This window comes from Arachis hypogaea, chromosome 18, assembly GCF_003086295.3.
Source record: "Arachis hypogaea cultivar Tifrunner chromosome 18, arahy.Tifrunner.gnm2.J5K5, whole genome shotgun sequence".
Lineage (NCBI taxonomy): Eukaryota > Viridiplantae > Streptophyta > Magnoliopsida > Fabales > Fabaceae > Arachis > Arachis hypogaea.
Window position 1 is genome coordinate 118174939 of NC_092053.1, and position 72089 is coordinate 118247027.

At 34.2% G+C, this 72089-nt stretch overlaps 2 long non-coding RNA genes across 2 annotated transcripts; one reads left to right on the top strand and one right to left on the bottom strand.

Annotated features, from left to right (window-relative positions):
* Window positions 1-39039: 39039 nt before the first annotated feature.
* On the bottom strand, window positions 39040-42102 carry LOC112769114 (uncharacterized). The gene is made up of 3 exons (XR_003186371.2): window positions 41659-42102; window positions 41321-41540; window positions 39040-39251 (listed from the first exon to the last, which is right to left on the bottom strand). It is a non-coding gene; the product is annotated as an uncharacterized lncRNA (long non-coding RNA).
* Window positions 42103-43977: 1875 nt separating this feature from the next.
* Window positions 43978-46021, top strand: LOC114925863 (uncharacterized). The gene is made up of 2 exons (XR_011875860.1): window positions 43978-44282; window positions 44711-46021. It is a non-coding gene; the product is annotated as an uncharacterized lncRNA (long non-coding RNA).
* Window positions 46022-72089: the final 26068 nt, after the last annotated feature.

Here is a 72089-nt window from a genome sequence, read left to right on the forward strand (position 1 = left end):
GGAGAGAATCAATTAATATATCTTTTTATGAATCAATTAATAAGGATGAGAAATATCCTTTAAAAACCCAGAAAGAAAGAAAAATGGAACTCAAGAATCTAAGCCATGAAAGAAATTCAATAAGATCAAAGTACCTTGTGAAAATTCACACGACGATGCAAATTGTAAAAAATTGTTAGGATATATTGTGACTGTAATCGTGATTTGAATATGATCATTTTGACCAAGCAGTGATGAAATTTTAGAAGCGAGTTTGGTGGATTTTAAAACTCTTTTAGCACGCTGTTTTGATAATTCAGCGGCGGAAAAACAAAAACAGGGATGTTGACTAAATTAGATTCAATGAAAATTTAAATGGAGTGAATCAATTAATATATATTTTTTATATGAATCAATTAAAAAGATATGAAATATCCTTTCAAAATCTAGAAAGAGAAAAAAAATCGAACTGATCAATCTAAGCCGTGAAAGAAATTCAATAAGATTAAAGTACTTTGTAAAAATTTTCACAATGATGCAAATCGTTAAAAATTACTTAGATATATTTTCATTGCAAAGGGATTTAAGTTTGATTTTTTGATCCAACAGTGATGAAATTTTAGGGGGCAAAAATAGTGGGTTTATAACCCTTTTGGCACACTGTTTTGATAATTTAGCGGCGGAAAAACAAAAACTAAGGATAGAGATTAGGTTAGATTCAATGAAAATTTATATGGAGAGAATCAATTAATATATTTTCTTATGAATCAATTAATAAGGATGAGAAATATCCTTTAAAAACCCAGAAAAAAAGAAAATCGAACTCAAGAATCTAAGCCATGAAAGAAATTCAATAAGATTAAACTACCTTGTGAAAATTCACACGATGATGCAAAGCGTAAGAAATAGTTAGGATATATTTTGACTGTAAACGTGATTTGAGTTTGATTTTTTTGATCCAACAGTGATAAAATTTTAGAAAAAAAAATGGTTGGTTTTAAAACTCTTTTGGCACAATGATTTGATAATTCAGTGACAGAAAAACAAAAACACGGATAGTGGTTAGGTTAGAATCAATGAAAATTTATATGGAGTGAATCGGTTAATATATATTTTTTATATGAATCAATTAAAAAGGATAAAAAATATCTTTTAAAAATCCAAAAAGAAAAAAAAAAAAACACATCTATCTAAGCCATGAAAGAAATTCAATAAAATTAAATTACCTTGTGAAAATTTGCACAATGATACAAATCATAAGAAATGGCTAAGATATATTTTGATTGCAAACAGAATTTAAGTTTGATTTTGACCCAGCAGTGATGAAATTTTAGGGGCAAAAACAATGGGTATTATAACCCTTTTGGCACACAGTTTTGAAAATCCAGCGGCAGAATAACAAAAACAGAGATAATGATTAGGTTAGATTCAATAAAAATTTATATGGAGTGAATCAATTAATATATTTTTTTATATGAATCAATTAATAAGGATAAGAAATATCCTTTAAAAATCCAGAAAAAAAAAATCGAACTCATGAATCAAAGCGATGAAAGAAATTGAATAAGATTAAAGTACTTGTGAAAATTCACACAACGATACAAATCGTAAGAAATGGCTAAGATATATTTTGAATGTAAATGTGATTTGAGTATAATTTTTTTGACCTAGCAGTGTTGAAATTTTTTAGACGAAAATGGTAGGTTTAAAACTCTTTTAGTACGCTGATTTGATAATTTAGCGGTGAAAAAATAAAAATAGGGATATTGATTAGGATAGATTCAATAAAAATTTAAATGGAGTGAATTAATTAATATATTTTTTTAAGAATCAATTAATAAGGATCAGAAATATCCTTTAAAAAACTTGAAAGAAAAAACAAATCAAACTCAAGAATTTAAGTCATGAAAGAAATTTAATAAGATTAAAGTACCTTGTGAAAATTCGCACGATGATACAAATTGTAAGAAATAGCCAGATATATTTTGACTGTAAACCTGATTTGAGTTTGATTCTTTTGACCTAGTGGTGAAGAAATTTTAGAGGCGAAAATGGTAAGTTTTAAAATACTTTTGACACACTGATTTGATAATTCAGTGGTGAAAAACAAAAAAGAGATAGTAGTTAGGCTAGATTCAATAAAAATTTATATGGAGTGAATCAATTAATAAGGATAAGAAATATCTTTTAAAAATCCAAAAAGAAAAAAAAATAGAACTCATGAAACTAAGCCATGAAAGAAATTCAATAAGATTAAAGTACCTTGTAAAAATTCGCACAATAATACAAATCGTAAGAAATGCCTAAAATATATTTTTATTGTAAACGTGATTTGAGTTTGAGTTTTTTTTATCTAACAGTGATGAAATTTTATAGACAAAAACGGTGGATTTTAAAACCCTTTTGGCACACGGATTTCATAATTTAGCGACGAAAAAATAAAAACAGGAATAGCGATTAGGTTAGATTCAATAAAATTTGTATGGAGTGAATCACTTAATATATTGTTTATATGAATCAATTAATAAGGATAAAAAATATGCTATAAGAATCCTGAAAAAAAAAAATCAAACTCATGAATCTACGTCATGAAAGAAATTTAATAAGATTATAATACTTTGTGAAAATTCGCACAATGATGCAAATTGTAAAAAATGGCTAAGGTATATTTTGATTGCAAACATGATTTGAGTTTGATTTTTTTAACCTAGTAATGATAAAATTTTAGGGGTGAAAATGGTGGATTTTATATCTTTTTGGCACACTGTTTTGATAATTCAACGGCAAAAAAACAAAATCAGAAATAATGATTAGTTTAGATTCAATGAAAATTTATATGGAGTGAATAAATTAATATATTTTATTATACGAATATCAAATCTTTTTAAAAAAAATGATCTAGTCAAATCGAAAGAGGTATAATTCAAATTGACCACTTCTTTTTATTTCCTAATACGATTTTATTATGGTTTATAATAAATGGTCCTGAAACATACAAAAAAAATCTTCTCCTATAAATTATATATGAAATAAAAAAATTTTCAGATTCAATAAATCATGCAATCGCAATCGCTATTCCAATTCCGAAGTTAGGGAAGAAAGACATACCAGTGTTTACGGTGCCGATTGAGAGAGAGACAGCAATGACTGAGAGCTTCGAACCCAATGAGGGTTTGCGAGAGAGAGACCGCTGAGGGAGTAGGAGGGCACGTCGATGCGTTGATGGTGCGACAGAGAGAGGGCGAACGATTGAGGGTTCCGAATCCAACTAGGGTTGCGTTGATAGTGCGAGGGTTTGGTTCGAGGGTTGAGAAATAGAGAGAGGGCCGGGTGCGAAGGTTAGATGATGGGTTTTGTGACGGTGATTGAGGGTCGTGCGACGCTCAATGAGGAAGATGAAGATGAAGGCTGTGCGACGGTCATTGAGGGCTTGGTGCGATGAAGATGAACATGATGGCGCGACTTCACTTTTAGGGTTAAAAGTGAATTTGAAAACAAAGTAAATTAAGGTAAGGTGTTAAAACTGAAAACAAAGTAAATTATGCTCTTGTTATCACTTTTAGCGTTAAACCTGAAAACTTTGAAAAAAAAAGAAAGTAGAGTGTGGACACAAATGGGTGGGAAACTAAATTTTGGGCGAGGGAACTTTATCAGCACGCTTTTGTAGGGTACCAAAATAAACACAGGATATAGACACGCTTTAAAAAGGTGACTATTGGAAGACAAACTAGCAATGCTTTTCAAGCGTGCCGGTTTTTCTCCATGGCCACGCTTTTCAAACGTGGCAAAAAAAAAAAAACGTGGCCAAATCGAAAGAGGTATAATTCAAATTGACCACTTCTTTTTATTTCCTAATACGATTTTATTATGGTTTATAATAAATGGTCCTGAAACATACAAAAAAAATCTTCTCCTATAAATTATATATGAAATAAAAAAATTTTCAGATTCAATAAATCATGCAATCGCAATCGCTATTCCAATTCCGAAGTTAGGGAAGAAAGACATACCAGTGTTTACGGTGCCGATTGAGAGAGAGACAGCAATGACTGAGAGCTTCGAACCCAATGAGGGTTTGCGAGAGAGAGACCGCTGAGGGAGTAGGAGGGCACGTCGATGCGTTGATGGTGCGACAGAGAGAGGGCGAACGATTGAGGGTTCCGAATCCAACTAGGGTTGCGTTGATAGTGCGAGGGTTTGGTTCGAGGGTTGAGAAATAGAGAGAGGGCCGGGTGCGAAGGTTAGATGATGGGTTTTGTGACGGTGATTGAGGGTCGTGCGACGCTCAATGAGGAAGATGAAGATGAAGGCTGTGCGACGGTCATTGAGGGCTTGGTGCGATGAAGATGAACATGATGGCGCGACTTCACTTTTAGGGTTAAAAGTGAATTTGAAAACAAAGTAAATTAAGGTAAGGTGTTAAAACTGAAAACAAAGTAAATTATGCTCTTGTTATCACTTTTAGCGTTAAACCTGAAAACTTTGAAAAAAAAAGAAAGTAGAGTGTGGACACAAATGGGTGGGAAACTAAATTTTGGGCGAGGGAACTTTATCAGCACGCTTTTGTAGGGTACCAAAATAAACACAGGATATAGACACGCTTTAAAAAGGTGACTATTGGAAGACAAACTAGCAATGCTTTTCAAGCGTGCCGGTTTTTCTCCATGGCCACGCTTTTCAAACGTGGCAAAAAAAAAAACGTGGCCAAATTTCAAATCAGTGACCACCCTCAAAAAAATAAAAATAGGGATAGTAATTAGATTAGATTCAATAAAAATTTAAATAGAGTGAATCAGTTAATATATATTTTTATGAATCAATTAAAAAGGATCAGAAATATCCTTTAAAAAAGCAGAAAAAAAATCAAAGTCAAGAATCTGAACCAGAAAAAAAATTCAATAAAATTAAAGTACCTTTTGAAAATTCACACGACGTTGCAAATCGTAAGAAATAGCTAGGATATATTTTGATTGTAAACGTAACTTGAGTTTGAATCTTTTGACCGACGAGTGATGAACTTTTAGAGGCGAAAATGGTAAGTTTTATAATCCTTTTGACACACTGATTTGATAATTCACTGGTGAAAAACAAAAAAGAGATATTAGTTAGGCTAGATTCAATAAAAATTTATATGGAGTGAATCAATTAATAAGGATAAGAAATATCTTTTAAAAATCCAGAAAGAAAAAAATCGAACTCATGAAACTAAGCCATAAAAGAAATTCAATAAGATTAAAGTACCTTGTAAAAATTCGCACAATAATACAAATCGTAAGAAATGCCTAAAATATATTTTTACAGTAAACGTGATTTGAGTTTGAGTTTTTTTATCTAACAGTAATGAAATTTTATAGACAAAAACGGTGGATTTTAAAACCCTTTTGGCACACGGATTTCATAATTTAGCGACGAAAAAATAAAAATAGGAATAGTTATTAGGTTAGATTCAATAAAATTTGTATGGAGTGAATCACTTATTATATTGTTTATATGAATGAATTAATAAGGATAAAAAATATGCTATAAAACTCCTGAAAAAAAAAATCAAACTCATGAATCTACGACATGAAAGAAATTTAATAAGATTATAGTACTTTGTGAAAATTCGCACAATAATGCAAATTGTAAAAAATGGCTAAGGTTTATTTTGTTTGCAAACGTGATTTGAGTTTGATTTTTTTAACCCAGTAATGATAAAATTTTAGGGGTGAGAATGGTGGATTTTATATCTTTTTTGGCACACTGTTTTGATAATTCAACGGCAAAAAAACAAAACCAGGAATCATGATTAGGTTAGATTCAATGAAAATTTATATGGAGTGAATAAATTAATATATTTTATTATACGAATATCAAATCTTTTAAAAAAATGATCTAGTCAAATCGAAAGAGGTATAATTCAAATTGACCACTTCTTTTTATTTCCTAATACAATTTTATTATGGTTTATAATAAATGGTCCTGAAACATACAAAAAAAATATTCCCCTATAAATTATATATGAAATAAAAAAATTTTCAGATTCAATAAATCATGCAATCGCAATCGCTATTCCAATTCCGAAGTTAGGGAAGAAAGACATACCAGTGTTTACGGTGCTGATTGAGGGAGAGACAGCAATGACTGAGAGCTCCGAACCCAACGAGGGTTTGCGAGAGAGAGACCGCTGAGGGAGTAGGAGGGCACGTTGATGCGTTGATGGTGCGACAGAGAGAGGGCAAACGATTGAGGGTTCCGAATCCAACTTGGGTTGCGTTGATAGTGCGAGGGTTTGGTCCGAGGGTTGAGAAATAGAGAGAGGGCCGGGTGCGAAGGTTAGATGAGGGGTTGTGTGACGGTGATTGAGGGTCGTGCGACGCTCAATGAGGAATATGACGATGAAGGCTGTGCGACGCTCATTGAGGGCTGGGTGCGATGAAGATGGACATGATGGCGCGGCATCACTTTTAGGGTTAAAAGTGAATTTGAAAACAAAGTAAATTAAGGTAAGGTGTTAAAACTGAAAACAAAGTAAAGTATGCTATTGTTATCACTTTTAGCGTTAAAACTGAAAACTTTGAAAAAAAAATGTAAAGTGTGGACACAAATGGGTGGGAAACTAAATTTTGGGCGAGGGAACTTTATCAGCACGCTTTTGTAGGGTACCAAAATAAACACATGATATAGATACGCTTTAAAAATGTGACTATTGGAAGACAAACTAGCCATGCTTTTCAAGCGTGCCGATTTTTCTCCATGGCCACGCTTTTCAAACGTGGCAAAAAAAACGTGGCCAAATTTCAAATCAGTGACTACCCTCGAAAAAATAAAAACAAGGATAGTAATTAGATTAGATTCAATAAAAATTTAAATGGAGTGAATCAGTTAATATATATTTTTATGAATCAATTAAAAAGGATCAGAAATATCCTTTAAAAAATCAGAAAAAAAAATCAAAGTCAAGAATCTAAACCAGGAAAAAAATTCAATAAAATTAAAGTACCTTTTGAAAATTCACACGACGATGCAAATCGTAAGAAATAGCTAGGATATATTTTGATTGTAAACGTAACTTGAGTTTGAATCTTTTGACCGACTAGTGATGAACTTTTAGAGGCGAAAATGGTAAGTTTTATAATCCTTTTGACACACTGATTTGATAATTCAATGGTGAAAAACAAAAAAGAGATATTGGTTAGGCTAGATTCAATAAAAATTTATATGGAGTGAATCAATTAATAAGGATAAGAAATATCTTTTAAAAATCCAGAAAGAAAAAAAAATCGAACTCATGAAACTAAGCCATGAAAGAAATTCAATAAGATTAAAGTACCTAGTAAAAATTCGCACAACAATACAAATCGTAAGAAATGCCTAAAATATATTTTTACTGTAAACGTGATTTGAGTTTGAGTTTTTTTATCTAACAGTGATGAAATTTTATAGACACAAACGGTGGATTTTAAAACCCTTTTGGCACACGGATTTCATAATTTAGCGACGAAAAAATAAAAACAGGAATAGTGATTAGGTTAGATTCAATAAAATTTGTATGGAGTGAATCACTTAATATATTGTTTATATGAATCAATTAATAAGGATAAAAAATATGCTATAAAACTCCTGAAAAAAAAAAAAATCAAACTCATGAATCTACGTCATGAAAGAAATTTAATAAGATTATAGTACTTTGTGAAAATTCGCACAATGATGCAAATTGTAAAAAATGGCTAAGGTATATTTTGATTGCAAACGTGATTTGAGTTTGATTTTTTTAACCTAGTAATGATAAAATTTTAGGGGTGAAAATGGTGGATTTTATATCTTTTTTGGCACACTGTTTTGATAATTCAACGGCCAAAAAACAAAACCAGGAATAATGATTAGGTTAGATACAATGAAAATTTATATGGAGTGAATAAATTAATATATTTTATTATACGAATATCAAATCTTTTTAAAAAAATGATCTAGTCAAATCGAAAGAGGTATAATTCAAATTGACAACTTCTTTTTATTTCCTAATACGATTTATAATAAATGGTACTGAAACATACAAAAAAAATCTTCTCCTATAAATTATATATGAAATAAAAAAATTTTCAGATTCAATAAATCATGCTATCGCAATCGCTATTCCAATTCCGAAGTTAGGGAAGTAAGACATACCAGTGTTTACGGTGCCGATTGAGAGAGAGACAGCAATGACTGAGAGCTCTGAACCCAACGAGGGTTTGCGAGAGAGAGACCGCTGAGGGAGTAGGAGGGCACGTCGATGCGTTGATGGTGCGACAGAGAGAGGGCGAACGTTTGAGGGTTCCGAATCCAACTAGGGTTGCGTTGATAGTGCGAGGGTTTGGTCCGAGGGTTGAGAAATAGAGTGAGGGCCGGGTGCGAAGGTTAGATGAGGGGTCGTGCGACGGTGATTGAGGGTCGTGCGACGCTCAATGAGGAAGATGACGATGAAGGCTGTGCGACGGTCACTGAGGGCTGGGTGCGATGAAGATGAACATGATGGCGCGACTTCACTTTTAGGGTTAAAAGTGAATTTGAAAACAAAGTAAATTAAGGTAAGGTGTTAAAACTGAAAACAAAGTAAAGTATGCTATTGTTATCACTTTTAGCGTTAAAACTGAAAACTTTGAAAAAAAAAAAGTAAAGTGTGGACACAAATGGGTGGGAAACTAAATTTTGGGCGAGGGAACTTTATCAGCACGCTTTTGTAGGGTACCAAAATAAACACAGGATATAGACACGCTTTAAAAAGGTGACTATTGGAAGACAAACTAGCCATGCTTTTCAAGCGTGCCGGTTTTTCTCCATGGCCACGCTTTTCAAACGTGGCAAAAAAAACGTGGCCAAATTTCAAATAAACGTGGCAAAAAAAACGTGACCAAATTTCAAATCAGTGACCACCCTCGAAAAAATAAAAACAGGGATAGTAATTAGATTAGATTCAATAAAAATTTAAATGGAGTGAATCAGTTAATATATATTTTTACGAATCAATTAAAAAGGATCAGAAATATCGTTTAAAAAATCAGAAAAAAAAAATCAAAGTCAAGAATCTAAACCAGGAAAAAATTCAATAAAATTAAAGTACCTTGTGAAATTCGCACGACGATGCAAATCGTAAGAAATAGCTAGGATATATTTTGATTGTAAACGTAACTTGAGTTTGAATCATTTGACCGACTAGTGATGAACTTTTAGAGGCGAAAATGGTAAGTTTTAAAATCCTTTTGACACACTGATTTGCTAATTTAGTGGTGAAAAACAAAAAAGAGATAGTAGTTAGGCTAGATTCAATAAAAATTTATATGGAGTGAATCAATTAATAAGGATAAGAAATATCTTTTAAAAATTCAGAAAGAAAAAAAATCGAACTCATGAAACTAAGCCATGAAAGAAATTCAATAAGATTAATGTACCTTGTAAAAATTCGCACAATAATACAAATCGTAAGAAATGCCTAAAATATATTTTTACTGTAAACGTGATTTGAGTTTGAGTTTTTTTATCTAACAGTGATGAAATTTTATAGACAAAAACGGTGGATTTTAAAACCCTTTTGGCACACGGATTTCATAATTTAGCGACAAAAAAATAAAAACAGGAATAGTGATTAGGTTAGATTCAATAAAATTTGTATGGAGTGAATCACTTAATATATTGTTTATATGAATCAATTAATAAGGATAAAAAATATGCTATAAAAATCCTGAAAAAAAAATCAAACTCATGAATCTACGTCATGAAAGAAATTTAATAAGATTATAGTACTTTGTGAAAATTCGCACAATGATGCAAATTGTAAAAAATGGCTAAGGTATATTTTGATTGCAAACGTGATTTGAGTTTAATTTTTTTAACCCAGCAATGATAAAATTTTAGGGGTGAAAATGGTGGATTTTATATCTTTTTTTGGCACACTGTTTTGATAATTCAACGGCCAAAAAACAAAACCAGGAATAATGATTAGGTTAGATACAACGAAAATTTATATGGAGTGAATAAATTAATATATTTTATTATACGAATATCAAATCTTTTTTAAAAAAATGATCTAGTCAAATCGAAAGAGGTATAATTCAAATGGACAACTTCTTTTTATTTCCTAATACGATTTGTAATAAATGGTCCTGAAACATACAAAAAAAATCTTCTCCTATAAATTATATATGAAAGAAAAAAATTTTCAGATTCAATAAATCATGCAATCGCAATCGCTATTCCAATTCCGAAGTTAGGGAAGAAAGACATACCAGTGTTTACGGTGCCGATTGAGGGAGAGACAGCAATGATTGAGAGCTCCGAACCCAACGAGGGTTTGCGAAAGAGAGACCGCTGAGGGAGTAGGTGGGCACGTCGATAAGTTGATGGTGCGACAGAGAGAGGGCGAACGATTGAGGGTTCCGAATCCAACTAGGGTTGCGTTGATAGTGCGAGGGTTTGGTCCGAGGGTTGAGAAATAGAGAGAGGGCCGGGTGCGAAGGTTAGATGAGGGGTTGTGCGACGGTGATTGAGGGTCGTGCGACTTTCAATGAGGAAGATGACGATGAAGGCTGTGCGACGGTCATTGAGGGCTGGGTGCGATGAAGATGAACATGATGACGCGGCTTCACTTTTAGGTTAAAAGTGAATTTGAAAACAAAGTAAATTAAGGTAAGGTGTTAAAACTGAAAACAAAGTAAAGTATGCTATTGTTATCACTTTTAGCGTTAAAACTGAAAACTTTGAAAAAAAAAAAGTAAAGTGTGGACACAAATGGGTGGGAAACTAAATTTTGAGGGAGGGAACTTTATCAGCACGCTTTTGTAGGGTACCAAAATAAACACAGGGTATAGACACGCTTTAAAAAGGTGACTATTGGAAGACAAACTAGCCATGCTTTTCAAGTGTGTCGGTTTTTCTCCATGGCCACGCTTTTCAAACGTGGCAAAAAAAAACCTTGGCCAAATTTCAAATCAGTGACCACCCTCGAAAAAGTAAAAACAGGGATAGTAATTAGATTAGATTCAATAAAAATTTAAATGGAGTGAATCAGTTAATATATATTTTTATGAATCAATTAAAAAGGATCAGAAATATCCTTTAAAAAATCAGAAAAAAAATCAAAGTCAAGAATCTAAACCAGAAAAAAAATTCAATAAAATTAAAGTACCTTTTGAAAATTCACACGACGTTGCAAATCGTAAGAAATAGCTAGGATATATTTTGATTGTAAACGTAACTTGAGTTTGAATCTTTTGACCGACTAGTGATGAACTTTTAGAGGCGAAAATGATAAGTTTTATAATCCTTTTTACACACTGATTTGATAATTCAGTGGTGAAAAACAAAAAAGAGATATTACTTAGGCTAGATTCAATAAAAATTTATATGGAGTGAATCAATTAATAAGGATAAGAAATATCTTTTAAAAATCCAGAAAGAAAAAAAAATCGAACTCATGAAACTAAGCCATGAAAGAAATTCAATAAGATTAAAGTACCTTGTAAAAATTCGCACAATAATACAAATCGTAAGAAATGCCTAAAATATATTTTTACTGTAAACGTGATTTGAGTTTGAGTTTTTTTATCTAACAGTGATAAAATTTTATAGACAAAAACGGTAGATTTTAAAACCCTTTTGGCACACGGATTTCATAATTTAGCGACGAAAAAATAAAAACAGGAATAGTGATTAGGTTAGATTCAATAAAATTTGTATGGAGTGAATCACTTATTATATTGTTTATATGAATCAATTAATAAGGATAAAAAATATGCTATAAAACTCCTGAAAAAAAAAAATCAAACTCATGAATCTACGTCATGAAAGAAATTTAATAAGATTATAGTACTTTGTGAAAATTCGCACAATGATGCAAATTGTAAAAAATGGCTAAGGTATATTTTGATTGCAAACATGATTTGAGTTTAATTTTTTTAACCCAGCAATGATAGAATTTTAGGGGTGAAAATGGTGGATTTTATATCTTTTTTGGCACACTGTTTTGATAATTCAACGGCAAAAAAACAAAACCAGGAAGAATGATTAGGTTAGATTCAATGAAAATTTATATGGAGTGAATAAATTAATATATTTTATTATACGAATATCAAATCTTTTTTAAAAAAATGATCTAGTCAAATCGAAATTGGTATAATTCAAATTGACCACTTCTTTTTATTTCCTAATACGATTTTATTATGGTTTATAATAAATGGTCCTGAAACATACATAAAAAATCTTCTTCTATAAATTATATATGAAATAAAAAAATTTTCAGATTCAATAAATCATGCAATCGCAATAGCTATTCCAATTCCGAAGTTAGGGAAGAAAGACATACCAGTGTTTACGGTGCCGATTGAGGGAGAGACAGCAATGATTGAGAGCTTCGAACCCAAAGAGGGTTTGCGAGAGAGAGACCGCTGAGGGAGTAGGAGGGCACATCGATAAGTTGATGGTTCGACAGAGAGAGGGCAAATGATTGAGGGTTCCGAATCCAACTAGGGTTGCGTTGATAGCGCGAGGGTTTGGTCCGAGGGTTGAGAAATAGAGAGAGGGCCGGGTACGAAGGTTAGATGAGGGGTTGTGCGACGGTGATTGAGGGTCGTGCGACGTTCAATGAGGAAGATGACGATGAAGGCTGTGCGACGGTCATTGAGGGCTGGGTGCGATGAAGATGAACATGATGACGCGGCTTCACTTTTAGGGTTAAAATTGAATTTGAAAACAAAGTAAATTAAGGTAAGGTGTTAAAACTGAAAACAAAGTAAAGTATGCTATTGTTATCACTTTTAGCGTTAAAACTGAAAACTTTGAAAAAAAAAAAAAGGTAAAGTGTGGACACAAATGGGTGGGAAACTAAATTTTGAGGGAGGGAACTTTATTAGCACGCTTTTGTAGGGTACCAAAATAAACACAGGGTATAGACACGCTTTAAAAAGGTGACTATTGGAAGACAAACTAGCCATGCTTTTCAAGTGTGCCGGTTTTTCTCCATGGCCACGCTTTTCAAACGTGGCAAAAAAAAACCTTGGCCAAATTTCAAATCAGTGACCTTCCTCGAAAAAATAAAAATAGGGATAGTAATTAGATTAGATTCAATAAAAATTTAAATGGAGTGAATCAGTTAATATATATTTTTATGAATCAATTAAAAAGGATCAGAAATATCCTTTAAAAAATCAGAAACAAAAAATCAAAGTCAAGAATCTAAACCAGAAAAAAAATTCAATAAAATTAAAGTACCTTTTGAAAATTCACACGACGATGCAAATCGTAAGAAATAGCTAGGATATATTTTGATTGTAAACGTAACTTGAGTTTGAATCTTTTGACCGACTAGTGATGAACTTTTAGAGGCGAAAATGGTAAGTTTTATAATCCTTTTTACACACTGATTTGATAATTCAGTGGTGAAAAACAAAAAAGAGATATAACTTAGGCTAGATTCAATAAAAATTTATATGGAGTGAATCAATTATTAAGGATAAGAAATATCTTTTAAAAATCCAGAAAGAAAAAAAAATCGAACTCATGAAACTAAGCCATGAAAGAAATTCAATAAGATTAAAGTACCTTGTAAAAATTCGCACAATAATATAAATCGTAAGAAATGCCTAAAATATATTTTTACTGTAAACGTGATTTGAGTTTGAGTTTTTTTATCTAACAGTGATGAAATTTTATAGACAAAAACGGTAGATTTTAAAACCCTTTTGGCACACGGATTTTATAATTTAGCGACGAAAAAATAAAAACAGGAATAGTTATTAGGTTAGATTCAATAAAATTTGTATGGAGTGAATCACTTATTATATTGTTTATATGAATCAATTAATAAGGATAAAAAATATGCTATAAAACTCCTGAAAAAACAAATCAAAGTCATGAATCTACGTCATGAAAGAAATTTAATAAGATTATAGTACTTTGTGAAAATTCGCACAATGATGCAAATTGTAAAAAATGGCTAAGGTATATTTTGATTGCAAACGTGATTTGAGTTTAATTTTTTTAACCCAGCAATGATAAAATTTTAGGGGTGAAAATGGTGGATTTTATATCTTTTTTGGCACACTGTTTTGATAATTCAACGGCAAAAAAACAAAACCAGAAAGAATGATTAGGTTAGATTCAATGAAAATTTATATGGAGTGAATAAATTAATATATTTTATTATACGAATATCAAATCTTTTTTAAAAAAATGATCTAGTCAAATCGAAAGAGGTATAATTCAAATTGACCACTTCTTTTTATTTCCTAATACAATTTTATTATGGTTTATAATAAATGGTCCTGAAACATACATAAAAAATCTTCTTCTATAAATTATATATGAAATAAAAAAATTTTCAGATTCAATAAATCATGCAATCGCAATAGCTATTCCAATTCCGAAGTTAGGGAAGAAAGACATACCAGTGTTTACGGTGCCGATTGAGGGAGAGACAGCAATGATTGAGAGCTCCGAACCCAACGAGGGTTTGCGAGAGAGAGACCGCTGAGGGAGTAGGAGGGCACGTCGATAAGTTGATGGTGCGACAGAGAGAGGGCGAACGATTGAGGGTTCCGAATCCAACTAGGGTTGCGTTGATAGATCGAGGGTTTGGTCTGAGGGTTGAGAAATAGAGAGAGGGCCGGGTGCGAAGGTTAGATGAGGGGTTGTGCGACGGTGATTGAGGGTCGTGCGACGTTCAATGAGGAAGATGACGATGAAGGCTGTGCGACGGTCATTGAGGGCTGGGTGCGATGAAGATGAACATGATGACACGGCTTCACTTTTAGGGTTAAAAGTGAATTTGAAAACAAAGTAAATTAAGGTAAGGTGTTAAAACTGAAAACAAAGTAAAGTATGCTATTGTTATCACTTTTAGCGTTAAAACTGAAAACCTTGAAAAAAAAAAGTAAAGTGTGGACACAAATGGGTGGGAAACTAAATTTTGAGGGAGAGAACTTTATCAGCACGCTTTTGTAGGGTACAAAAATAAACACAGGGTATAGACACGCTTTAAAAATGTGACTATTGGAAGACAAACTAGCCATGCTTTTCAAGTGTGCCGGTTTTTCTCCATGGCCACACTTTTCAAACGTGGCAAAAAAAAAACCTTGGCCAAATTTCAAATCAGTGACCACCCTCGAAAAAATAAAAACAGGGATAGTAATTAGATTAGATTCAATAAAAATTTAAATGGAGTGAATCAGTTAATATATATTTTTATGAATCAATTAAAAAGGATCAGAAATATCCTTTAAAAAATCAGAAAAAAAAATCAAAGTCAAGAATCTAAACCAGAAAAAAAATTCAATAAAATTAAAGTACCTTTTGAAAATTCACACGACGATGCAAATCGTAAGAAATAGCTAGGATATATTTTGATAGTAAACGTAACTTGAGTTTGAATCTTTTGACCGACTAGTGATGAACTTTTAGAGGCGAAAATGGTAAGTTTTAAAATCCTTTTGACACACTGATTTGATAATTCAGTGGTGAAAAACAAAAAAGAGATATTAGTTAGGCTAGATTCAATAAAAATTTATATGGAGTGAATCAATTAATAAGGATAAGAAATATCTTTTAAAAATTCAGAAAGAAAAAAAAATCGAACTCATGAAACTAAGCCATGAAAGAAATTCAATAAGATTAAAGTACCTTGTAAAAATTCGCACAATAATACAAATCGTAAGAAATGCCTAAAATATATTTTTACTGTAAACGTGATTTGAGTTTGATTTTTTTTATCTAACAGTGATGAAATTTTATAGACAAAAACGGTAGATTTTAAAACCCTTTTGGCACACGGATTTCATAATTTAGCGACGAAAAAATAAAAACAGGAATAGTTATTAAGTTAGATTCAATAAAATTTGTATGGAGTGAATCACTTATTATATTGTTTATATGAATCAATTAATAAGGATAAAAAATATGCTATAAAACTCCTGAAAAAAAAATCAAACTCATGAATCTACGTCATGAAAGAAATTTAATAAGATTATAGTACTTTGTGAAAATTCGCACAATGATGCAAATTGTAAAAAATGGCTAAGGTATATTTTGATTGCAAACGTGATTTGAGTTTGAATTTTTTAACCCAGTAATGATAAAATTTTAGGGGTGAAAATGGTGGATTTTATATCTTTTTTGGCACACTGTTTTGATAATTCAACGGCAAAAAAACAAAACCAGGAATCATGATTAGGTTAGATTCAATGAAAATTTATATGGAGTGAATAAATTAATAAATTTAATTATACGAATATCAAATCTTTTAAAAAAAAATGATCTAGTCAAATCGAAAGAGGTATAGTTCAAATTGACCACTTCTTTTTATTTCCTAATACGATTTTATTGTGGTTTATAATAAATGGTCCTGAAACATACAAAAAAAATCTTCTCCTATAAATTATATATGAAATAAAATAATTTTCAGATTCAATAAATCATGCAATCGCAATCGCTATTCAAATTCCGAAGTTAGGGAAGAAAGACATACCAGTGTTTACGGTGCCGATTGAGGGAGAGACTTCAATGACTGAGAGCTCCGAACCCAACGAGGGTTTGCGAGAGAGAGAGACCGCTGAGGGAGTAGGAGGGCACGTCGATGCGTTGATGGTGCGACAGAGAGAGGGCGAACAATTGAGGGTTCCGAATCCAACTAGGGTTGCGTTGATAGTGCGAGGGTTTGGTCCGAGGGTTGAGAAATAGAGAGAGGGCCGGGTGCGAAGGATAGATGAGGGGTTGTGCGACGGTGATTGAGGGTCGTGCGACGCTCAATGAGGAAGATGACGATGAAGGCTATGCGACGGTCATTGAGGGCTGGGTGCGATGAAGATGAACATGATGGCGCGGCTTCACTTTTAGGGTTAAAAGTGAATTTGAAAACAAAGTAAATTAAGGTAAGGTGTTAAAACTGAAAACAAAGTAAAGTATGCTATTGTTATCACTTTTAGCGTTAAAACTGAAAACTTTGAAAAAAAAAAAAGAGCAAAGTGTGGACACAAATGGGTGGGAAACTAAATTTTGGGCGAGGGAACTTTATCAGCACGCTTTTGTAGGGTACCAAAATAAACACAGGATATAGACACGCTTTAAAAAGGTGACTATTGGAAGACAAACTAAACATGCTTTTCAAGCGTGCCTGTTTTTCTCCTTGGCCACGCTTTTCAAACGTGGCAAAAAAAAACGTGGCCAAATTTCAAATCAGTGACCACCCTCGAAAAAATAAAAACAGGGATAGTAATTAGATTAGATTCAATAAAAATTTAAATGGAGTGAATCAGTTAATATATATTTTTATGAATCAATTAAAAAGGATCAGAAATATCCTTTAAAAAATCAGAAAAAAAAATCAAAATCAAGAATCTAAACCAGGAAAAAAATTCAATAAAATTAAAGTACCTTGTGAAATTCGCACGATGATGCAAATCGTAAGAAATATCTAGGATATATTTTGATTGTAAACGTAACTTGAGTTTGAATCTTTTGACCGACTAGTGATGAAATTTTAGAGGCGAAAATGGTAAGTTTTAAAATTCTTTTGACACACTAATTTGCTAATTCAGTGGTGAAAAACAAAAAAGATATAGTAGTTAGGCTAGATTCAATAAAAATTTATATGGAGTGAATCAATTAATAAGGATAAGAAATATCTTTTAAAAATCCAGAAAGAAAAAAAAATCGAACTCATGAAACTAAGCCATGAAAGAAATTCAATAAGATTAAAGTACCTAGTAAAAATTCGCACAATAATACAAATCGTAAGAAATGCCTAAAATATATTTTTACTGTAAACGTGATTTGAGTTTGAGTTTTTTTTATCTAACAGTGATGAAATTTTATAGACAAAAACGGTGGATTTTAAAACCCTTTTGGCACACGGATTTCATAATTTAGCAACGAAAAAATAAAAACAGGAATAGTGATTAGGTTAGATTCAATGAAATTTGTATGGAGTCAATCACCTAATATATTGTTTATATGAATCAATTAATAAGGATAAAAAATATGCTATAAAACTCCTGAAAAAAAAAAATCAAACTCATGAATCTACGTCATGAAAGAAATTTAATAAGATTATAGTACTTTGTGAAAATTCGCACAATGATGCAAATTGTAAAAAATGGCCAAGGTATATTTTGATTGCAAACGTGATTTGAGTTTGATTTTTTTAACCCAGTAATGATAAAATTTTAGGGGTAAAAATGGTGGATTTTATATCTTTTTTGGCACACTGTTTTGATAATTCAACGGCAAAAAAACACAACCAGGAATAATGATTAGGTTAGATACAATGAAAATTTATATGGAGTGAATAAATTAATATATTTTAATATACGAATATCAAATCTTTTTAAAAAAAATGATCTACTCAAATCGAAAGAGGTATAATTCAAATTGACCACTTCTTTTTATTTCCTAATACGATTTATAATAAATGGTCCTGAAACATACAAAAAAAATCTTCTCCTATAAATTATATATGAAATAAAAAATTTTTCAGATTCAATAAATCATGCAATTGCAATCGCTATTCCAATTCCGAAGTTAGGGAAGAAAGACATACCAGTGTTTGCGGTGCCGATTGAGGGAGAGACAGCAATGACTGAGAGCTCCGAACCCAACGAGGGTTTGCGAGAGAGAGAGACCGCTGAGGGAGTAGGAGGGCACGTCGATGCTTTGATGGTGCGACAAAGAGAGGGCGAACAATTGAGGGTTCCGAATCCAACTAGGGTTGCGGTGATGGTGCGAGGGTTTGGTCCGAGGGTTGAGAAATAGAGAGGGCCGGGTGCGAAGGATAGATGAGGGGTTGTGCGACGGTGATTTTGGGTCGTGCGACGCTCAATGAGGAAGATGACGATGAAGGCTGTGTGACGGTCATCGAGGGCTGGGTGCGATGAAGATGAACATGATGGCGCGGCTTCACTTTTAGGGTTAAAAGTGAATTTGAAAACAAAGTAAATTAAGGTAAGGTGTTAAAACTGAAAACAAAGTAAAGTATGCTATTGTTATCACTTTTAGCGTTAAAACTGAAAACTTTGAAAAAAAAAGTAAAGTGTGGACACAAATGGGTGGGAAACTAAATTTTGGGCGAGGGAACTTTATCAGCACGCTTTTGTAGGGTACCAAAATAAACACAGGATATAGACACGCTTTAAAAAGGTGACTATTGGAAGACAAACTAGCCATGCTTTTCAAGCGTGCCGGTTTTTCTCCATGGCCACGCTTTTCAAACATGGCAAAAAAATGAGGCAAAAAAAACGTGGCCAAATTTCAAATCAGTGACCACCCTCGAAAAAATAAAAACAGGGATAGTAATTAGATTAGATTCAATAAAAATTTAAATGGAGTGAATCAGTTAATATATATTTTTATGAATCAATTAAAAAGGATCAGAAATATCCTTTAAAAAATTAAAAAAAAAAATCAAAGTCAAGAATCTAAACCAGGAAAAAAATTCAATAAAATTAAAGTACCTTGTGAAATTCGCACGACGACGCAAATCTTTAGAAATAGCTAGGATATATTTTGATTGTAAACGTAACTTGAGTTTGAATCTTTTGACCGACTAGTGATGAACTTTTAGAGGGGAAAATGGTAAGATTTAAAATCCTTTTGACACACTGATTTGCTAATTCAGTGGTGAAAAACAAAAAAGAGATAGTGTAACACCCTACCATACAGAGACTTATGCTTAAGTCATAATTCAGAGATGGCAAGGTATTACGACCTCTAAAACAAAAATTTAGTACGTATAGTAGTATGAATGATTGATTATAACTAGAAGCCTTGTAGAAAAAAGGATAAACAAAAACCGCAACTCGAAAGCGCAACACTCCAATCACTAACACAACGAGCAAAGGATAAGCTAACGCAAGATCATATATATAAAGAGTATCAAAAACAGGAATATCAAGACTCAAAATTCGGCTGCGAAGGTAACCGGTTCGAGCATAGCAATATATACATATAATAAAATAAGGAAAACCCCAAGGAAAACCCAAAGGGACATAAATACCGAAAACCTAATCTCCAAAATCCCCTCTAGAAGGAGTCATCACAGTTTGTATTATTTAATGGAGATAAAAGTATCTAAACAAGATATATAAATCAAGATAGAGTCCCGAGAACAAGAATCTTCGCTAATCCAGAAGTCCCCAGCATGCCTCAACGAGAAGCCTCACGTCCTGCATCTGAAAACCACAAAATCCGCATGGGTGAGAACCAGAGGTCCCCAGTACGGTAACAGCTTCCACATATATAATACATAATAATAGAGGAAAGCCGAAGGCAATCCTAGAACTTCCTCCAGAAAATATCAAAGCTTATAAACAAGCTAAACCGTAAGTGGCAACTAACTAGAGATCCTTCAGTCTAACTAATACTTCCCTTTCTACTTCCTTTAGACCTCCCAACAACCAGCAGGAGTATAATATAGCAAACACAGTTATATCAGACAAGAGATTTACAAATAGGAACAAATAAGGCATTTAGGCAATTAGCAAGTAATATGCAGTCAAATAGGCAATCTCAAACAATTCATGTAGTATGCTTATGATGCATGCCTGTCCCTAGTGGCTGATGATATCATCTGTCGGTTATAGAGCCAACCCGACAAGTCCTGGTAGCTAGCCATTGGACTGTCCCTCTGTCGTGCATCCCCAACTCGAGTTATACTCATCATAAACTTGATCATAATCATGATCCATATCCATCACCCTCACTGGTGAATATTTATCCATCACCATCACTGGTGAATATTTATGGGGGCGAGCTCATCCGGGCCTTTCACAGTGCCCGGCCACACTTACGACATAGGGTCAAAAGAGCTTCGAGTCTCAACCTGGAGCACATGGTGGCTAGCCATTGCTACTACCCAGGGAAACCCTCATCTCCAATGGTGGAAGTGCAAACCTTCACAATTCAATCAACATCATATATGCATTTATACTTGGCCATAAACATGGCTCCGCCGTAACACGGCAATAATCTAGCAATCCGGCTCACGGTTAAATCCATAACCAGCCAATTCATTAACAATTACGGCCCTTCGGCCCATGGCACAACAAGCACTTCCACCGCCATTCTCCGCATCTCACATAATCATCTTTGATCCTCAATGATCATTCATTTTTCCCTTGCTTCACTCGCAAGTTACCACATTCACTAGCCCTTTTTCTCATGCTAGGCATATCATAATGATTTAAGACATAAGTGGTGAGATCGGAGGCTTAGAAGTATGAAATTTGGCTTTTAAAACTCAAAAATCAACTTTGGGATGAAAACAGGTCCACGCGTACGCGCACTCCACGCGCACGCGTGGATGGCGCTTTCTCGAAGAACGGCGCGTACGCACCAAGTGCGCCTATGCGCGAGGGGTCATTCTGCTAAAAATTTTCTAAGTTAAAAGCTGCAGAATTTACAGATTCAAACCCCAATCTTCCGACGGACATAACTTCCTCATTTTAAATCGTTTTTCACTCGTTCTTCGAACGGCATGGACATCCCGGATCCAATTTCATTTCTAAACAGATTTGGCACAAATCAGAGATCCGTAGTCCAAGTTATGTCCCGTCAAAGTATGCCCAAAAACCATGTTTTCATACAAAACCACAAGGTGCCATTTTCAAAACAAGCCACTTTCAACTCTTTTCAAAATCAATCAAACATGCCAATTTCAATCCTTCTCTTTGAAATCATTCAAAATGTACCAAAATCAACAACAAGCCATCCTCAACTCACACATTGACACTTTACCAAGGTTTCCAAAACCACATCTAACCATTTTAACACTTCTCAATCAAATGGCTAAAGGACAAACACAATATCATGTCATACATCCTTCCTCATCCCAATTTCCAATAATACCATTTGCAATTAACCATCATTATACATAATCAACATCATACTCACCATCAACATGGTACCACCCATCAATTCAACCTCAATCATCCATCAAGCATATATCACAACATGCATTTCTCATATTTCACACAATCAAGGCATCAATATTCATAATCACATATATGAACACATCATATATTTCAACCATTCAACAACACCAACAATTCAATGCCTATCTTAGGGCCTCTAGCCTAAGTATTTCCTACCACATTACATATTAGATACGGGAAACTAAAACCATACCTTAGCCGATTCCCCAAGCTCAACCGGAGCACTTCCAAACCACTTGTCCACAAGCTCTCAAGGTATCAACACCTCCAAGAACAGATTTTATCACACAAAACCCTCTTCCAAGCTTTCCAAAATCACCAATCAAGCTCCAATATTCACATATACACAACCTAAGCCACAATCATCATACCCATACACAACATCTCAATACCCAAACATCATAGAACAATAAATTATACTAGGGTTGAGAATCTTACCACACCCAAGGTCCAAGGAGACAAGATTAACCTTCTCCTTCAAGAGAGTTGGGTCCTATAACATCAAAGAACCCAAAATCTCAACATTTTTGCTCATGAAACTCGAAATCAAGGGCTGGAATTTCGAACAGTAAAACGTGGCTTACCTCAAGATTGATTGTATGGGTTTTGTAGAGCTCTCCGCGGTGAACGCGTGGCCGCAAACGGAGCGGCAATCGGAGCTCTAGATCAAAAGTTATGGTGGTTTGAAGATCAAGTGAGAGAAGGAAGTTGAGAGAGTGTTCTTCCCCCTTCCATCTCAATTTTCAGCGTGTTTTGGTGTTGTGTGAGGAGAGAGAGTGCTGAAAACTAGGGTTTTGGTTTAGTTATGTTGGGCCAAGGGCCCACTTTGGGTCCGGTTGGTCCGGTTTGGCCCGTTCGGTCCAATCTTGGTCCGATTTCTATAAAATTGGTACCGAAATTCTCGTCTCAATTTCCTCTATCACATTTAGCCATAAAAATAACATTTTTGGCTTTCTAGAATAAATTCTCATTTATGGGTTAATTAGCCATTAATTAACCGGGTCTTACATTCTACCCACCTAATTGGGAATTTTGCCCACAAAATTCAAATTCAATTACCTGAGAATAAGTGCGGATAATCCGTTCGTATCTCCGACTCAAGTTCCCAAGTGTGTTCTTCAACACCGCCTCGACTCCAAGCCACTTTGACTAATAAAACCTCTTTTCCACGCAATCGTTTGATACTAGTATCGTCAATTCTAACTGGAGCCACTGGAAGCGTCAAATCTTCTCTTAACTGAACTGATTCAGTTTCTAACACATGGCTAGCATCAGGAGTGTACTTCTGAAGCTGTGACACGTGAAACACATCGTGCAGGTTCGAAAGATGAGGTGGTAGAGCCACCCGATACGCCACCGGCCCAATCCTCTCCAGGATCTGAAATGGACCAATGTATCGAGGATTCAACTTCTTTGCTTTAATCGCTCTACCTACTCCTGTGGTCGGAGTAACCTTCAGGAAAACATGATCTCCTTCCTCAAATTCCAAGGGCTTCCGCCTCTGATCGGCGTAACTCTTTTGGCGACTTTGCGCCGTAAGCATCCTGTCTCGGATTTTCTTGACTTGTTCAGTGGTTTCAGCTATCATTTCTGGCCCCAACAAGCCTTTCTCTCCAGCTTCATACCAACATAGTGGAGATTGACATTTCCTCCCATACAATGCCTCATACGGAGCCATTCCGATGCTCGCATGGTAACTATTATTGTATGCAAACTCCACTAACGGCATATACCGATCCCAACTCGTCGGTTGGTCCAAAACACAAGCTCTCAACATATCCTCTAGTGTTTGGATCGTCCTCTCAGATTGACCATCTGTTTGAGGATGGTAAGCTGTACTCAAGCTTAATCGGGTTCCAAAAGCTTTCTGAAATGCACCCCAGAACCTCGAAGTGAAACGAGGATCTCTATCAGAGATTATAGTAGCAGGTACACCATGGAGTCTCACAATCTCCTTTATGTATAACCGAGCTAGCTCCTCAAGGGTGTAAGTCATCCGAATGGGCAAAAAGTGAGCTGACTTTGTCAGTCGGTCCACAATCACCCAGATAGCATCAAAACCAGTCCTAGTCCTTGGCAATCCCGACACAAAGTCCATTGCAATACTTTCCCACTTCCATTGCGGAACCTCTAAAGGTTGCAACATCCCGGAAGGTCTTTGATGTTCAATCTTTACCTTTTGACAAGTTAAGCACTTTGAAACATATTCCGCCACATCATTCTTCATACCCGGCCACCAAAACATCACCTTTAAATCATGGTACATCTTAGTACTTCCCGGGTGAATGGAGAATCCACTTTTGTGTGCCTCCCTTAAGATATCTTGTCTCAAAGTACCAACATCCGGCACAATGATCCTACCCTTGAATCTCCATAACCCATCTTTTTCTTCCGACACTCTCCACTGTTTTCCTTGCTCGATAGCCGGTAACACCTTCCATAATGCTTCATCATTTTCATGAGCCTTTAGGAGTTCGGACTTAAAGTCACTTGAGATTTCTAATCGGCTCAAACACAAGTTTCCAGATACTTCTCGAGCACCAATTTTTAGACTCTCGAATCCCTTGAGCAACTTCTCCTCTTGAAGCATCATCCAAGACGCATATAACGACTTCCGACTTAACGCATCCGCCACTATATTCACTTTTCCCGGATGGTAATTCAACTCAAAGTCGTAGTCCTTCAATAATTCCATCCACCTCCTTTGCCTCATATTAAGCTCTTTCTGATCAAAGAGGTATTTCAAACTCTTGTGATCGGAAAAGACTTGGAACTTAACCCCATAGAGATAATGCCTCCACACCTTCAAGGCAAATACGACCGCAGCGAGTTCCAGATCGTGCGTAGGGTAACTAACTTCATGAGGTCTCAACTGTCGTGAGGCATACGCCACCACATTATGATGCTGCATCAGCACGCACCCTAGACCCTTCAACGATGCATCACAGTACACCTCAAAAGACTCGTTCGGCTCAGGTAACACTAACACAGGTGCAGTGGTCAACTTTTTCTTCAATGCCTGAAAGCTCTCCTCGCACTCAGGAGTCCAAACAAACATAGTGTCTTTGCGAGTTAACTTTGTCAACGGCAAAGCTAATTGCGAAAAGCCTTTGATGAACCTTCGGTAATAGCCAGCTAAACCCAGAAAACTCCTTATCTCAGTTACTGTGGTTGGTTGCTTCCATTCCATCACAGCCTCCACCTTAGTTGGATCTACGGCTATTCCCCTCTTACTCACCACGTGACCCAAAAACTTTACCTCATCCTTCCAAAACTCACACTTAGACAATTTCGCATAGAGTTTCTTCTCCTTTAAAATTTGCAACACGGTCCGCAAGTGTTCCGCATGCTCTTCTTCGGTCTTGGAGTAAATTAGTATGTCGTCAATGAAGACAACAACGAATTTATCCAGAAACGGACGGAACACTCTATTCATGTAATCCATAAACACTGTAGGAGCGTTCGTCAACCCAAAAGACATTACAGTATACTCGTAATGACCATAACGAGTCCTGAAAGCAGTCTTAGGGATATCCTCACCCCTCACCCTTATCTGGTGATAACCGGATCGCAAATCGATCTTGGAGAAAACCCCAGCTCCTTGTAATTGATCCATGAGATCATCAATCCTCGGCAATGGGTATTTATTCTTTATGGTGACCTTGTTCAGCTGCCTGTAATCCACACAGAGCCGCATACTTCCATCTTTCTTCTTTACCAGTAATACTGGAGCACCCCACGGGGAAACACTTGGTCGGATAAAGTTCTTACCCAACAATTCCTCTAACTGAGACTTTAGCTCGGCCATCTCTAACGGTGACATCCTATAAGGAGCACTTGAGATTGGTCCCGCCCCAGGCACCAACTCAATAGCAAACTCGACCTCTCGGTTAGGTGGAAATTCCTCAATATCATCGGGAAACACTTCCGGAAACTCACACACTACCGGAATCTGATCCAACTTTTGATCATCACCCGAAACACCAGCGGTTAACAACAGGATACCCTGACATTCGATTCTAGAACAGTTCACCATCATCGAATTCAAGTAATAATTATTCACCACGACCGGCCCTTCTGTATCTTCCGGCATAAAGTACACCGACTTTGTAGAACAATCAAGCAGGACATGGTTCTCAGATAACCAGTCCAATCCCAAGATAAGATCAAGACCGATCATCGGTAAGCAGATTAAATTATGGACAAAATCACGCTGCTTGAACCTGAACGAAACTTTCGGGCATCCTAGCCTAGTTACCATGGCTTCATGGGTAGCATTATGTACCTTTAGGTCATAACCTAAGGTTACGATCTTCAATCCTAACTCATGGGCTTTCTCAAATGCAATAAATGAATGCGATGCTCCCGAATCAAATAAAGCATTTAAAGTTTGACCAGCCATTTCACAGTTACCTCGAATGAGTGTCTCAGATCCTTCTGCACCCACAGCTGAGGTGGTGAACACCCGACCAGTCTGTTGTGCTTTCCCAGCACCTTGCTTTTGCTTCTCTGGACAACTTGCGGCTTTATGCCCCGCCTTTCCACAATTGTAGCACAAACCCCATCCGGCCTTGCATGGTACTCCCGGATGGTGACTCCCACACCTAGTACAAGCTTGATCATTCTGAGGCTGCTTCCCAAACCTTTTCCCTTGGGAGTAGTTGTTGTTGGGCCTCCTAAAAGAACCTCCCCTCTTGAAAGACAGACCTCTAGGTGCAAAGCTCTTCCCTCGGTTCTGTGGAAATGATCCTTTGTGACTTCCTTTCTCAGCGGCTGTCCTCTTCACACACTCTTCAGCAACCCTACACTTGTTCACCAATTCGGAGAAAGTCCTAATCTCCATTGGCCCCACCGAACCGAAAATATCACTCCGGAGTCCTCCCTCGTACTTAACACACTTCCATTCCTCATATTCCACCGGAGTCCCTTGACACATACGAGAGAATCTGAACAGCTCCTCAAACTTGTCAGTATACTCAGATACGGACATAGTACCCTGCTTCAGCTGCAACAATTCAAGCTCCTTGGCCGTCCTAGCAGAAGTCGGAAAGTACTTCTTATAGAACTCCTCTTGGAAGACATCCCAGGTGATATAATCATCACCCTGCTGCAGAAGACGACGGATACCTTGCCACCAATGCGACGCTTCACCTGTGAGCATATAGGTAGCGAACTCGACACGCTGTCCTTCAGGTACCACTTGTGCTTGCAGTGCTCGCTCTATAGCCTGAAACCATGTATCGGCCTTAGTCGGGCTAGTAGTTCCCTTGAACTTAGGTGGATTAACCTTCAAAAAGTTCGCCAGTGTCATCGGGCCCTGAACTCCACCTCTGTCATTACCATGGTTGTTCATCTGTTGACCAAGAGCCTCAGCAGTGGCTTGCATAGCAGCAGCCATATTCTCCAACGCAGTCATAAAGTTCAACGGGTCATTAGGGTTAGTCTCCGGCGCACGAGCATTAGTACGACCTCTCCCACGGCCTCTACCGCATCCACGAGGCGCCATCTGGTTCCTATACACACCAAACAATCGATATTAAGTTGATCAGTCTCAATATCGGAAGTTTAGTACTTTAAAGTCCCAAATGCATGCTCATGAACGTTTATGCCAACTATATCAAGTAGATATACTAACAGCACATAACACACATACAGAGAATGCACAGAAGCATAATCAGTCCATTCCTCAGGCTCTACAGGAACGAACTGCTCTGATACCATAATGTAACACCCTACCATACAGAGACTTATGCTTAAGTCATAATTCAGAGATGGCAAGGTATTACGACCTCTAAAACAAAAATTTAGTACGTATAGTAGTATGAATGATTGATTATAACTAGAAGCCTTGTAGAAAAAAGGATAAACAAAAACCGCAACTCGAAAGCGCAACACTCCAATCACTAACACAACGAGCAAAGGATAAGCTAACGCAAGATCATATATATAAAGAGTATCAAAAACAGGAATATCAAGACTCAAAATTCGGCTGCGAAGGTAACCGGTTCGAGCATAGCAATATATACATATAATAAAATAAGGAAAACCCCAAGGAAAACCCAAAGGGACATAAATACCGAAAACCTAATCTCCAAAATCCCCTCTAGAAGGAGTCATCACAGTTTGTATTATTTAATGGAGATAAAAGTATCTAAACAAGATATATAAATCAAGATAGAGTCCCGAGAACAAGAATCTTCGCTAATCCAGAAGTCCCCAGCATGCCTCAACGAGAAGCCTCACGTCCTGCATCTGAAAACCACAAAATCCGCATGGGTGAGAACCAGAGGTCCCCAGTACGGTAACAGCTTCCACATATATAATACATAATAATAGAGGAAAGCCGAAGGCAATCCTAGAACTTTCTCCAGAAAATATCAAAGCTTATAAACAAGCTAAACCGTAAGTGGCAACTAACTAGAGATCCTTCAGTCTAACTAATACTTCCCTTTCTACTTCCTTTAGACCTCCCAACAACCAGCAGGAGTATAATATAGCAAACACAGTTATATCAGACAAGAGATTTACAAATAGGAACAAATAAGGCATTTAGGCAATTAGCAAGTAATATGCAGTCAAATAGGCAATCTCAAACAATTCATGTAGTATGCTTATGATGCATGCCTGTCCCTAGTGGCTGATGATATCATCTGTCGGTTATAGAGCCAACCCGACAAGTCCTGGTAGCTAGCCATTGGACTGTCCCTCTGTCGTGCATCCCCAACTCGAGTTATACTCATCATAAACTTGATCATAATCATGATCCATATCCATCACCCTCACTGGTGAATATTTATCCATCACCATCACTGGTGAATATTTATGGGGGCGAGCTCATCCGGGCCTTTCACAGTGCCCGGCCACACTTACGACATAGGGTCAAAAGAGCTTCGAGTCTCAACCTGGAGCACATGGTGGCTAGCCATTGCTACTACCCAGGGAAACCCTCATCTCCAATGGTGGAAGTGCAAACCTTCACAATTCAATCAACATCATATATGCATTTATACTTGGCCATAAACATGGCTCCGCCGTAACACGGCAATAATCTAGCAATCCGGCTCACGGTTAAATCCATAACCAGCCAATTCATTAACAATTACGGCCCTTCGGCCCATGGCACAACAAGCACTTCCACCGCCATTCTCCGCATCTCACATAATCATCTTTGATCCTCAATGATCATTCATTTTTCCCTTGCTTCACTCGCAAGTTACCACATTCACTAGCCCTTTTTCTCATGCTAGGCATATCATAATGATTTAAGACATAAGTGGTGAGATCGGAGGCTTAGAAGTATGAAATTTGGCTTTTAAAACTCAAAAATCAACTTTGGGATGAAAACAGGTCCACGCGTACGCGCACTCCACGCGCACGCGTGGATGGCGCTTTCTCGAAGAACGGCGCGTACGCACCAAGTGCGCCTATGCGCGAGGGGTCATTCTGCTAAAAATTTTCTAAGTTAAAAGCTGCAGAATTTACAGATTCAAACCCCAATCTTCCGACGGACATAACTTCCTCATTTTAAATCGTTTTTCACTCGTTCTTCGAACGGCATGGACATCCCGGATCCAATTTCATTTCTAAACAGATTTGGCACAAATCAGAGATCCGTAGTCCAAGTTATGTCCCGTCAAAGTATGCCCAAAAACCATGTTTTCATACAAAACCACAAGGTGCCATTTTCAAAACAAGCCACTTTCAACTCTTTTCAAAATCAATCAAACATGCCAATTTCAATCCTTCTCTTTGAAATCATTCAAAATGTACCAAAATCAACAACAAGCCATCCTCAACTCACACATTGACACTTTACCAAGGTTTCCAAAACCACATCTAACCATTTTAACACTTCTCAATCAAATGGCTAAAGGACAAACACAATATCATGTCATACATCCTTCCTCATCCCAATTTCCAATAATACCATTTGCAATTAACCATCATTATACATAATCAACATCATACTCACCATCAACATGGTACCACCCATCAATTCAACCTCAATCATCCATCAAGCATATATCACAACATGCATTTCTCATATTTCACACAATCAAGGCATCAATATTCATAATCACATATATGAACACATCATATATTTCAACCATTCAACAACACCAACAATTCAATGCCTATCTTAGGGCCTCTAGCCTAAGTATTTCCTACCACATTACATATTAGATACGGGAAACTAAAACCATACCTTAGCCGATTCCCCAAGCTCAACCGGAGCACTTCCAAACCACTTGTCCACAAGCTCTCAAGGTATCAACACCTCCAAGAACAGATTTTATCACACAAAACCCTCTTCCAAGCTTTCCAAAATCACCAATCAAGCTCCAATATTCACATATACACAACCTAAGCCACAATCATCATACCCATACACAACATCTCAATACCCAAACATCATAGAACAATAAATTATACTAGGGTTGAGAATCTTACCACACCCAAGGTCCAAGGAGACAAGATTAACCTTCTCCTTCAAGAGAGTTGGGTCCTATAACATCAAAGAACCCAAAATCTCAACATTTTTGCTCATGAAACTCGAAATCAAGGGCTGGAATTTCGAACAGTAAAACGTGGCTTACCTCAAGATTGATTGTATGGGTTTTGTAGAGCTCTCCGCGGTGAACGCGTGGCCGCAAACGGAGCGGCAATCGGAGCTCTAGATCAAAAGTTATGGTGGTTTGAAGATCAAGTGAGAGAAGGAAGTTGAGAGAGTGTTCTTCCCCCTTCCATCTCAATTTTCAGCGTGTTTTGGTGTTGTGTGAGGAGAGAGAGTGCTGAAAACTAGGGTTTTGGTTTAGTTATGTTGGGCCAAGGGCCCACTTTGGGTCCGGTTGGTCCGGTTTGGCCCGTTCGGTCCAATCTTGGTCCGATTTCTATAAAATTGGTACCGAAATTCTCGTCTCAATTTCCTCTATCACATTTAGCCATAAAAATAACATTTTTGGCTTTCTAGAATAAATTCTCATTTATGGGTTAATTAGCCATTAATTAACCGGGTCTTACAGATAGTAGTTAGGCTAGATTAAAAAAAAATTTATATGGAGTGAATCAATTAATAAGGATAAGAAATATCTTTTAAAAATCCATAAAGAAAAAAAAATCGAACTCATGAAACTAAGCCATGAAAGAAATTCAATAAGATTAATGTACCTTTTAAAAATTCGCACAATAATACAAATCGTAAGAAATGCCTAAAATATATTTTTACTGTAAACGTGATTTGAGTTTGAGTTTTTTTATCTAACAGTGATGAAATTTTATAGACAAAAACGGTGGATTTTAAAACCCTTTTGGCACACGGATTTCATAATTTAGCGACGAAAAAATAAAAACAGGAATAGTGATTAGGTTAGATTCAATAAAATTTGTATGGAGTGAATCACTTAATATATTGTTTATATGAATCAATTAATAAGGATAAAAAATATGCTATAAAAATCCTGAAAAAAAAAATCAAACTCATGAATCTACGTCATGAAAGAAATTTAATAAGATTATAGTACTTTGTGAAAATTCGCACAATGATGCAAATTGTAAAAAATGGCTAAGGTATATTTTGATTGCAAACGTGATTTGAGTTTAATTTTTTTAACCCAGCAATGATAAAATTTTAGGGGTGAAAATGGTGGATTTTATATCTTTTTTGGCACACTGTTTTGATAATTCAACGGCAAAAAAACAAAACCAGGAAGAATGATTAGGTTAGATTCAATGAAAATTTATAGGGAGTGAATAAATTAATATATTTTATTATACGAATATCAAATCTTTTTTAAAAAAAATGATCTAGTCAAATCGAAAGAGGTATAATTCAAATTGACCACTTCTTTTTATTTCCTAATACGATTTTATTATGGTTTATAATAAATTGTCCTGAAACATACATAAAAAATCTTCTTCTATAAATTATATATGAAATAAAAAAATTTTCAGATTCAATAAATCATGCAATCGCAATAGCTATTCCAATTCTGAAGTTAGGGAAGAAAGACATACCAGTGTTTACGGTGCCGATTGAGGGAGAGACAGCAATGATTGAGAGCTCTGAACCCAACGAGGGTTTGCGAGAGAGAGACCGCTGAGGGAGTAGGAGGGCACGTCGATAAGTTGATGGTGCGACAGAGAAAGGGAGAACGATTGAGGGTTCCGAATCCAACTAGGGTTGCGTTGATAGTGCGAGGGTTTGGCCCGAGGGTTTGGCCCGAGGATTGAGAAATAGAGAGAGGGCCGGGTGCGAAGGTTAGATGAGAGGTTGTGCGACGGTGATTGAGGGTCGTGCGACGTTCAATAAGGAAGATGACGATGAAGGCTGTGCGACGGTCATTGAGGGCTGGGTGCGATGAAGATGAACATGATGACGCGGCTTCACTTTTAGGGTTAAAAGTGAATTTGAAAACAAAGTAAATTAAGGTAAGGTGTTAAAACTGAAAACAAAGTAAAGTATGCTATTGTTATCACTTTTAGCGTTAAAACTGAAAACTTTGAAAAAAAAAAAGTAAAGTATGGACACAAATGGGTGGGAAACTAAATTTTGAGGGAGGGAACTTTATCAGCACGCTTTTGTAGGGTACCAAAATAAACATAGGGTATAGACACGCTTTAAAAAGGTGACTATTGGAAGACAAACTAGCCATGCTTTTCAAGTGTGCCGGTTTTTCTCTATGGCCACGCTTTTCAAACGTGGCAAAAAAAAAACCTTGGCCAAATTTCAAATCAGTGACCACCCTCGAAAAAATAAAAACAGGGATAGTAATTAGATTAGATTCAATAAAAATTTAAATGGAGTGAATCAGTTAATATATATTTTTATGAATCAATTAAAAAGGATCAGAAATATCCTTTAAAAAATCAGTAAAAAAAATCAAAATCAAGAATCTAAACCTGGAAAAAAATTCAATAAAATTAAAGTACCTTGTGAAAATTCCCACGACGATACAAATCGTAAGAAATAGCTAGGATATATTTTTATTGTAAACGTAACTTGAGTTTGAATCTTTTGACCGACTAGTGATGAACTTTTAGAGGCGAAAATGGTAAGTTTTAAAATCCTTTTGACACACTGATTTGATAATTCAGTGTTGAAAAACAAAAAAGAGATACTAGTTAGGCTAGATTCAATAAAAATTTATATGGAGTGAATCAATTAATAAGGACAAGAAATATCTTTTAAAAATCCAGAAAGAAAAAAAATCGAACTCATGAAACTAAGCCATGAAAGAAATTCAATAAGATTAAAGTACCTTGTAAAAATTCGCACAATAATACAAATCGTAAGAAATACCTAAAATATATTTTTACTGTAAACGTGATTTGAGTTTGAGTTTTTTTTATCTAACAGTCATGAAATTTTATAGACAAAAACGGTGGATTTTAAAACCCTTTTGGCACACGGATTTCATAATTTAGCAACGAAAAAATAAAAATAGGAATAGTGATTAGGTTAGATTCAATAAAATTTGTATGGAGTGAATCATTTAATATATTGTTTATATGAATCAATTAAGAAGGATAAAAAATATGCTATAAAAATCCTGAAAAAAAAATCAAACTCATGAATCTACGTCATGAAAGAAATTTAATAAGATTATAGTACTTTGTGAAAATTCACACAATGATGCAAATTGTAAAAAATGGCTAAGGTATATTTTGATTGCAAACGTGATTTGAGTTTGATTTTTTTAACCCAGTAATGATAAAATTTTAGGGGTGAAAATGGTGAATTTTATATCTTTTTTGGCACACTGTTTTGATAATTCAACGGCAAAAAAACAAAACCAGGAATAATGATTAGGTTAGATTCAATGAAAATTTATATGGAGTGGATAAATTAATATATTTTATTATACGAATATCAAATCTTTTTTAAAAACAATGATCTAGTCAAATCGAAAGAGGTATAATTCAAATTGACCACTTCTTTTTATTCCGAATACGATTTTATTATGGTTTATAATAAATGATCTTGAAACATACAATACAAAATCTTCTACTATAAATTATATATGAAATAAAAAAATTTTCAGATTCAATAAATCATGCAATCGCAATTGCTATTCCAATTACGAAGTTAGGGAGGAAAGATATACCAGTGTTTACGGTGCCGATTGAGGGAGAGACAGCAATGACTGGGAGCTTCGAACCCAATGAGGGTTTGCGAGAGAGAGACCGCTGAGGGAGTAGGAGGGCACGTCGATGCGTTGATGGTGCGACAGAGAGAGGGCGAACGATTGAGGGTTCCGAATCCAACTAGGGTTGCGTTAATAGTGCGAGGGTTTCGTCCGAGGGTTGAGAAATGGAGAGAGGGCCGGGTGCGAAGGTTAGATGAGGGGTTGTGCGACGGTGATTGAGGGTCGTGTGACGCTCAATGAGGAAGATTACGATGAAGGCTGTGCGACGGTCATTGAGGGCTGGGTGTGATGAAGATGAACATGATGGCGCGGCTTCACTTTTAGGGTGAATTTGAAAACAAAGTAAATTAAGGTAAGGTGTTAAAACTGAAAACAAAGTAAAGTATGCTATTGTTATCACTTTTAGCATTAAAACTGAAAACTTTGAAAAAAAAAAAGTAAAGTGTGGACACAAATGGATGGGACACTAAATTTTGGGGGAGGGAACTTTATCAGCACGCTTTTGTAGGGTACCAAAATAAACACATGATATAGACACGCTTTAAAAAGGTGACTATTGGAAGACAAACTAGCCATGCTTTTCAAGTGTGCCGGTTTTTCTCCATGACCACGCTTTTCAAACGTGGCAAAAAAAAACGTGGCCAAATTTCAAATCAGTGACCACCCTCGAAAAAATAAAAACAGGGATAGTAATTAGATTATATTCAATAAAAATTTAAATGGAGTGAATCAGTTAATTTATATTTTTATGAATCAATTAAAAAGGATCAGAAATATCCTTTAAAAAATCAGAAAAAAAAATCAAAGTCAAGAATCTAAACCAGGAAAAAAAATTCAATAAAATTAAAGTACCTTGTGAAAATTCGCACGACGATGCAATTTGTAAGAAATAGCTAGGATATATTTTGATTGTAAACGTAACTTGAGTTTGAATCTTTTGACCGACTAGTGATGAACTTTTAGAGGCGAAAATGGTAGGTTTTAAAATCTTTTTGGCACACTGATTTGATAATTCAGTGGTAAAAAACAAAAAAGAGTTAGTAGTTAGGCTAGATTCAATGAAAATTTATATGGAATGAATCAATTAATAAGGATAAGAAATATCATTTAAAAAACCAGAAAGAAAAGAAAAATCGAACTCATAAAACTAAGTCACGAAAGAAATTCAATAAGATTAAAGTACCTTATAAAAGTTCGCACAATGATACAAATCGTAAAAAATGCCTAAGATATATTTTGACGATAAACATGATTTGAGTTTGAATTTTTGACCTAACAGTGATGAAATTTTATAGGCGAAAATGGTGGGTTTTAAGATCCTTTTAGCACACTGATTTGATGATTTAGCGACGAAAAAACAAAAACAGGAATAGTGATTAGGTTAGATTCAATAAGAATATATATGGAGTGAATCACTTAATATATTTTTTATGTGAATCAATTAATAAGGATAAAAAATATCCTTTAAAAATTATAAAAAAAAAATAAATTCATGAATCTACACCATGAAAAAAATTCAATAAAATTAAAGTAACTTGTGAAAATTCGCACAATGATGTAAATACTAAAAAATGGCTAAGATATATTTTGATTACAACCATGATTTGAGTCTAATTTTTTGACCCAACAATGATAAAATTTTAGGGGCGAAAATGGTAGATTTTATAACCTTTTTGGCATACTGTTTTGATAATTTAGCGGCGAAAAAACAAAACTAAGAATAATGATTAAGTTAGATTCAGTGAAAATTTATATGGAATGAATCAATTAATATATTTTTTTTATATGAATATCAAATCTATTTAAAAAAATAATCGAATCAAATCAAAAAGGTATAATTTAAATGGACCACTTTTTTTTTTTCCTAATACAATTTTATTATGGTTTATAATAAATGGTCATGAATCATATAAAAAAGAAAAAAATCTTTTTTCATAAGTTATATTTGGATGAAATAAAAAAAATAAATATATATTTTTTGTTACTTAAATCTATAAAAAACTTCATTGAGTTGACATTCAAAATTCGAAGGAATCTAATTTTGTAAAACTCCAATTTAAAGAAAATTAAATAAATAATTAATTAAACATGAGCCGTCGTGGGAAAAAAATTTAGAATCATAATTTGAAAATTTAGATATGATATTATGGTATCAGAGCAGTTCGTCCTCGTGAGCTTGAGGGATGGATTGCTTATGCTTCAATGCATACTTTGAATTGTGTCTGTACTATTTAGAATAGACTAATAGATATGAACATGAAACTTGTACTCACTTAAAATAGACTAATAGATCTTTAAAATCCTATTGAAATCAACTCAAAATTCTGTTTAAATTAAAAGTTATAGCATCTGGAAGTTAGTACTGCAGAACCAGAAAACCAGAAAAATCTGCAGCAACCACTAAACTTCAAAAAATCATATCTTCCAAACCACTTGTCCAAATTCTCTGAAATTTTTATGGAATACTCCAGACACACTAAAGTTTTACAGAAAAATAATTTCATCTAAAAATTAGGTCTGGACTGCTCCCAAAAAGTCATTCATTCTGCTGCCAATTATGCAGATTTCTGCAGAAATTCTGCACAAAGTATTTCCAACAACCTCACATACCAAATCCTATATTCAAGCCTAGGATTCATCTAAAACCACATTTCTAACTTTCTTCTGACTAACCAAAGTTACCCAAAAACTCTTAATTCAATATATCACAATTTCATATCTCAAGTTCTGATTCATCAAATCAATTTCCAGCAGCCATAGCAACATTCCATACACAAAATCAACAACAAGTACTAGCAGCAAGTATAACTTCAAAATACACAACATCGTCAATAATTACTACATTAAATCATTAAACCAATCACCAACTACAACCATGATTCAACTCAATCCCAACAATTATTCACACAAATCAACTATAAACCATTTGCAGTTACTCATTTAATTTTATTGGCATTCATAAGTTAAAACATTTATTTTTCAAAACAAATCCCCTACCTCGATTAGCTGAACCCGCAAGAATTAACCACGTTAAATCCGCTTACTTTAAATTCACAGCACCAGCGGCAAACCGAGATGGTGGTAGTAGCACCAATTCTAATCCCGCTCACAGCAACCATAACTTCGATAGTTCCATCAGAATACAACGATAGGGGAATTCGGTGTCAGAATAAAGAGAAGGACACAACAGCTTGCCTTCTCGAATGACAAGCTTCAGCTGTGACAATTCCAACAAATACAGTGAAGCCCGGAACATCAAAAGCGCACAGAGGGTTGTTATAGAGCAAATAAGGTTCAGAGGTGGTGATTATGGTAGCTAGGCACGATTAACTCACCATGAACGACGGCGGCGCAGCCTCCAGCAGTGGCGACAGAGCGCGCTACAACGGCGGGAATGGTCCCCTCCCTCTCCCATCGCGTTCTGTTTCTTTTCCCTGCGCGAAGCCCACACACCACGATGATGACGGCGACAACAGCCTCGACAGTGGCGGTGGCGTACGATGACTAGGCGTGAGTTGACGGCAGCGGCGGGAGGCAACTCCTCCCTCCGCATCTTCCTCTTGCGGCTCCCTCACTCTCTCGGATCCCTCTATGTATGTGTCTGTGTGCATGCTTGTTTATTGGTTGTGTGTGGTGTGTGGTGTGTGTTGAGTGTTAGAAGGGTAGGGAATAGCGTTGGTGAGAGACGGTGGGAGTGAACGTGGCTCATTTGGGGATGAACGGGTGTGAAGGAGGGTTACGTGTGTGGGGGGGGGTTGGGTAGAAGGGATTAGGGTTAGTGAAATTAGGGTTTGGAATTGGGAATTTAGGGTTTTGTATTTAAAATTGGGAATTTCGGATAATTTAGTAATTTTAATAAAATAAAAGGTAATAGAGTAATAATTTGAAATCAAATTTAATCAAATAATAATATTTATAAAAATACTATTTAATTATCAATTTACAATTTATTTTTCAAATAAAGACTCTAATTCAATAATTAAAGATAATCAAATTAATTTTTTTTATAATTATAAAATAAAGTTCAAAATCTAATCATTCAAATTAGCGCATATAAAATCCTCATTGTTTTTAAATCACTAAAGCTTTAAATCAATAATTAAAAGTACTCAATCAATACAAAATTTTTTGAAAATATGCTTTCGAATAAATAAAATAAATCATAAATAATTTATTATTTAATTTTCAAAATCTGTGGTCTTACATCCTACCCCACTTATAAAAATTTTCGTCTTCGAAAATTGATATAAGATAGAAAAGATTTGCATCAACTTCACTTTCAAAAACATAACAAAATACACCGAAAAGTTTGGCACGTTCAGTTTTGTTCAAATGTGAAAGAAATCATATCTTATGAATGACAAGATATGGTCGGAAGTAATTCAAAGCACTTCTTAAGAGGGAAGTTCGAAACAAAGAATTTCACTGCAAACAATCAAGGAAGAGTTGACATCAAACCACGTTGGCACAAATAAGAATTATATGTTGAAACGAAGTAACCCCTAAAACTTAACTTCTAACGTTTCTAAACCCCGTGATTCGCATAGCCTATTAACTTTATTTCGTCCATGACAACCCATTAGTGTTCCCATATACAGAAATCATTAGTATTAAGTTGGCCAGACCTAATACCATGAGGTATGCAATGGTAGACTAACAGCGTTAATTATCAGACAGTCATGCATATCAAATCTAAATTCTTGTTATCAGAACAAGTCACTGAGCATGATAGACACTCAGAGTATGCAATGAAGCATAGTCAGTCTATTCCCAAGGCTCTAACAGGAACAAATTGCTCTGATACCATAATGTAACACTCTAACTTTTAGCACGTCATGATCGTACCAAAAACAATTAGTTACTGACCTGTTTTCCTTATTTACTATTTAATATTGAGCCTTTAGTTCAATACCGCGTTTCAATTTTATCGGATGCCGGAAAATATTGTTTCAATCAAAATCATTCATAAAAAACAGCACACAGGTAATAATAATCATTTAATTATTAATAATGATAAATATTATACAAAAGAATTCAAAAGAAACTTAGATACAATTCATATCCCTCTGTATAAAATAAAATCTTAAATAACAAAAGCGAGGGAATTCTATGAAAATAACTCAATACATAAACTAGACTTAAATAAAACTCATAATCGCCCGCCGGTTCATACTAAGTTCCCGAACCTGTGTCACTGAAAGGGTGGAAGATTTTGGGGTGAGAACAAAGCCACGCGTTCTCAGTATGGAATGTGAACGCCGCAATAAATAGAGTAAATACAAATAGCTAATTCATATCACAAAAACAATTTCACTTAAAACAGTTCTAAATTCCTTTCTTTAAATCACGTTACCTAAACAAAATCTCATTCACATCAACAATTTCTTATCCATAAACAACATTTCTAACTACATTATTAAGACCACAACTCAAGTAAAATATCCATCAAGCACACAGGAACATCACCAAAACAACAACACAATCACAAATAAACAAAATAAAGCAAACACAATCAAATGTAAATGCGCAAACAAAATGATGCATGCCTGTTCCTAGCGCAGGCCATGAGCTCATGCGTCGGTTGTCTACCCGCAACCCGACGTTACTCGGAGTGAACCCCGAATATGGTTCCTTTACTGTATCAGTTAGGCCTCATCATAATGTGCATCACAGTAAGAAACAGTACTATCAGTTAGGCGAACATTCCCGCATTAGCAACCTTAGGCTATCCGTTAGGCGGACACTTTTGCATTAGCAGTTTGGCATAAAGGCCCATTTAACCATACAATATGCTATCAGTTAGGCGGACATCCCCGCATTAGCAATCTTAGGCTATCAGTTAGGCGGGCACTTCCGCATTAGCACTCGGCACAAAGGCCCATTCGAACATACAATATCAATTACACTTTCTTTCCTAGTTCCTCATTCTTTTTCTTTCCCTTTAAGTATCTTTTCCATCCTTTATTTCTCACTTTCTTTCCTTTCCATTATGCCTCCGCATCGCCTTACAACTAAGCACACCTCCGCATCACCAAGTAACTAAGTGTACCTCCACATCACCATGAAACTAGGCATACCTCCGCATCACCATTTAACTTTAAATGTATCCTAGGGATAACTTACACACCTTTGATTAACTAAGTTCATACATTCTACCAAATTTGGACATATCCTTTGGGTCTAAGCCAAGTTTTACCACGTTTAGATTAGAATTGAATTAGATAGCCAACTTAATAAAATTTGCTGTTGCACTAAAGAGAATTCAGAAAAAATACAGCAAGCAGCCCTAGTTTTGATAAATCTATAATAAATTCAATTCTAATCCATTACTTCTAAATTTTGGTGAGATTACAGTAAACATACCTAAGTTTCAGAATCCACAAGTTTTAGGTTCATATCACTTCATTTGATTAATTAATTATCAATTGGAAGTGGAGCTCTATTTTCATAAACCAGTTCAGAGTTTCCAGCAAACAACCGACCTTCCAAGTGACTTATCTAAGTCTAAAAAATAGATATGAACATGAAACTTGTACTCACTTAAAATAGACTAATAGATCTTTAAAATCCTTTTGAAATCAACTCAAAATTCTGTTTAAATTAAAAGTTATAGCATCTGGAAGTTGGTACTGCAGAACCAGAAAACCAGAAAAATCTGCAGCAACCACTAAACTTCAAAAATCATATCTTCCAAACCACTTGGCCAAATTCCCTGAACTTTTTATGGAATATTCAAGACACACTAAAGTTTTACAGAAAAATAATTTCATGTAAAAATTAGGTCTGGACTGCTCCGAAAAAGTCATTCGTTCTGCTGCCAATTATGCAGATTTCTGCAGAAATTCTGCATAAAGTATTTCCAACAACCTCACATACCAAATCCTATATTCAAGCCTAGGATTCATCTAAAACCACATTTCTAACTTTCTTCTGACTAACCAAAGTTACCCAAAAACTCTTAATTCAATATATCACAATTTCATATCTCAAGTTCTGATTCATCAAATCAATTTCAAGCAGCCATAGCAACATTCCATACACAAAATCAACAACAAGTACTAGCAGCAAGTATAACTTCAAAATACACAACATCGTCAATAATTACTACATTAAATCATTAAACCAATCACCAACTACAACCATGATTCAACTCAATCCCAACAATTATTCACACAAATCAACTATAAACCATTTGCAGTTACTCATTTAATTTTATTGGCATTCATAAGTTAAAACATTTATTTTTCAAAACAAATCCCCTACCTCGATTAGCTGAACCCGCAAGAATTAACCACGTTAAATCCGCTTACTTTAAATTCACAGCACCAGCGGCAAACCGAGATGGTGGTAGTAGCACCAATTCTAATCCCGCTCACAGCAACCATAACTTCGATAGTTCCATCAGAATACAACGATAGGGGAATTCGGTGTCAGAATAAAGAGAAGGACACAACAGCTTGCCTTCTCGAATGACAAGCTTCAGCTGTGACAATTCCAACAAATACAGTGAAGCCAGGAACATCAGAAGCACACAGAGGGTTGTTATAGAGCAAATAAAATTCAGAGGTGGTGGTTATGGTAGCTAGGCACGATTAACTCACCATGAACTACGACGGCGCAGCCTCCAGCAGTGGCGACAGAGCGCGCTACAACGGCGGGAATGGTCCCCCTCCCTCTCCCATCGCGTTCTGTTTCTTTTCCCTGCGCGAAGCCCACACACCACGATGATGACGGCGACAACAGCCTCGACAGTGGCGGTGGCGTGCGGTGACTAGGCGTGAGTTGACGGCAGCGGCGGGAGGCAGCTCCTCCCTCCGCATCTTCCTCTTGCGGCTCCCTCACTCTCTCGGATCTCTCTATGTATGTGTCTGTGTGCATGCTTGTTTATTGGTTGTGTGTGGTGTGTGTTGAGTGTTAGAAGGGTAGGGAATAACGTTGGTGAGTGACGGTATTTGGGGATGAACGGGGTGTGAAGGAGGGTTACGTGTGTTTGGGGTAGGGTTAGTGAAATTAGGGTTTGGAATTGGGAATTTAGGGTTTTGTGTTTAAGATTGAGAATTTCGGATAATTTAGTAATTTTAATAAAATTAAAGGTAATAGAGTAATAATTTGAAATTAAATTTAATTAAATAATAATATCTATGAAAATACTATTTAATTATCAATTTATAATTTATTTTTTAAATAAAGACTCTAATTCAATAATTAGAGATAATCAAATTAATTTTCTTTATAATTATAAAATAAAATTCAAAATCTAATTATTCAAATTAGCGCATATAAAATTCTCATTGTTTTTAAATCACTAAAACTTTAAATCAATAATTAAAAGTACTCAATCAATATAAAAGTTTCTGAAAATATGCTTTCGAATAAATAAAATAAATCATAAATAATTTATTATTTAATTTTCAAAATCTGGGGTCTTACACGTCATGAAAAAAAAATTTAGAATCATAATTTAAAAATTTAGATATGATATTATGGTATCAGAACAGTTCGTCCTCGTGAGTTTGAGGAATGGATTGCTTATGCTTCAATGCATACTTTGAATTGTGTCTGTACTATTTAGAATATCTAATTGATATGTTTAGCATGAAGTTCATGAGTATACTTTTGGGAATTTGAAACACTTAACTTGAGATATTAAGACTGATCACCTTGATATCACTTGTTTGATGTGGATAGGATTCGAATGACGACTTGTAGACGTGGTCGAACCCGTATGCAGGGAGAGAATGAGGGAGATGCAACGATGGATAACCAAGCCACGCTCTTGGCTGCTATGACCACTCTTGTGAACGCTATGCACGCGGATATTGCGGCTACTAACCAGGCCATGGAGTGAATGAATGGCAATGGTAGCGGAGCTGGAGAAAACTCAGCTGAAGGAGGTCCGATGACACTGGCAACCTTTCTAAGGTCAATCCCCCCAATTTTCAAGGGTTCAACTAATCCTATGGAAGCCGATAACTGGTTCGAGGCGATAGAAAGGGTAATGCAAGCACAACATATACCAGAAAATTAGTTAGTAAATTTGCTGCATATCAGTTTAATGGGGAAGCACAACATTGGTGGCAAAGAGCTCACCGTATGCTGCAACAACGGAATGGAGATGAGGTTATCACCTGGGAGAGGTTCAGAGAGGAATTTTACAAGAAATACTTCTCGAACTCCGTGAGACAGGCTAAGCAATTGGAACTACTACAATTAAATCAATATGTATTTTGGCATCTAGTATCCATGATAAATAGTTGTTTTCAGATATATTAAGAACATTAAATTTAAGATGAGAGAGTTTCAATATAATGAAAATTTATTATCTTAAGTCTTTTTAAATTTTTATCAGAATCCCGTGTTGATAACGTGTGTTGTAAAATAAATAAATAAAGAAATATAATAAATATAAAATAAAAAAATAAATAAAAAACTCTAGTATTGATATTTACTAATATAATTATCTCACTATAATAATAAAGTTAATGCATATATTTACGAGTGTTATATATATATATATATATATATATATATATATATATATTGTAACTTAAGACTCACGAAAAAATATAAAAAAAAAATTTATATATTTTTAGAGTGTATAATTAACAGAAATATATATATGCGCAGAGTTATTTTTTCAAACTCCATTAAATATATATATTATTTTGAGAATAATGAATGAAAAAGTCTAAGAGACTAACAATTTTTGTGTTTTTTGGCCAGCACTTAACTATCAAAAAAAAAATGAGTGATCTCCCACCATTAGATATAATCTCACACCATTAAAAAGACTATTGATGACCAATTAATGATTACAAAACACAAAAAATGCTAACCCCTAATACTCCTCGTAATGAAATGACAATCTACCTTGTCATCCTTATCATAACAACTTCGACAAAAAAAAAATGTCAATTTAAAAGACTCACTACGAAAAAGATTCTATTTTGCCGGAGAGTCCGTGTAAAATTACTGAGAGAATCCCTTTTTCCCTTCTCGCTTTTTGGAGATCAATTTAGAGGGGTTTTTGTTTCTAATATGCCGGAGTTCTATAAATCCCATAATAAGTTGTTAATCCTCTGAAAATGAAAACCTAAACCCGCAAATCTCAAAACCACCTTCTCAATGCTTCCCTAACCAGAAGCTCTGTTTTGCTGAGCCTTTGTTCGTGTTGTCGTTCCGCGTCTCTTCGATTTCTTCTCATCAGAAACTCTTTTAGATCTCGGTAAGTGTGTATTTTGCCCTTCTTCCACAGTTGCTCCAATGGTGACAAGGTGAATTGCTTTTGTTTGAGATTTATGAATTTGGATATTTTGAGAATTAAAAGAAAAACGATCTGGTTTCATAAATCTGAAATTTTTTGAAGCACGAATGGGTTTTGTCCGTGGGTTGGGTAAAATAACACTCTCTGTTGATTTATAAAATCACACTGTTAAATTGGATGGTTTTCTTTTTTATGCATCCTTTTTGAATTCATTAGGCAATGCTCACTCTCCAGTATTTGTGTTTTAAATTTGAAGGTGAGATTTAACTTTGTTAAAAGAATAGCAACTTGAAAATGAAGTATAATTAGGCAATGCTTATTCTCTGACATTTGCATATTTTGTTTCAAAATAAGGAAGAATTGATGGTATCCTTGTCCATGATACACAGGTAAGTGTTACTTATATCGCAAATATGTAATGCTGGTTCACCCTTGTAGCTATCAATTTGCCATTGCCTTTCTAATTCAAAGAATTTGTAGATCAGTTTTAAAAGGGTAGAACATTAATCTTTCATCATGTTGGGATTTTGGTGCGGAATATCTCCAAGAAGGAGATGTTCAATCTGTTCTGTTTGACAGGGAGAATAAATGATATTGATCTGTCTAGGAAGAAGAAAGAACAATTAGTGTTTATGTTTATGCTTGTATAAGAGTCTGGCTAGAATGTATAACATAGGAAGATTATTACTCTTTTAGCTCAGGAAAATGTTCTTATAGATATGTGTTTGATAAGAAAAATACAAGGGGATGTATGGTTGAAGATTGGAGGGAGGATTTTTATGGTGACGGTTAAATAAGTGGGATTCACAAGGTATGGTTCAGTGTGCTTCCTCTATATCAAAGAATAGAAATGGTGGAACTCCTGTATGTTGAATACCCAACATAAATCCCATACGATATATAAGTGATGAAGCAGGGTGTATTATCTATTATGTAACCCAGACAACCCAATTCAAATGTGAAGACTTTGCAAGTTGAATCTGATGAGGATGATGAACAAAGCTTCTCTGGGCCACTAAGTTTTGTTTGAAGGAGAGTTGGAGTGAGTCTAATGAGAATTGGACCACAAAAGAAAAGTAAATCAGAGGCTGAGAGAGTGAGAAACATAGAGGCACAGAACACTAGCTTGATGAGAAATTGTATGAAGAAGACAAAGATGACTAGAAAAACTCAACTTGAGGGATGAAGCTGCAAAAATTGTACGAGATGGAGAATTTAATCGTGCTTTAAATCTTTCTATTTGAAAATGAACTTAGAAACCATCTCAAGTCTTTGACTTATATGCAGTGGAAATATATGTCAGTTTGTTCAGGTTATGAGCCTGTTTTTAAGTTCGTTTAAAATAGAATCTGAGATAAGAGTTCAGAAAGGAAGTGCGTAGACGATAAATACTGGTTCAACTTAAAATATTTAAGTTCAACTCTTATGTAATTTGAGAGGTAGTTCACTATTAGGATAAATGTGCAAAGATGTTATTTGCACAGTCTTGCTATGCTATAGATTTGTGGAGTCTGATATTTTAGGACAGTCAAATTTAAAGTGACCTTTCTTCCTACAATTGTAGCATAGAAATTATAATTATTCGCCACAAATTTTGTTTGAACATCATCTCACCATTAGTTGGAAATATGGATAGAATAATTATGTAAAGATTTCAAACTACAAGAAAAAATACGAAGAGAGAAAAGATTGATAAGTTATATTTCCTTGTCATCCCTCTCCTAGTTATCAGTCTTTTTGTAATTTTCCGTCTCCTTCACACTTTGAATCCAATATATCTTTTGACTCGGTGTTTGGAGGCAAATTGCTGGTTTCACCTTCAACATTGTTATTACTTTCATTGAAGTGGCAGAGAGATGGAAACTTTGAAGACCAATGAGGTTTTTTCTTTGCAAGAGCGCTTTTATTATTTGTCTTCATTTTCTTCTCCCTCTTGGAGATTTCAGGACGTAACTTTTCTTGTTGTTTCTCAGTTGATGTGGTGTCTTTCTTTGTTATTTTCTTCCCTTTTTTCATTTGGCAAGGTTTCCTACAAGAACTAGCATCAATATTACTCAAAATTTTAAAACTATTTGCAGTATATTGGTGCATAAAATAAATCCTCTAGTAAATAAATTAATAAATGTGAATAACTTGGAACAAGTGTCTTTCAAGCAAATGTTGTGGTCACATTTGTGTCAGCATTTTAGACAATTTCAATCGTTCAATTGGTCCACTTCTTTCATCAAAACTTCTTCCTATCAAATCAACATATTAACAAGATCACGAAAAAAAATTATATACAACTACGGATTACTCTAGCTAAAATATAAGTAGCAAGCATATCTATAAATTCCTATTCAAGAGGTGTCTTAGCTTTTTACAACTGCAGGCTCAAAATTTTTTGGTCTTTGATAAAACTCTTAATGAAATTCAAACACCACAAAGGGTATCGTCATCAAAATAGACATAAAACTAACATAAATTTGTGAACTAGGCAATTTATATTGCTTAAGGATTTTTTTTTTCAACAAATCATGATCAACCAACAAAGATGGCCGATAGAGAATACCGAAATTCTACTCATCAGAAGGAGACAATTTGTAGTGAAAACAAATTGAGTCTTTTAGAAAGGTGATTACTCAGTATTTTTATAATAAGGATAAGAAATATCCAACAAAAACTCAAAAAAAAAAAAAAAAAACTCATGAATCAAAGTGGCAAAAATAGTGGATTTTATAACCCTTTTGGGCTTTGGTACACTGTTTTGATAATTCAGCGTCGAAAAAACAAAACCAGGAATAGTGATTAGGTTAGATTTGATGAAAATTTATATGGAGTGAATCAATTAATTAATATATTTTTTATATGAATCAATTAATAAGGATAAGAAATATCCTTTTAAAACCCAAAAAGAAAATAAATCGACTCATAAATAAAAGCTATGAAAGAAATTCAATAAGATTAAGGTAACTTATGAAAATTCACACAATGATGCAAATCGTAAGAAATGGCTAACCGTAAACGTGATTTGAGTTTGATTTTTTTGACCCTGCAATGATGAAATTATAGAGGCGAAAACGGTGGGTTTTAAAACCCTTTTGGCACGCTGATTTGATAATTCAACGGCGGAAAAACAAAACAGGGATAGTGATTAGGTTAGATTTAATGAAAATTTATATGGAGTAAATCAATTAATATATTTTTTTATATGAATCAATTAATAAGGATAAGAAATATCCTTTAAAAAATCAGAAAGAAAAAAAAATCGAACTCATGAATGAAGACCATGAAAGAAATTCAATAAGATTAAGGTACCTTGTGAAAATTCACACAACGATGTAAATCGTAAGAAATAACTAAGATATATTTTGACTGTAAACATGATTTGAGTTTGATTTTTTTGACCCAGCAGTGATAAAATTTTAGAGGCGAAAATGGTGGGTTTTAAAATCCTTTTAGCACGCGATAGTAGCGAAAAACCAAAAACAGAGATATTGCTTAGATTAGATTTAATGAAAATATATATGGAGTGAATTAGTTAATATTTTTTTCATCAATCAATTAATAAAGATGAGAAATATCCTTTAAAAAATCAGAAAGAAAAAAAAATTAAACTCAAGAATCTAAACCATGAAAGAAATTCAATAAGATTAAAGTACCTTGTGAAAATTCACACGACGATGCAAATCGTAAGAAATAGCTAGGATATATTTTGACTGTAAATATGATTTGAGTTTGATTCTTTTGACCCAACAGTGATGAAATTTTAAAGGCAAAAATGGTAGGTTTTAAAACCCTTTTGGCAGAATTCAGTGGTGAAAAACAAAAAAGAGATAGTGATTAGGTTAGATTCAATGAAAATTTATATGGAGTGAATCAATTAATGTATATTTTTTATATGAATCAATTAATAAGGATAAGAAATATTCTTTAAAAATCTAGAAAAAAAAAAATCAAACTCATGAATCTAAACCATGAAAAAAATTCAATAAAATTAAAGTATCTTGTAAAAATTCGCACAATGATACAAATTGTAAGAAATGCTTAAGATATATTTTGACTGTAAACGTGATTTCAGTTTGAATTTTTTTACCTAACCGTGATGAAATTTTATAGGCAAAAATGGTGGATTTTAAAACCTTTTTGGCACACTGATTTAATAATTTAGCGACAGAAAAACAAAAACAGGAATAATGATTAGGTTAAATTCAATAAAAATTTATATGGAGTGAATCACCTAATATATTTTTTATATAAATCAATTAACAAGGATAAAAAATATCGTTTAAAAATCCTGGAAAAAAAACTCATGAATCTACGCCATGAAAGAAATTCAATACGATTAAAGTACCTTGTGAAAATTCGCACAATGATGTAAATCGTAAGAAATAACTAAGGTATATTTTGATTGCAAACGTGATTTGAGTTTATTTTTTGATCTAACAGTGATAAAATTTTAGGGACAAAGATGGTGAGTTTTATAACCCTTTTAGCACACTGTTTTAATAATTCAGGGGCAGAAAAACAAAACCAGCTGGGATAGTGGTTAGGTTAGATTCTATTTTTCTTATTTCCTAATATGATTTTATTATGGTTTATAATAAATGGTCCTAAATCATAAAAAAAAAATCTTCTTCCATAAATTATATTTGGATGAAATAAAAAATAAATATATATTTTTTATTACTTAAATCTATAAGAGACTTCATAAAGTTGACATTCAAAATTAGAAGGAATCTAATTCTATTTAAACTAGAATTAATTTTTTTAGTTAAGGTTAGTTATATTCTATTTTATTTGAAAAGGATAATTTTTTAAATAAAAAATTGAAAAGGATAATTAAAATATTTTTTTAATTTGAGTTTAATAATTTATTTTATAAGAAGAATAGACAAAAATACACTTAAAAATTCACACGCTAGTCACCATTACACCTAAATTATTTAAGAATTTTAATGAGTCACGTGTACACACCATTTGATTACTTCGACGGACACATTCACCCTTCTAGACATCGGCGTGTGTCGTCGTTACTTTTAGTGCACACATGGGGACTATGGTCCATGTTGGCACTATCATTGTGAGTGACGTGTCTCCTTTGTTGCCAACTCATATTAAATAATTTAATTTTATATTTAAATTATTAAGAAAAATTAAATTTATTACGAAGAGGTCAGTATTAACAGTTTTGCAAATCTTTTATTTCATCATGAATTCTTCCACTTTACATGCTTTTCTTCTACTTCTTCAAGCCATCCTTGTCTAGTAGTCCTGAAATCACTCAACAAACATATCAAGGCATCGAATGGAAGAAAAGTAGAATTAATTTGACAATTTAGGGCACGCAAGCATGTTTTTAACAATTAAGCACAATTAGAAAGAGATTCACAAAAATATGCAATTTTAAGGAATAAATGCAAGGTAAGTTGATAAAATCCACTCTTTTCAAGTAAAAAAAAAAATAATCGTAAAATATGAATTTATCACTCACATATAACATCAAAATACTATCCAATCAAAATACTTTTCAGTCGGCAATAAACTTACAAAAGTTAATATTCCATCTTTTCACTCAACCATTCCAAACGATCCTCTTCCTCTAAGCCAAAAAATACTCTAACAAGAGTAAGATTGGCAACAAGCAGTTTCATAGCACAAAAAAGTGGTCAACCTTGCAAGCCTAATTTAACTAATGCAACCCTGATTTCACAAGTCTTCCAAACTTCAGCACTTGTACTTACATAGCATTTGGATTGCAATGTCTTTCATTGCCATAGTCATATCTTTTATATCTTGTGACAAATCAACTGTCGTTTGTGTTTTTTGTCTTTTATCTTTCGCAGATATGGTGTTAGACATTGATGGAACGGATGTGATAGATGACGGTGGAGCTTGTGAACATCTACAATCTTCTCAAAATCCATATTACCACCTATAAATATGTTTATATTTTAGAATAAAAATTGTTGTTAACGAGTATATTTGAGTACTATATCATACCATCAATATGTTCTTTGGAACAACAAGCATAATAATAGTATCACTATAAGAACATAGTAGATTTAAAGTGCATACTATATAAATCTACTCAGAAATAAATTACAAAAAGTTATATAATGACAACTAGCAAGAAAATTAAATAACTTCATTCAAAAGGTAACATCATAAGAAAATTTCATAACTCTAACGTTGTCTATGTATATAATTATTCCACATTTCAGCTACTATGGAATCTTTCAAAATCTTCCCTCTCGTTCCATCTTCACCTATAGCAATTTCTTGTTTGCTTGTTATATCATCTGATGAGTTGTTATTTATGAGAGTCTTGTCAACTTGTGCAATAATTTCTTCATTTGTATCATAGTCCATTAAAAAATTGTGTAACATGCAACAAGCTATGATAATTTCACCTACGGTATCTACATCATATTTAGACATCTCTGATAGAATTAAAAACCTATTTTTCACAACACCAAATGCTCTCTCAATTGAATTGCACAGTGAAAAATGTCTTAGATTAAAGAGCTCTTTTGGATTTTCGGGTGCATGTCGAGAAAGTTCTTGCAAGTGATACCGAGTACTTCGATATGGAATAATAAATGATGATCTCAACATATATCCAGCATCAGCTAGGTAGAATTTATCTAAAATTAATTATATAAATCTCTTAGCAACTAATTGAATAAATGTATATGGATAAACTTAATACCTCAAGGGACATGTAGATTATCTTTTTCTCTATTGGTATCATGGGACACACAAGATTTAAGCTTTTCATGTCAGAATAGGGAATCAACTAGGGCTTTGGCATAAGAGACTAGGACATCCATCATTTAAAATTATACAAATGCTCCCTAATGTAAGTGAGAAATATACAAGCGATGAAATGAATAGAATTTGTGAAATTTATGAAAAATAAAAAAAACAAGAGATAAGTTTTCTTTAAGTGACTAACAAGCTTCGAATATTTTTTATTTAATCCATTGTGACTTGTGGGAATCCTATAGAACTCCCTCCTTATGTGGTGCTTCATATTTCTTAACTATTTTGGACGATTACTCATAGGCAGTTTGGATATATTTGTTGAAAGAAAAGGTTGAGGTATCAATCACATTCAAAAAACTTTTACCTTGGTTGAACGACAATACAACAAGTGTATCAAAATGATGTGATTTAATGATGGAACGAAATTTATGTTTGAAAACAATACTTCCTACAAGAAGGCATTATTCACCAAACGTCATGTGTCAGTACACCTTAACAAAATAGACGAGTGGAGCACAAACATCGACATATTCGAAATTTTGCTAGATCATTACGCTTTCAAGGCAATCTTCCTATTCAATTTTGGAAAGAATGTGTCCTAATTACTGGCTATTTAATTAACCTTATACCATCGTCAACACTGTATGAAGTCATCCATGGAAAAACTTCAAGTTATGAGCATTTGCGAGTTTTTGGCTCTTTGTGTTATACTCACAATCAGAATAGACAAAGGGACATATTTGACAGTCATAGCCGAAAATGTATGTTTGTCAGGTATCCATTTGGGCAAAAAGAATTGAAATTATTTGACAAAAAAAAATTTTTTTTGTCTCTTGTGATGTCCATTTTGTTGAAAATATATTTTCTTTTAAAGAAGCTCAGGCTTTGGAACCAAGGTTTGAAGTTATTGGACCTCATGTGTTAAAAACTATTATTGAAGAAGACACACATAATGGGCCAAGTTCAGCACCCACACTTGGACCAACTACTCCACACTTGAATGAATGTGTTGGGTTTTCTGATTGTAGCACCTATTAACAAACAAGGAGGACTTGAGCTCAATGAAGAAATTGAAGAATGCATCGCTAATGCATCAGAACTAAGTGCAGAAGAAATAACGCCAACTTTCGATCTACCACTAGTCACGACAGAAGTTCCACTTGGTCGAGGTCATCGTGTGAAGACACCCTCAATCAGGTTGTGCGATTTTATCTCTGCTGCTACGATACAAATGAGCCCTACCTACCAACCTCCCTCTCCATTAAAATCTTCATGTGTGTTCTTGATAAACCACTATTTTACGGTTTATTTTGTATTGAATTGAGTGGATTTTATCAATTATTCATACACTTATTCATATAATTCGCATATTTTACATTTTCCTTCCTAATTTTGTGCTATGATTGAAAACATGCTTCTTTAGCCTCAAATTACTAATTTTTAATCCTCTCTTATTACCATTCGATGCCGTGATACGTGTATTAAGTGTTTTCAGGTTTTATAGAGTAGGAATGGCTTAGAGGATAGAAAGGAAGCATGCCAAAGTGGAAGAAACACAAAAATTAAGGATTTTAGAATCTGGTAGCGACACGTACGCATGGGCGACGCATATGCATGACTGGTGCATTCGACAGATGACGCGCATGCGTGGCTGACGCCTACACGTGGCCAGTGCCGAGTTCAAGCGACGCGTACGTGTGGACGACGCGTACGCGTGACAGAGCGTCACGTGCTACAATTAACAGAACTCGCTGGGGACAATTTCTGGGCTGCTTTTGACCCAGTTTCAGGCCCAAAAATACAGATTAAAGGCTGCAGAGTGAAGCTGGAAGGGGATCAGACACACTTTCATACACACAATTTTAGATTTTAGATGTAGGTTTCTAGAGAGAGAGAGGCTCTTTCCTCTCTCTAGGTTTTAGGGTTTTTAGCTTTATTTCTTCTCCAATTCAGATTTTCATCTTGCTTTATTTTAGTTTCTATTCTACATTCTATTATTCTAGCATCTTAGTTTATCTTCTCTTGTTGATTTATTTATTTTCCAATTTAGTTTATGAACTCTTCATGTTAGATTCAATTTCCTTTTAATGCAATTTGAGGTATTTCATGTTTATTGTTTCTTTCTTCATTTGTTATTACTGTTTTCTCTTGCAATTGTTAGTCTTAGATTTTACATTCTCTTATTACTTTTCTATGCTTTTATTTTGTGCCTTCCAAGTGTTTGATAAAATACTTGGATTGATTATTTAGAGACTCTTGAGTTATCAAAAGTCTTTTATTGATTGTTGATTGAAGATTGCCGGTTAGCTTGAACTTCACCAAAGCTAGTGTCTCACTATGAGTTGACTAGGACTTGTGAACTCAAGTTGATTGTATGCACTCGACCTTCCTCCATTGGTTAGAGGTTAACTAAGTGAACACAATTCACATTTACCATCACAATTGACGATGATAATGAGGATAGGACTTCTAATTCTCAATCCTTGCTAAGAGCTTCCTTAGTTATTAGTTTATGTTTCTCACAATCTATATTTTCTTGTTCCTTATTTCAAAAATGTAAGAACCGGGGTTTTCCACGCAAAACCGTTTTAATAAAAATAATAATTTTAAGTGCCCGAGATAGATTCAAAATTTAGAAGTTTTAATTTGAAAATATAAATATGAAATTTGATTTTAATAAATTTTTCTGAGTTGGAAAATGTATCTTTTTCGAAAAGTTTTTGTAAAAATACGTACTGGCGCTTAAGCTGGCAGTACCGGCCCTAGTCTGTCCAGTACTGCGTATTTTAGAAAATAATATTTTGAAGATTGGTTTATTGTTTTGAAATGGGTAAAAATAATTTAGAATTAAAAATCGGACACTAATCTTAAAGGTTTTGGCCCAAAGTGGACCAAACGGACCTAAAACGCTAACGGGTTGGACCGGGCCCAAACCGGGTCAAGGTCCAACATATATAAGCTCATTAAATGAGCTTTGAGCTCATTTTCCAGCCCTAGGAGAGAGAGGGTCGCGGATTTTAGAGAGGAGAGGAGAGGAGAAGAAGGATGACACTATTCATCTTCCACTTCCGGGAGCCATAACTTTTGATCCGGAGCTCCGATTGTCGAGCCATTTGCGGCCACGCGAAGCTCTCGACGAGCTCTTCATTTCTATCTAAATCTGGTAAGGGATCGCATCTACTCCCCAGTTTCGTGCCCTAGATTTTTGCGCCTTTTTGGGTTAGTTTTTGAGCAAGTTTTGTGGTTTTGCTTGTTTAGGTGATCTCCAGTAGCGGGTAATCATTGGATTTTACCCCTAATCTCATTGGATAAGGTAAGGAACTTCCTTATCCTTGTGGTTTGGTATAGTATAAGCTTTAGTTGTTGATGTATGGTTATGTTATATGTATGAAGCTTGTTTTTGGAGTTGGTGGTGGCTTTGATGGTTTGAAGTTTAGTGGAAGCTTGATTGGAATCAAGTTTGGTGTTTGAGCATATTGGGAATCGGCCAAGGTATGATTTCGATTTTCTTTATGTAATATGTAATGTTTATGGACACTTAGGCTAGTGGCCCATAGGATATGATTGAATTGGATATGTGGTTGTTTGCGGTATATGTATGATGATGGTGATTGTTGAGGATTATTGGTGCTAATGATGTATTATGATGTTGGTTAATGTTAGTTATTGTTTGGTGATAATTGTTGGCATGGATGAGGATTGGTAGTGGTTGTTGATGTTGGATGGTTGATGATGCTTAACGAATTGATTTTGTAAATGTTGTTAAATAATAATGTTGAGGTATGATGTATATTAAATTTGAATGAATGTAAATTGTTGATGAGGATTGATAGTAAAAGAATGATGGTTGATGAATGTGGTTGGTGGAGGAATGATTATAGTGTTATATATTTGATATTGAGGTTGAGGATATTGAAGGGTGAATGAAAAATTTGGTATGAATGGTAGATTGTGACACAAAGGATGAGGTATGAGGTAAATTGGAGTTGGTATGGTTTTGGTTTGATTTTTGGTTGAAATATTTTGAAAGTTGAGGTTTGGTAAAATTCTACATAATCTATTTTCTGGCAGCAGCTTCGGACGCTCTTTGAGGATGATCTAACCATCACAATTGCATGGGATTAATTTTTCTCAAATCTTTATTATGTGTAGAAAAATCCTGAAAAATTTGGTTAAAGTTTAACGGTTGGATTAGGAGATATAAATTTTTGAAGTTTATTACTTTAAAACTGATTTTCTGCTGCTATATAATCAAACCAGCAACTTTCCAAGCCTATATCTCCCAATCCTGATCATAATTTTGAGTGGGACCAAAAGGACATTGAGACTTGGACTGTTTTCTTGTTTTTGTCAAAATTTTAGACTATTATAAATTTTGTAGAAGGAGTTGTGCTCGTTTTAAAAATAGAGCTCTTAGCTATTTTGACATCAAAACTAGTTTTTGAAAGTAAACTTGTAATCAGTATAACTCTCTCCAGAAAAACGATTTTTCTATGAGACTTTGACTGAATTAAATCTCTATGAGTCTAGTTTATTTCTAGAAAATTTCAGATACATCAAATGAAAATTTGATTTTTGGTGGATTTTCTAAGAACAGGGTAGCTTGCTGTCTTGGTGCAGAGATTTCAAACTTAAAATAAGTTTTTGCAAGAGAAATGGTTTTCCTTTTTATTTTATTCAACTAAACTATTTCAACTAGATTCGAATCTATAGGATACTTCCGTTTTGAGTCTAGAGACGGAGAATTAGGCTTGTAAACTTCTGTGACACCTATTTAAGACTTTTGGCTCGTTTTTAGATATCAAAACGTAGAGAAGGTCCTAGGTGATTTTAACTTGGTAATTTGATGTCATTCTGAAAAGTTAGCAAACAGAGGTTTAGGTTTCTGGTGTGTTGAGGATGAGTTTGGTTGAGAGAGAAGGAAGAGTAGTGAACTGGGTGATGGTCGACAATGAATTGAGAAACTGATGAACTGATGAGTTCGGAATGGAAATTAAGAATTGATGATGGATGTGATGAGTTGAGGACTCAAAAAGGAATGGATGATCCTGATGGATGTTGAGAGTGTGCCATGCACTATATCCTTGGAATGTTGAGAGTTGATAATTGGAAGTGAATTGAGATGAGAAATGATGATGATTTGAGATTGATGGAGTTGTGGATGTGGATAGTGAGCCAGGCACTATATCCTTAGAATGATAGTGAGCCAGACACTATATCCTTGGAATGATTTGTGATGGATTATATGTTGTTGTTGTTTTCCTTCTCTGCTGCAAGAGTGTGCCAGACACTATATCCTCAGAATGATAGTGTGCCAGGCACTATATCCTCGGAACAAAAGCGTGCCAGGCGCTATATCCTTGGAAGTAGCAAAAAGGCGACATCCGAAAGGATGTGTCAGGTTGGCATTCATGGACCGACAAGTGATATCACGAGCCAATAGGATAGACATTCATCATATGCATCTCTTATGTGCTTGTTTGCTTTGATTACTTGAGTTTGCCTAATTGTATAACATGCCTACTTGCTTCTTGAATTACTTGTTGTATATGATTACTACCTGTGTATTACTTGCTTGCATTAATTGTGTTTGTCTGGTGCTGAGGAGGTTAGGTAGGCAATGGCGATGGAATCGCACGGAGGTTAGGGTGGTGAAGGCTGTGGGATACAGCGGTGTGATTAGTATTAGTTAGAATTTCCTAAGTTTAGATAACCCGATTTATGGTTTAAGTTCCTGATTTATTTATTTTATTCTAAGCTTGAATATCCGTATGCGGTGTGAAGTTCTAGGATTGCCTTCGACGTCCCGGGGCCTTACATCTTACATCATTGGGCACTATTACCATACTGAGAACCTTCGGTTCTCATTCCATACTTTGTTGTTGTTTTTCAAATGCAGGTCGTAATCTACTTCGGTGAGATTGCAGATATGGTGACAGAGCGGAGTATGGTTCGTTCCTTGTTTATTTTTGTTTTACTTTCGTCATAGTATTCTCTCACCTTTTGTATATTTATCTTTTTGGCCTTAGAGACTTATTTAAGAGATAGGTTGTATAAGTTGTTTTAATTCCAAAACTCTGTATCTTTCTAGTTGTAACTAGTCGGCTCAAACTTCGTAAGCTGCGGCTAGTTCTCTATGAATATTATATTATTATATTTATATATGTTTTATTCTCTTATACCTATACCTTGTATCCTATGTGTTAGCTTTGTGTGAACATTTCACGCTTTTTTAATTCTGTCTTTGAGCTTAATCCTTCATCAGGATTCTAGAATATATTATTTTCTTCTATATAAATATGTATAAGCCTTAGATCTGTCGTAACCTTTGATTAACCTTTGCTTTACGGCTAGAGGTAAAGCTTAGGGTAATTGGGGTATTACATTTAGTGGTATCAGAGTGGTTTGTCCTCGTGAGCCTGAGGGATAGACCGATTGTGCTTCGTTGCACACTCTGGTCATTTTTCTTTCATGCTATTTAGGTTATCTACTTGATATTTCATAGCATACTTGTTTGTGAATGCCTTTGGGGATAATTGAAGCACTGAGCTTGAGATATTGAGACTGATCACCTTGATATCAATTGTTGGTGTGGAAAAGAAACCCAAATGGAAACTCACGAACGGGGTCAATCACGTTGACGAAGAGGTAGTGAGGATGACCAACCTAGTCTATGCGTTACGAGCTCCACAACTTTCGGAAAATCGATTCGTGGAGTTTGCGGCATGTCGTGTGATGGGTGCGGTTCAGAATTTGTGGCGACGAAAGTAACGACTGATGCTTTTGCGGTTTTTAACTATGATTTTCAGTTTCTAACTGGTATGGTCTTGAATCATGTTGAAAAAGTTTTAAAGTTTACAATGATTTTAAAAAATTGGTTTGAAACTTTTAGTTTAAATGATTTGGTTTTGCAATAACGTCGAAAATTCTTGGTTTGAAGGATATTGTTTAAAAAGAAAAAGAAAAGTGAGTTCTATGATTTTATCAATTTGTGAACTTGGTTTCTAATTTATCTTGTCAAAAGGAATCCAAAATTGAAAAGTTTGTTAAAAGAAAATGTGATTTCAAGTATTTGACTTATGAAGAAATGATTTTTGCCTCCTTTGAAAGAGCGTTAACAATGAATTCGTTTAGATTGAACTTGTTTTAAAGGTTTTGAAGGATATTATAAAATTGGTATTTGGTTTAAAGAAAAAATTTTGGATTCTTAATGACGATAATCAGAGTGACGCAGTGGAAGGTGAAAGGGAACATCGGCACGATAGGACGATTTGATGGCGATATATCGAGTGATTCGATTTTCGAGAGCGAAAATCTTTCTAAGGAGGGGGGATGTAAGAACCGGGATTTTTCACGCAAAACCATTTTAATAAAAATAATAATTTTAAGTGCCCGAGATAGATTCAAAATTTAGAAGTTTTAATTTGAAAATATAAATATGAAATTTGATTTCAATGAATTTTTCTGAGTTGAAAAATGTATCTTTTTCTGAGTTGTCAAGATCGTTGGAAACTTTTCTACCTAGGTTGCCGTCTACTCCTTCATTTGAATGGGTAAAACTTATCTCTATTAGCTTTACTGTCCCACTTGAGTATGGTATTCTTAAAACTGATGGCCAACTTAGGAGGCTTTGTGGAATGAAGCGTAAGAGAAGGATGCTTAGTGGTTGGAGTTGCAAATCAAGACTCATCAAGGTTGATATTTCAGGAGCTAGATGCAAAGGTTGGACTAGTGATCAATTGGTTGGATCTAAGAGAAGAGTTTGGTACTTCATTGAGAATTCGGCTTGCTTACCACCCGGATGGGATTTTGATGAACAAGTTAAAGACGGGTGTAGAAACAAGATTTGGGATCCGGCATATAAGAGGATAAACTTTGGGAGCTCAAACCTTGTGAAGAACTTCATCAAGGCTTGGTGAATTCACTTGGAAATGTTGGAGCTTATTGGAAGTCCAAGCATTGGTGAAAGTTTCAAGATGAGTTCAAGCACAAGCCACCATGACAAGGAGCTCACCAAATATCCAACTTAAGGACTTTAACTAAAAGTGCTTGGTGGGAGACACCCTACCATGGTAAATTCTTCCTATTTTCTCTTTTATTTATATTGGTAATAAATTGAATTTTTATTTTTATTTAGGATTATTTAGTTTAAGCTGTGGTTTCACTTATTTAATAATGTTTGGTATTACTTTGATAGCTTGTTAGTTTCTTATTTAAAAAAAAGGGGGCTATCACGCGTGCGCGTGACTGATGCGTACGCGTCAATGCCCAAATTTGGTTTACCCAAACCGTGCTGGAACGACACGACAACGTGGCCTGGACAGAGAGTCATGCCAGAACCGTGCTGGTGGGGTGCTAGGCGCATAGACAACCCCACGCGTATGCGTCACACATCAATTTTCACCAACCCACGCGTAAGCGTGAGCTACGCGCACGCATCTCTTGGTTAATGCTGCCACCCACTACTGATTCCAGTAACAATTCACACAACACTCGCAGTAGCAGCAACCCAGGATTGAAAACTCCACCACATGGATGTCCACAATGCATTTTTACATGGAGAACTTGATGATGATATTTATATGAAGCTTCCCTCTGATTTTCAAGAGTCTCAACAAGAACTGGTCTATAAACTTCAAAAATCCCTCTACGGACTGTGGCAGGCTCCATGTTGTTGGTTTGCAAAATTCTCATCTTTCCTTCGATATGGTTTTCATCAATCTCCGAAGGACCATTCCTTGTTCAACCTTCGCCACAATAGCGTGCAATTAGTTGTCTTGGTGTATGTTGATGACCTTGTAATTACAAGAAATAATGGTGCTGCAATTTAACGTTTCAAAGAGTATTTGCACAAATATTTTCACATAAAAGATTTAGGCCGACTGAAGTACCTCTTGGGAGTTGAAAGATTTAGGCTGATTGAAGTACTTCTTGGGAGTTGCGGTTGCCAGATCTCTAATTGGAATCTCCCTGTGCCAAAGAAAATATGCTTTGGACATAATCATTGAAACAGGACTTCTAGGTGCTAAGCCTGTAGCAACACCGTGTGAAGAGGATCACCGATTGGGGTCAGCTACATGTCCTTTTTTATCCGACCCTAGCACATATCGTCGGCTCTGTTGGAAGATTGATTTATTTGTGCTTTACATGGCTTGGTCTTACCTACAGTGTTCACGTGTTATCCCATTTCATGCAATATCACGCACCGAACATTGGCAAGCCACTTTGCGAGTTATGCGCTATCTAAAGGGGCACTAGAGGTAAGGAATTCTTCTCCCACGAGAAAATGATTTGCAACTTGGTAACTCACCAATTTCCTGGAAAACTCAGAAACAACAGACAGTGCATGCCTCCTCTGCTGAGACTGAATATCGTTCAATAGCTCAAACAAAAAAAGAATTGAAGTGGACTAAAGATATACTCTCCTCTCTATACGTACCTCGTCATGTCCTCATTCGTCTCTATTGCGACAGTTAAGCGGCTCTTCACATTGTTAAAAATCCAATTTTTCATGAACGCACGAAGCACATTGAGGTAGTGTAACACCCTAACTTTCAGCACATCATGATCGTACCAAAGCAAGGCGTTACTGACCTGTTTTTCTTATTTACTATTTAATATTGAGCCTTTAGTTCGATTTCGCATTTCAATTTTTAGGAAAAAGCCGAAAACTTTTGTTTCTCATTAATCAAAATCATTCATCAAAGAACACATAGGTAATAGTAATCACTTAATTAGTAATAATGATAAATAGTAAATAAGGAAAACAGGTCAGTAACGCCTTGCTTTGGTACGATCATGACGTGCTGAAAGTTAGGGTGTTACAGTTAGACTATCATCTTGTTCGGATGAAATCGTCCATAAATGCCTACTTCCATCCTATGTTCCCACTCACACTCGACCTTTTTACTAAAGCTCTTGGCGCCAAAAAGTTTGAGGCAATCTTTGTCAAATTGGACATTGAAGACTTGCATGCTCCACCTTGAAGGGGTATTAATGGATAGTTTAGATAGCATAGAAATATCACATCAATGATATTTCTATATTTCTATAATTAATTATAGATACAGTACTCTCTTATATATTCGATCATTATTAGAATAGGATATTATGCATTCTAATGGAAAGATATTTGTCTTCAATTAGGATCGTAAATTATACATTTTAGTGTAAAAAAGATTTGATATAATTTTATATTAAAAGATATGTGTGTATGTGCTCATGACAAAAGAATAAACTGGTTGAAATAACTTATTTTTTTTATAGTTTCACAATCAGGATAAATGTGCAAAATCACAAAGATGATATTTGAACAAAGCCTTCTCAGACTACATTTTTGTGGAGTCCACTATGTGAAGTCCATTATTTTAAGACAACCAAATTCAAAGTGATCTTTCTACCCCACCTTGGTAAAATATAGAAATTACAATTAGTTTTTGGTCACAAATTCCAATTTTGAGAAACGAGAAAAGATGAGAAACGAGAAAAAATTGATAAGAAGTGCTATTTTTTCTGTCATCCATATCCTAATTATCATTCAATTAGTGATTTTTCATCTCCTTTACATTTCGAATCCAATATATCCATTAACAGAGTTTGGAGACAACTTGATGATTTTACCCTCATCACATATTTATTACTTGTTTAAAATGTTGAAGAGATGGAAACATGGAAGACGCTTGAAGTTTTCCTTTACAAAAGTGCTTTTATCATTCATTTGTCTTCATTTTTTTCTCTCTTTTCGAGATTTCAGAATATAATTTTTCTTTGGGCAGTGCTACGGTGATAAAAGGAAAAATTTTCCTTTCATGCTGAAGCAACGTGGAGTACATGGTTGTTGAACGTGTGTAAAGTTGTTCCCCAAGAAACAACAAGTCTGACCGAAGCAGAGATAGCAGGATTTAACATGTAAAATTGATTAATAAGATAAGTACTACATTATGTTAATTAATGTGGTTAAATGTTTGGGCCATTTTTATTTCAAGCCCAATAAAATTTTTTGAAGCTGGGTTATTCATTCAACAAGAATAGATTGGGATGCTATATCCCTCTTTGGGCTTAGTCCCAATAATAATAATAATAATAATAATATTATGTGAAAGAAGTGTTGGAGCCTTAGAGGAATTAGGTAACCCAGACGCTGTAAAGAAGTGTGTCTTATGTTGTGCGTTATATTTTGGTTAATCAAATACATATCTTAAGGGATTTTTTTTATTTATAAAATAAAAAAAAGTATTATTTTTTCCAACATACTTTAATTTTCCAAATACGATTTTTTTTTTGGCATTTAAGCAAGTTCGCCGAACCCCCGACAAACTCTATAAAAATTGGCAAGTTCGCCTAATCTGCGGCAAACTCTATAAATTTTATATAGTTCGCCTAATCCCGCGGCAAATTCTGTTTTAAGTTTTTTCAATTCCGCTTTTTAATCCATTATCACCATCTCCAGATAATATATACATCTACAAATAGTATATAAGAATACACAAAAATACACGGACAACAAGCATGACTTCTTCAAAGATTTTTTTAATTATAAATTAAAAAAATAACTCATATTTAACAATGACAACTATTGTTATCGTCTCTAAAAATACGTAGATACTTTTTCATCATTCCTAGTTGGTTTAATAAACATCTACTTACATTTTAATTGAAACAATTCTTTCTTTAAATCAAAGTTATCATTTTCTAATTTTTTAAATTCTTAAATCTTATCAATTTTCAAATTATCAAAATTACACTGACTCTGAACAACATTCTAAATTCTATTTATAATTTTTCTGACCAAGTTTTTTTGTTACATATTTTTTTTCATTTTTTTGGAATTGGGTTATATATTTTCCTTCCTAAGTTACCAATTACTAGCGACTACCATTGTATTTTTTTTCTACTTTTATAATTATCAATCTTTTTCACCAAAAGTTTTTTTCTCTATTCAACTCACAAAAACTTTAACTCATAATTTTAACGACCGAAAAATCGAACCAAAAAGCCCATCCCACATCATAACAAAACTCATATGCTGGGCCTACACCAAAAACTCCAACATCATAATCATCATTATTAGAGATGAATAACTCTAACCAAATAAATCCCCTTCTCTAACACGGACTGCATATCCTCTAACTTTACACAGCCTATGTCTCCATTTCAGGAACAACGTTACACGTTTCGCAAATATAGCTCCCTCACGTCGTTTCAGCAGCTGAAGAAGAGTAACCTCTTCATCATGGTAGCATTGGCCTCATGCTATTGCTATGGCTAAAAAAGAAGGCCAATGCTACCATGATGAAGAGGTTATTCTTCTTCAGCTGCTGAAACGACGTGGAGGAGCTATATTTGTGAAACGTGTAACGTTGTTCCTGAAATAGAGACATAGGCTATGTAGAATCAGAGGATATGCAGTCCGTGTTAGAGAAGGGGATTTATTTGGTTAGAGTTATTCATCCCTAATGATAATGATTATGATGTTGGGATTTTTGGTGTAGGCCCAGCATATGGGTTTTGTTATGATGTGGGATGGGCTTTTTGGTTCGGTTTTTCGGTCGTTAAAATTATGAGTTAAAATTTTCGTAAGTTGGATAGAGAAGAAAAATTTTGGTGAAAAAGATTGATAATTATAAAAGTAGAAAACAAAAATACAATGATAGTCGCTAGTAATTGGTAACTTAGGAAGGAAAACATATAACCCAATTCCAAAAAAAAAAAGAAAAAAAAATATGTAACAAAAAAAACTTAGTCAGGGAAATTATAAATAGAATTTAGAATGTTGTTCAGAGTCAGTGTAATTTTGATAATTTGAAAATTGATAAGATTTAAGAATTTAAAAAATTAGAAAATGATAACTTTGATTTAAAGAAAGAATTGTTTCAATTAAAATGTAAGTAGATGTTTATTAAACCAACTAGGAATGATGAAAAAGTATCTACGTATTTTTAGAGATGATAACAATAGTTGCCATTGTTAAGTATGAGTTATTTTTTTTAATTTATAATTAAAAAATCCTTGAAGAAGTCATGCTTGTTGTCCGTGTATTTTTGTGTATTCTTATATACTGTTTGTAGATGTATATATTATCTGGAGATGGTGATAATGGATTAAAAAGTGGAATTGAAAAAACTTAAAACGGAATTCACCGCGGGATTAGGCGAACTTGCCAATTTTTATAGAGTTTTCCAGGGATTCGGTGAACTTGCTTAAATGCCAAAAAAAAAAAAATCGTATTTGGAGAATTAAAGTTTAGAAATCATGTTGGAAAAAATAATACTTTTTTTTTTATTTTATAAATAAAAAAAATCCCTTAAGATATGCATTTGATTAACCAAAATGTAACACACAACACAAGACACACTTCTTTACGGTGTCTGGGTTACCCTAGTTCCTCCAAGGCTCCAACATTTCTTTCACATATTATTATTATTATTATTATTATTGGGACTAAGCCTAGAGAGGGATACAGCATCACAATCTATTCTTGTTGAATGAATAACCCAATTTTAAAAAATTTTATTGGGCTTAAAATAAAAATGGCCCAAACATTTAACCACATTAATTAACATAATGTAGTACTTATCTTATTAATCAGTTTTACATGTTAAAGCCTACTGTCTTTGCTTCGTCAGACTTATTGTTTCTTGGAAAATAACTTTACACACGTCCAATAACCATGTACTCCACGTTGCTTCAGCATGAAAGGACATCATCGTAGCACTGTTTGTCTCTAGTCTAATATGGTGTCTTTAATTGTCATTTTCTTTCTTTTTTTCATCTGATAAAGTGTCCTACAAGAACTAGAATCAACGTTACTCAAAATTTGAATACACCTTTTATAATAAAAATAATTTAGATACAAAATTAATTAGTAACAATCATATTTTTATACCAATGTCAAAAATGTTTGATGTATGAATAATATTTTTTAATATATTATGTTTGAATTTCAACCGTATTTGTATATGTAAGAATCGCAAATTAATTAACCGATTAATTAACGTAAAATAATAATTTAATTACTCAAAATAGGTTCAAAAATTTTAGAATATTAATTAGAAAATATAAATATGATATTTGGACTTAGTAGATTTTTCTGAGTTGGAAAATGTAATTTTCTTCGGAAAATTGTGTAAAAACGCATACCGATAAATTAACCGGCAGTACCGGCTTAAATCTGTCCGGTACTGTGCGAGAATAATAAAAACTATAGGAAAACTTAGAAAAATAATTAAAGTTGAAAACCGGGTACTAATTTAAAAGATTTGGTCCAAAATTGGGCCAAACGGACCAAAAGTGCTAACAGATTGGACCGGACCCAAATTCGACGCAAGCCCAACAATATATAAGTGCATTAAGTGGACATTTCAGCCACCTTCAAACACAACAAGCAGCAGCAACGTTGATTGAGAGAGGAGAGAGCAAGGGTTTGAAAACACTATTCACTCCTCACTTCCGGTGGACATAACTCAAGCTACGGTGCTCCGATTCGCGTGCAATTAGCAGCTACGCGAAGCTCTTGCCGAGCCCGTTACTTTCATCTAACTTTCATAGATAAGATTTTGAAATTTTCCTTCCTTCCCACAGTCCTAAGAAATTCGAAAATGCGGATTTTGGTTTTGAGTGAATTTTTGTGTTTTGATTGTTTAGGTGGTATCTAAGGTTGAAATATTAGTGGTTTGTACCCCCAAACACCATCGAAAAAGGTAAGAAAACTCTTTATCTTTGTGAAATTGTGATTACGATGAACCCTATGTTGATTAGTTATAAATTGTGTGTATATAACTTGATTATTGTGAAATTGGGAGCCTTGGGATTTGAGTTGGAGGCTTGGTTGTGGTTGAAAGCTTGTTGGAATCAAATCTTGGTGTATAGCACATATTGGGAATCGGCCAAGGTATGATTTCGGTTTTTTCTATGTAATATATAATATTTTTGGACACTTAGGCTAGTGACCCATAGGATAGGTTAGATTGAATTGATTGTGGGATTGGATAATGCTTGATGATGTTGTTAAAATTGATAATGTGTGGTGATGTTAATGCTTATGATGGTTTTGATGTGTTGAGATGAAAATTATGATGAGGTGTGATAGATGAAGCTTATGAGTAGTGAGATTTTGGTGCTAGTGTTTAATATTGAATGTTGAGGTGCAAATTATGAAATTGTGGGGTTTCAGTGGTGGAATTGATTGATATAGGTGTTGAGTTAGTTGACTTGGGATGGCAAGGTAAAGTATAGCATTTAGTTGTGTTTTATGGCTTGGAATTGGTTTGGTTGTGAATTTTGAAGTTTTGAGAACTTAGTGAACTTTGGTAAAAATTGATTTTTGGTGAACTTTGTGCGCGTGCTTTGATCAGTGGCTATTTTTGACTTGTGCGTATGCACAGCCTTGTGTGCATGCACACCTTGTGAATTTTTGAAACCGTGCGTAAGCACACACAGGGAGATGCCTACTGATGGGAGTGCTAGCACACTCTGGTGCGCACGCACACCCTACAGATTTTGCAAGTTGTGCGTATGCACAACCTCGTGCGCACGCACACGCTGGAAGGTACATTCTGTTGAGGGCGTTCGCACGCATCTGTGTGTGTACGCAGAATGGAAACTTTTACTTACTGTGCGTACGTACACCTCTATGCGTACGCACACTTCTTGAAAATCCTTCTGGGCATGCGTACGCACAAACCTATGCGTACACACACTGCCCTGTTTTTCGATAAACATATTGTTTTTAACTGTTTTACATTCCCGGCAAACTTGTAAACTTCCGTGACAATTATATAAGACTCTTTAGCTTGTTTTTAGGCGTTAAAACGTAGAGAAGGCTCTAGGTGAAATTAATTAGGTATTTTATGGCAAAAATGTTTAGAAAATGGAGGCTTAGGTTTCTGAGTACTGAGGACGGATTTGGTTGAGTGAGAAGGCGGAGTATTGTATTGGTGATTACTGATAATGAATTGTGGAAGTGGTGAACTACTGAGTACTGAATAAAATAATTTTTGAAACCACTGCTGTAACATTTTTTTTTAAAACTGAGATTTGTTGAACGCTATGCGCCTAGCAGGGACGGCGGTTGGATCCCGCCTGTCGAGGTCGCAGCGGCGGCGGCGGCGTAAGGGCGGTGGTTAGTCCCGCTTACGTTGAGATGTGAAGTTCATGGCAAGAGTATCTCGCTCGCATCCCTTCGGAATCACTGTTGTGTGCAGGCACTGACATCCTGGACCGTGATCCGGGCACGATATCTCGGGGTTCCAATAATGAGACCGAAGGGCAACATCTCCATGGAGATGTGTTGGGTTGGCAGTTGAATTGACGATGTGATATCACAGCCAAATAGGACAGGCATTCATCATGTGCATCTTCTATCTGTTTGCTTGCTTTGCCGACTTGAATTGCTTGCTTAATTGTATAACATGAGTAATTGCTTCCTGAATTTCTTGATATAAATGCTATACTTGTGCTTTACTTGCATTGTTATTACTTGTGTTTTCTACTGGGATTGAGGAGGTTCGGAAGGCGGTGGCGATGGGATCGCATGGCGATTAGGTTGGTGAAGGTTGTGGGACAGCGGTGAACTGATAGCTAGAAATCCCTTAGGTTAGATTACCCCTTTTTCTTTATGGTTTTAAAGTATGTTTTAAAGTTTACTTATGGTTTAAGCTTGAATCTCATGATGGGTATGAAGCTCTAGGATTGCCTCTGGCGTCCAGGAGTCTTATATCTTACATCATTGGGCATTGTTACCATACTAAGAACCTCCGGTTCTCATTCCATACTCTGTTGTTGTTTTTCAGATGCAGGTCGCAACCCACCTTGGTGAGTTGCTTGATGGTGACAGAGCGGAGGACCTTTATCTTGTTTTGGAGTCTTTTGATTATTTTTATTAATTCTCTCACTTTTGTATTTTATTTGCCTTAGAGGCTTACTTTATGAGAGATATTCCGTATATGTTGTTTTAACTTTAAAACTATAACAAATTCAGTATGTCTGTATAACACTAGTCGGCCTAAACTCCGCGGGTTGAGACTAGTTCCTTATTACTATTATATTCTCTTATATACTTATATTTTGTTATTTTATACCCTTATATTGTGCCTTAAGTTTGTAGCTTCGTTAAAATATTTCGCGCGCTTTTGTAACTCTATTTTGAGGTTATTTTTTCATCGGACTTCTAGAATTATTATTCCTTCTATATATATATTTTATGTATAAGCCTTAGGATTGTCGTGCCCTCTAATTAACCTTTGTTTTGTGACATGAGGTAAGATTTAGGTTAATTAGAGTGTTATAATATACATTAAAATTAGTCACTAAAATTAGTTACTAATATAAAATAGATGTTGAAATACTGTCGAGCTTGATAGTTGACTTGGCTTTTCTTATTGAGAGCCAAGGGCAATCGGAGTATCCAGCGAAGATTTTAGGCGCTTTTCCACTTTCTTCATCCAGGTGGTCCGCATCAAGATGGCGCCACTACTGCTACTAACTCTTGAGAAGGTAAAGTCATTTATGGCAAAGACAATCTAAATGACTGGACAAAATGACGAGTTAATGTAATGAATTTGACAATGTGGCTACATATACATTGGAGTTTGGAGATTAAAGTTCACCCTTGAAAACCAAAATCTGTTTCTGATTTACTTATTTTCATGTATCTTGGTAATAATATTATGGGTAAGTTTTGGTTAAATTTTAATTTAGTTCCTAACATTTCAAACGTCTTGTTTTTATTTTAAAAGATTTTAAACAGGTTTAATGTTATCTTACTGTTAAATTTGACATTAATAGTTAATGGAATAAGCGCCATGGACATTGATAACATTACTAGTTAAGTCATATCTTCTTTTATGTTTTAAAAAAATATAACTAAAACTTTCTTGTAATACTTTTTCTCCTCAACTTCTTTTTTATACAAAACTTCAAATTTTAACAATCAATTATCAATGTTCCAAAATCAAAGAAAAAACTTTATATTAGTAATCGTTGGGAGATCAATTTTACTTATATAGTGAAATCGAATACTATTGACTCTTGAAGATATGAATTGTTTGTGTCAAATTTAATGGTGGGATAACATTAAATTCGTTTGGATTTTTTATGGAATTGAAATAGAAAGTTTGAAAGTTTTTAAGACCAAAATAGAATATTTAAAACATTAAAAATGAAATTAAAATTCAATCTAAATATTAAGAATTAAAATAATATTTTATCCTAATATTATTGATGTCCCCCTCATTAATATTATTGAATATGTATTTTACTTTCTTATAGAAGTAGAAAAAAAAAGAGAAAAACAGTGAAGGAGATTAAGATTAGGTGAGTACTAAGTTACATAAAGTGAAAATATTGGGTATAATAGTAATTTTAGAGTTTGTAAATGTTTTTTTTTTAATTTCTGCTATTAATAGGGACTTAATTAAAAAAATTAAAAAAATTTAAAAATTTAATTAAAAAAATATAAAAATATAACTATAAATTTAATATAATTATAAATACCGATAAAATAATTAAATTGAATTAATTAAAAGAAACCATAACGATAGAGCAAGGCAGAGTTCTTTTTAACATTAAGGCTTTGTTTGGATATAGGAAGGAAAATAGAAGGAAAGAAAATAAGAGGAAAGAAAATGAGAGGAAAGAAAATAGAAGAAAAAGTAGAATTATTTGTGTGTTGTTTGGATGAAGAGAAAATGAATGGAAAGAAAATAGAGAGAGAAATTTCTTTTGTTTGGATGAAAAGAAAAGTGAGAAGAAAGAAAATCATAATGGTATAAAATTACATTAATACCCCTATAATAAAATAAAGTATAAATATTTTTATTTATTTATGTTTTATTGTATTTTATGAATATTATAAAATATTATAATTTTATAAATTATTTATCTAATACATATATAATGTTTAAATGTAAATTTTATTATAATAATGTATTAAAACTATTAAAACTAAATTTATATTAATAATTAATAATAATAATAGAATTAGGGGTAGTATTGTAAATACACCAAAAGTAACATTTTCTTTCTTGTTTTCTTGCCTCTAATGGATGGAAAAAATTTTTTGTGGGACCCACCAAATTTTCTTTCCTTCCTATTTTCTTTGGTATCCAAACAAAAGAAAATAAAATTTTTCACTCATTTTCCTTCCACCACTTTTCTTTCCTCTTATTTTCCCTTAAACCAAACATAGTGTAAGCGCGTGTGATAAAACAATTAATACTTGTGGGTTGTAATATAAAGGATCATGCCCTTTAATTTATGGTGAATTCTACCATGTAGAAGAAAGATTTCTTCTATATGTGTAGAAATGTGTTGTCATGTTTTGAGTAAAACAAGTGTCTAGAGAGAGAGAGTACAATTATAAGTATAGTGGGAGACAAAAGCTGATATGTGGACCCCACTGCAATGAATTAATTTTTTTAATAATTTAATAATGTAAAGTTGATTAGGTATTAATGATGAATGATAATGATGGGCTGTTTTTGTTTTTTTTTTTTCTGTAATGGATTTAAGTTTTTGGGCCAGGCCATTTTTTTTCTCTGGATTTAGGTCTTAATTGAATTTTTTTTATGAAAAACCAAAATAATAAATACAGTATTTTGTGGGTTTGGATTAATTGTCTCTAATGAATTAGATGACTTAGTTTGGGTTAATTTTACACACCACAACAAATGTCTACATAATTATATACAGTAAAAGTCAAAATATTTATATATTATTAAATTAACCTTGAATGTATCTAATATAAATTAATAATTAAAACATATCTTCTTTTATTAATTTAAGCGCCTCCTACCTTATGAGAATCACTTTTAGTATCTCTTCCTCAACAACACTCAACATATTACTACTATCATAATTTGTCACGTCCCAAGAGCAATCTTCTGTCAACACAAAAATAAAATTTTGACCAGCAATAAGTATACTTATTATCAAATATTAACAGCTTTAAATTTAAGTGACACATAAGAAATTAAATTCTAAATTCAAATAACCATTCTAACCAATAAAACAATAATTTTTTACAAATTCAATTATTCACCGTATCTTTATTTTAAAAATAATTTACTAGCAAATAAAAATTTAAATAACAATGACTTAAATATTTTTTTCACATTAACTAGTAACCTACACATAATTTATGTTATCATTAAATTAACCTACACATAAATGAATTAACAACTAAATTAACATTGTTAAGTATAAAAAATATAATCATCAACACTGTATCTATTTTTTAAATTTTATCAAAAATGTCAATCGTAAACACTAAACCCCTTATCATTAAATATTAAAATACTTAGCAATCCAATTTTAGAATGAAAAACTTAAACCATCTAATTTTAATCTCTAATAATAAACAACAAATCCTGATTTCTTAATCATAAAACTTAAACTAATCCAATCTTGAGCTCTAAACCATCCAACCCTAAATTCTAAACAATATATTTCTAAATTCTAAATTCTAAAATTTTCTACACTAAAACCTAAATCCTAAAGCATCTTACACTAAACCCTAAATCAAGTAACAATAAATTTGAATAACTAAACCATTTTATTCATAAGTTTAAAAATAATGAAACAACAAAAAGAATTTAAATGACTTTTAATCCAATTTTAATATGTTAGACTTTATTTAAATATTATGAATACAAAGTACATAATTATTTTTTAAAAAATTTTTATAAGGCTCATTTTTTAAAGGATTCATTTTTATAACAGTACTTATCATTTCATAATTTTAGAACGAATTAAATATAAAAAGAAAGAAAAAAAATTGCAATAAAATTCACCTAAATGAATCATGAAAGAATGATATCATATCATATCCAATAATAGATAATACTCTACTTAATCTCTATATTAACTAATTTAATATATAAAAGTGACAACATTCATTTTAAGGATAAATTACATAAATAAACAGAACGAGTTTCAAATTTACATGAATGTTCAATTACATGTGATTCGAATTAGTAGGTGTATTAGTAAATGGAATTCATTGGAATCAATTTACTATGAAAA